At 43.8% G+C, this 60,194-nt stretch overlaps 1 protein-coding gene across 1 annotated transcript; it reads right to left on the reverse strand.

Moving 5' to 3' along the window:
• Positions 1–15,554: 15,554 nt before the first annotated feature.
• Positions 15,555–47,436, reverse strand: OCIAD2 (OCIA domain containing 2). Its single transcript, XM_063459933.1, has 7 exons — positions 47,220–47,436; positions 41,427–41,511; positions 35,518–35,571; positions 34,149–34,196; positions 32,731–32,884; positions 17,842–17,932; positions 15,555–15,663 (listed from the first exon to the last, which is right to left on the reverse strand). Exons 1-6 carry the CDS (start codon positions 47,283–47,285, stop codon positions 17,848–17,850), a joined length of 492 nt encoding a protein of 163 aa, XP_063316003.1. The 5' UTR covers positions 47,286–47,436; the 3' UTR covers positions 15,555–15,663; positions 17,842–17,847.
• Positions 47,437–60,194: the final 12,758 nt, after the last annotated feature.

Here is a 60,194-nt window from a genome sequence, read left to right on the forward strand (position 1 = left end):
TGTATGGTGTATATGTACGTATAACATATTGAAGGAATTTACTAGTTCACGTTAAAGCGTTGCCAAATATTTGTTGCATTGTCTATGGCTCTTGGCAAGTCCTGCAGTAAGCATACATTGGCCGTAGGCTTGAAGTAATCCTATATTACATCAATTCCTCACATGGCTGAGAGCGGAGGCAGACACAAAGGTTGAAGCAGCAGCTGCGTCTCTGTTATTAAACAGATGTATGGTTAGGACTGCAGCCAGGAGCTTCATAATTACAAGGTCAGCACGGAAGCAAGAAGGGTTCTGTAATGCTTATATTGATGGAACATTATTTGACTCTCTGCCAGCCGACATGGCAGCAGACTGGCTCAACAGAAATGGCCAGTAAACTGAAATGACTGAGTTACGTGATCAAGGAAAAAACACACTTTTAACGAACCTGGCTAAATGGAGTGTTTTAGGATGAGATCTGTAAAGCGCACCCGTGAGACGTCTTTCTGCATTAACATGCAGACGCGTCAGGGGGCATGAGCTAACTAGCAGCAATAAAAAAAAAAAGTGGAAAAAAAAACCCTTGCTATTTGATTACTAAATTACTACTAGTAGTAAATGAAAACAATACTAGTAATTATATTTATTTATGCTATTAAATTACAAATACAATCCTCCCTATATGTATTCATCTAAAAGAGGATGTAGCTTGCATTTTTACTTTAGCATAGCTTAGTAAAAATACAGCAGGAGAAAAAGGTCCATTGTTGCGGAATATGTGAGAACCTGAATTGTTGTGGTCTTTACAACAATAGTGTCCTTGGTGTAAAAGTAACAATTTTTTTCTTTGCACTGCTAGGGTGCGCCTTTAGAGTGCTGTCTGTTGCTTACAGACGGGCCTTCTACCATGCATGATTTTTAATATTATTTATTACAATCCCCACCCCTTTGATTTCCACAGTGTTTTCGATGGGGGCTGCTGTGTAAGGGCACAGCTGTATTAAAGGGACACTATAGTCATCAGGGCAACTCCAGCTTAATGTAGTTGTTCTAGTGATTATAGTCCGTCCCTGCAGGCATTTTTATGTAAACACCTGCTTTTCAAAGAACCGTCAATTCTGTTTATATTGAGATTGTCAATTCTGATTATATTAGTCAAGGGGGCGGATCAGGGGCGGGGCCAGCACTGGAATAAAGGTGAGTTTTTATCCTATTTAAGTTGGGCAAGGGAAGCCAGTGACCGTAACAGTGTTTTTAACACTATGTGGTCAGAAATACACGTTTGTATTCCTGACCCTATAGTGTTCCTTTAAAAATAAATATATGTAAAAAAAATGTATATTTTATGTGCCAAGACGAGCTCTACAGAGGGACATGTCCTGGCAGGCAGATGTTTACTCTTTCCACATGCAATGTACATCCTCCGTAAATTCCCTAAACCAGAAATGCAATTGCTTTTTTTTTTTTTTTTTTATTCCTTTTATTTGAATTTCTAAGCACAGCCGTGAGATTTTCCATGTGTTTGTTCTACATACTCCACTAGCGTAGGTGGGTAGTGCAGTGGAAAATTAAATATTTACTTTATTAAAGCTTCTCAGATGTAAATGTATCTAAAGAAATCCTATTAATTACACACGCACAGAACAGAAAATGCATTGAATCTAAACAGAGAGAAGTCCGTCTAAGTGCAGTTAATGTACTGCTAAAATGGTCTGTCATTCCCACTGTCAGAAATTAATCAAAGTAAGGGACAACAGCATCTGGCATTATTGAAAGAACAAACACATGCTACTGAATGAAAAGCAAGGTTGAGGGAGGAGGTATCACCCTAAAAGTAACCCTGAAAAATTTTCATTTTCAATCACACAGGCTGCCATATACATGTCGCCTTTGGGGGTTTTGCAATATATGCAAAGAACCCCAAAATTGAAAAAGAGATGCCTTAAAGATGGGGTAAGCCAGGAAATACACTGAAACGTCATAGTAATGTATACATATACAGTGGTGTATCCTGGTTTTGTGCTGCCCTAGGCATGACAAAACTCAGGCACCCCCGCCTTCTAAATACACATACATACTCACTGACAGACACATATACATTCAGTGTCAGACACACATACATTAGCTAACACACACACACACACTCACTAACACTCACTAACAGACACACACAGTCACTAACAGACACACACAGTCACTAACAGACACACTCACTAACAGACACGCATATACTCTCACTAACAGACATGCATACACACTCACTAACAGACACACATACTAACACACTCACTAACAGACACACACACACTAACAGACACACACTCACACATACTAACACACTCACTAACAGACACGCATACACTCTAACAGACACACACACTAATATACTCACTAACAGACACACACGGCCCCGGCCCGCATGGCAAACCGCCGGGGCCACCGTCCAAGGGGAGATGGATTGTCAGGGGGCCCGGTCAGCGCTGGGCACTTCAACAGTGCGACCGGGCCCCTGTGATGCGATCACGAGCTGGGAGGAAATTACTGCACGTCACTCCTCCCAGCAATCAGACAGAGTCAGCACGGGAGAAAGGAGGAGGGAGTCAAAGTGGGAACTCTGACTCCCATCAACCTGAGCCATCACTGGACTCCAGGGAAAGTCACCATCTTGCACCTAAAAGGTAGGAAACAGGAGGATGACTTAAACATTGTGTTTGTGTGTTTGTTTGTATGTGTGTGTTTGTATGTGAGTGTATGTCTGTGCCTGTCTGTTTGTTTGTATATATGTGTGTCTTGTGTGTGTGTATGTATGTGTCTGTATGTATATATGTGTGCCTGTCTGTTTGAATGTATGCATGTGTCCTTGTGTGTGCGTGTGTCTGTATGTATGTGTGCCTGTCTGTTTGTATGTATGTGTCTTTGTATGTGTATGTGCCTGTCTGTGTCTGTGTGTGTTTCGGTCTGTGTGTGTGTGTCTGTCATTAATGTATGTGTGTGACTGTCTGTTTGTATGTAGGTGTCTTTGTATGTGTGTGTGCCTGTCTGTGTGTGTGTGTCTGTTTGTCTGCATGTATGTATGTGTCCTTGTATGTATGTGTGTCTTGTGTGTGTGTGTGTGTCTGTATGTATGTATGCCTGTGTTTGTATGTATGTGTCTTTGTGTGTGTGCCTGTCTGTATGTAAGTGTGCCTGTCTGTTTGAATGTATGCATGTGTCCTTGTGTGTGTGTGTGTGTGTGTGTGTGTCTGTCTGTATGTATGTGTGTGTGCCTGTCTGTATATATGCGTACCTGTCTGTATGTATGTATGTGTGCCTGTCTGTTTGTATGCATGTGTCTTTGTATGTGCCTGTCTGTGTCTGTGTGTGTTTCAGTCTGTGTGTGTGTGTGTTTGTCTGTAATGTATGTGTGTGACTGTCTGTTTGTATGTAGGTGTCTTTGAATGTGTGTGTGCCTGTCTGTGTGTGTGTCTGTTTGTCTGTATGTTTGTATGTGTCCTTGTATGTATGTGTGTCTTGTGTGTGTCTGTTTGTATGTGTCTGTATGTATGTGTGCCTGTGTTTGTATGTATGTGTCTTTGTGTGTGTGCCTGTCTGTGTATGTGTTTGTCTGTCTGTATGTATGTATGTATGTGTGTGTGCCTGTCTGTTTGTATGTGTGTGTGTGTGTGTGTGTGTGTCTGTATGTGTGTCTGTCGGGGGGAGGGAGTGGGGGGAAGAGGGATGGTGGCCCACCGATCAGTTTTGCACCGGGGGCCCCATGGATTGTGTGTACGCCACTGGATGGGGGTATGTCATAATTTGTCCCCTCCTTTCCAGTGGGTTCCAGTGGCTGCTCAGCCTGATGGGAGTCAGAGTTTCCACTCTGACTTCCTCCTGCGCGGCTCCAGGTGTAAGCTGGGAGGAAGTGACCGGTGCAGTCACTTTCTCCTAGCTGTGATGTCATCTCAGGGGGACCGGACGCGCTGTTAAAGCGCCACAATGCTGACCGGGCTTCCTGGAAATGAATTTCCATCGAGTGGCGCTAAGAGCATGAGCCACCTGATGGACCCCTTAACGTGTGGCCCCAACGGTTATACTGCGTGGACCGGGGCCGCAGCACATGGCCTCATGGTCACAGGGATCTACTGGGAGTTTCCAAAGAGCATTAATGGGTATTAATGCTCTGAATGGGCATTAATGGGTATTAATGCTCTTTGGAATCTCCCGGTAGACCCCTGTGACCATGAGGCCATGTGCTGCGGCCCCGGTCCACGTAGTATAACCGTTGGGGCCACACGTTAAGGGGTCCATCAGGTGGCTCATGCTCTTAGGGCCACCCGATGGAAATTCATTTCCAGGGAGCCCGGTCAGCATTGTGGTGCTTTAACACCGCGTCCGGTCCCCCTGAGATGACATCACAGCTAGGAGAAAGTGACTGCACCGCTCACTTCCTCCCAGCTTACACCTGGAGCCGTGCAGGAGGAAGTCAGAGTGGAAACTCTGACATCCATCAGGCTGAGCAGCCACTGGAACCCAATGATAGTAACCCTCCTGCACCGAAAAAGTAATAGGAGGGTGACTAAAACATTTTGTACATGTGTGTGTTTGTGTATGTGTGTCTGTATGAATGTTTCTCTGTATGTGTTTATGTATGTGTGACTGTATGTGTGACTGTATGTATGTGTGTGTATGTCTGTGTGTCTGTCTGCCTGTCCGTCTGTGTGTCTGTCAGACATACACTGTATGTCTGTCTGTTTGTCTGACAGATGGAATGGAGCCCTTCAGTTTGCAGGCCCCAGTGGAGACATGAATGGTAGAATGTGGCTGGTGTGTGTGTATTGGGGAAATATGCCAGTGGAAGGTGCAAGAGACATCAAATTCTGGAGTAGGACGTCAAACAGTGTGTTGGCACTGCTTATGTGCATTATTTATGTTTCTTGAAGAAATAATTTTTTTAAATAGTGATTGAATGTTGTCAAGATGGAGAGAGTGGAATTAAGTCATACTGAGTTCAGCAGAGATAGCTAGAAGAACTAAAAGAAGCAGCAATTAGAATAGAGGAAATCCATAGATCACTATTACAACTGTAGATAATCTATTGCCCCTGTGGGATATTTTGTTGTTAATTGAAAAGTGGAATAAAGTTTTTAAAGTGCAGCGATCACAATGCAAATAAACACACTGTTCCTTCTGATTCTATCGGTTTGCACGTTGATTCCTCCGCTTTAAAATTGTTTTTACTTTTCTATTAACACTATTTATATACCGTCACAGACTCTATACATTTCACTGTATCATTCTCACAATTGCTGCGCATGCGCATTAGCCCCCCCAATGTTACCCTATGAGGAAGCATTAGATTGGCAGCAGGAGCCCAATACTGTAAATACATGCTTGTATTCCTAACATTAGAGTATTCCTTGAAGCTGCTGCAGACAGGGGGCTGATTTATTATTCCAGAGCAGATGGAACATTCACACCTGTTCACCAGGTGCAGTAACAACATAGAGCACAATTAAACATGACAAACACTAGCACTGCACTCAGGGGACAGACTACCAGCAGGTGCCCAGTACAATAGGTACATGTAAACCTAAACCACAAGGTAGTCAGCTCGTCTACTGACAGTAATACTTTAACGGCACCAGCTAAATGTTATTAGGCCTTGATCTATTATTATGATTAAGATTGAATTAAATGTTAGCATTCTTTTGGTGTCAGTAAAGCATATTTGGATACAATGTATGAAATTAATAATGGGAGAGCAGGTATTTAAAACTACTGTCTTGTGTGGGTGCCCAAACCACTCTCCACCATAATGTACCATAACAAGGATACATGGAGGAACATACTCCTAGACCTAACTAATATTTTATTCACACCGCATGCGATATGAAACTAAACTAACTAACTGCGATACCTGTCACTGGAATTAGTAAACTCAAAGGATGGGCCATTTTCATGATGCTTTCTAAAACATTCTGTGAAATCTAGCTCTCATGCACTACTACAGGGGTAGGCAACCTTCGGCACTCCAGAAGTTGTGGACTACATCCCCCATAATGCTCTTAAACCCAGAATGCTGGCAAAGCATCATGGGAGGTGTAGTCCAAAACATCTGCAGTGCCGAAGGTTGAAAACAGCTGTGTACTTAATCAAGAATCAGCAATGTTTAATAACTTTAATTACAGGCTGCGGGAGTATTACCTCTTTCACAGCAGAGATGTATCCGTTAAAGTGATATTAAAGGGAAACTCTAAGCAACCTAGACACTATGTTTTTTAGATTTATGGATAGGCTGCTAGAAGTCTCTGGGTTCCATCCTCCAGGTTTATGTCAAACCATTTACACATGAACTAGTAAAAAAAAAAAAAATTGGTGTGCACACTGGTGCCTGCTCATTTTCTCTCCTCCTCCATTCTGAAATATATTAAAATATTTTGCAGATTTCTGTACCTGCTAATTAGCCCCTCTCCCTACAAATTAAACTGGGGACGTAATGGACTTGTTGCACTTAACCCCATGTATTCAACCCTTTACCCAATGAGATATCATCACCTGTTCAGCATTATAAATCTACAGATACATGTATTTTGGCAACAGCAACCACTTTAATGGACTTGCTTTCACCCCCTTGTTCCGGTACACAATGGACCTTTAGAACCAGGACAAAATGTAGGAGTATCTTTTAAGGCATCCAGGAACTGACATCCCAGTGCAGCGCTAATGGGTGATGTCATAAATCCTCTTAGAGCAGACTAAGTATGTCTGAGGAGGTCTATACCCAGAAAGCTGTGTTTTTTTTTTCACAAATATTTTTGACATGACTAGTTGCTCAGCCTCTGAAGCAACATGTTTCGTTTTAACACCAATCTGTCATTGGTTTTTACCAAGTCATTAGGTTTGTTTTGGGTTTTTTGTTTTTGTTTTGTAATTGAAAAAAAAACAAGAAATAAAAACAACAGTGGACACTGTGGCGGGTTGTCGCTGTATTACCGCAAAGGATTCCCTTTCCAGTAGTGTTATAGCTCCTTCTAGTGTAAGTAGTGTTTATAGCTAGTATAGCTTTCCCCTCATACATTAGCCAAGACTTAATGTTGGGAGTAGATTTGTTCAGAACAACACAGTCATTTATACATGGACCCCCAGCAAGTAATCACACCCTGGTGCCTCTGTGTCTATGAGATAATTGAGTTGCTGCTCGCTAAACTAATTATCTCCCAGATACAGAGAATACAGAAACACCACAAAAACATAACAAGATCATCAGGAACACCAACATATAATATATCCCTGGATAGCTCTGATCCGAGTGCCCATGTTGGCAAAAAAGCACTTGGATCCATGAAGAATTGACAAATCTCCACTGGGGTAAAGTTTTGACCGGCCACTAGCAGACTCCATGCCCAAAAGAGTTCTAGGATAAATAGGGCTTTGGACAGTCAAATGTTAGAAGCTCCTTGAGGAGGGATTGTTCCACGTAGTTTGGGGCACCTTCACTCTAAAAAGTGTTCTTCTAGCTGTTTGGAAAGTGGGGGAATACAGAGGGGAAAGTTGACCGGGAGATGGGGTGTACCACGGCCGGACCGGAGTTCCAGAGATGTGGATAAATCCCCCTATAGTCCTTGTGGCTTTCTGGCCTCTGGTTACGGCCAGAGGAGGGGGCGCTCCTGACTGGTCGGCCTGAGGGAAAGGTGAAGGGAGCTTAGGACAGTAAGAATAGTCATTAGGGAAAAATAAAGGAAAACAGCCTTGATGCAGATGGTGACTAGGTGATCAGTCACATACACTATTACTATGGATCAACTTCCAGTGGATAAAAGTCAGCATAAAAGTGTATCTGCAGTCTAGAGTGTATATTCAATGTTCACACAAAAAAATAAAATAAAATATATATATATATACCAAATAAGTTCTGGTGGGGAAAAAAGAGTGGATGAAAATCCCCTTCACCTGAAATAAGTGGATAGTTAATGTATATATATGAAAAATCAGGAACATTAAAAAGTCAATCAAGTGACAAAACCTCCAGTTTATGAGAGACAGTGTGATAAGATCACAGTCTTTATTACAGTGCCACCAAGAGGTTTATCTGTGAAAAACATCAGGTATAATATTTTAACATGTAGCTGTTGATGTTACATTATTTAGGGTGAAAAAAGACTTGCCAAAAAATTCCTTCTCGATCCCATAATGGCATTCAGATTTTTCCTTCATACAAGAAGCTGATATCCCAATTATTACGTTTTTTTATCCATGAATATTACGTTTCTGCAAGTATTCATCCAGTTGTTGTTTAAACAACTTACAGAGGTCCAATAAAAAAATGAATAGCAAAAATTATTTATGCACAAAGAACATTGATAATTATACTGAAAGAGACTAATTGGACACACTGATGCAAAAGATGAAGATAACCATAACATATGCTGGATTTAATGCCTTTTGGCAATTAAAATGGGGCGAATTAGAAAATAATAGACAGAACACACTACATAAGTCATACCTCTCATGTGTCGTTAATCTGGTGGAGGCGGTGCTTGAAACAAACTTGCAAGATGCATTTTAAGCCTAAACATACCATATATCAAGCTCTCTCTTTTCTATTGGCCAATCCAAACCAGGGACCTTTTTACGGATGTGGACGCTGGACCATTTGCCAGGGCCTGACGAGCATAGGGACGCCACAGCAGTGCCCATGGGCTGAGGCCGACAAAGAAGATACTTTCATCTCCCCTGCCGGGCCATGCAGAACCAGTCTTGCTGTCAGCCTTCTCCGGCTGGTGCAGAGAGCAAAGATCTCCCTCACCGGCCTCGTGGCAGCTGACACTTTGTTAGTGGAGAGGGAGGGAAGAAGGACCCAGGACGCTGAATGTTCCTCCCATGAACAGGCAGCATGGAGCGTTGCTACGCATTGCCATGGCAACTCTCTGACAGAGTGCTTAGCTCGCAAGAGGAGAAGAGCTGCAGGCTAAAGCTCTCTACTCACCACTGGATCAATAGTGCAATGTCCCCTCTCTGTAGCCAAATGTAAGAAGGGTGGGGTGACATACAGCTCTTTTTGTTTTCTTTTTAAATAAAAAGATATATTTTCTCCCCTCACACACACTGCATCCCTATACACTCGCTGCAGTCTTCACACGCTCTGCTGATGCCGCAGGAGGTGGAATATGCCATCCATCAGTGGACGGCCTGCGAGGTGTGAGGGAGCAGAGCAGGAAGATCACAGCTGCCTCGCCGCCTCTGATGCAAACACAGCCACCCGCCTCACATCAGTCCCACTAGACCACAATGACAGATCCATGTCAGCTCTGCCAAAGGTAGAGAGACTGTGTGGAAGATTTTAAATAATAATAATAATAATTTGTTAGTATGTGTAAGAAAATGTGAGTGTGTCTGTCAATGAGTATGTTTGTGTGTGTGTCAAATCAATGAGAGTCTGTTTGTCATTGAGTGTGTGTGTGACTATCAGTGTGGGTCTGTCAATGAGTGTCTGTCAGTGTGTGTGTCTGTCAATGTGTCAGTGAGCGTGTGTGTGTTTGTCAGTGAATGAGTGTGTGTCAGTAAATGTGTGTCAAATCAGTGAGAGTCTGTGTCTGTCAGTGACATCTGTGTGTTTGTCATTGAGTGTGTGTGTGACTATCAGTGTGTATCTACCAGTGTATGTCTGTCAGAGTGTGTATGTCAGTTAGTTCATGTGTATCTGAGAGTTTGTTTGTGTCAGTGTGTGTCTGTCAGTGAAGGTGTGTGTTGGGTAAACAGTGTGTGAGACAATGACTGTCTGTCGGTGAATATCAGAGAGGGCAAGTTGTCTGTCAGTGAAAGTGTGCGTTGGTTAAACATTGTTTGTGTCAATAAGTGTGTGCATGGGTCAGTAAGAGTATGTGTGCTTAACCCCTTAAGGACCAAACTTCTGGAATAAAAGGGAATCTTGACATGTCACACACGTCATGTGTCCTTAAGGGGTTAAAGGACCACTCTAGGCACCCAGACTACTTCAGCTTTATTAAGTGGTCTGGGTGCCAGGTCCCTCTAGGATTAACCCTTTTTTTTTTTTTATAAACATAGCAGTTTCAGAGAAACTTATATTTTTAAAAATGAAAAAAAAACGCCCACACATTTTTTTTAAAAATGTGTTTAGCATTGAGAACAGTTTACATTTTTTTTTTTATGTATTTAGCACTGAGCAGTGTTTGTGTATTGAATGTAAGCATGTATTTGTATGAAGTATATGTGAGTGAATGTAGGGGTGTGTTTGCATGTAGTGTTGGCATTTGAATGCAGGCGTGCATTTTTGTGTACTGTGTTTTTTGAATATGTGGTGTGTTTTGTGTAGTGTTGATATTTGGATGCAGGGGTGTATTTGTGTGTAGTGTTGGTGAAATGCTGAGATGTATGCACATATACACATATACTCAAATATACACACACTGGCACACATGCAGATACATAGACACACAGATGCACACACAGGCACATACAGATACACATACAAAGACACATAGGTATACACATGCAGATACATAGAGAAACAGTCATGCACAGATACAGACAAAAACTGACACACATACATATAGAGACATAGATACAAACACACACACACTGACACACATACAGATACACAGGTATACGTGTGTGTGTGTGTGTTTATTGTATGCAGTGTGTATTTGTGCAGTGTATGTGTTTGTGTACTGTATACAGTGTGTGTATAGTATGTATGCAGTGTGTCTGTGTGTGTGTATAGTGAGCCGTGTGTATTGTTTGTGTGTCCCTCCCCCTCCCTGACTATTACCTGTGTCCAGGGAGGGGGGGGGGGAACACTACATTCCCTGGTGGTCCGGTGGCACAGTATGGTTGCCCAGTGAAGAGGGGCCCAGGCGTGTCCTCTGCCATGGCAACGCTCTTGTGGATCGTGAGAACAGAAGACATGCTGCTGCTGGATGTGTAGACCCTTGCAAGCGGCATGAAAATGCACCCCGGGTGCAGACCACCACCCCCCTTAGTACGCCACTGGATCCGAGCGCTATTTTCCAAACTTGGGAGCTCTGGGTATATATAACATGTGGGGTTCCTGTGGGGTTTTATTATTTTTGGGGATATTTTATGTTGTACCCTCTGTATCTTGGAAATTAGTTTAGCGAGAGATAACACAATTATCTTCCAGACATAGAGGCACCAGGGCGGGATCCCATGCTGGGGGTTTCCCATGCTGGGGGTCTGTGTATAAATGACCTTGTTGGTGACAATAAAATCAGTTCTTCTCCCAGCATTAAGTCTCGGCTAATGGGGGAAAGGCTATAACACTGCTATAAAACTATTTTACACTGCTGAGCTATAATCACTGGTTATTGCGAATGGGATACTTCGAAGAGGAAAGGATTGCCTTGGCGGTGACACTTGGGTCCCCTAGCAAGTGGTCCGCCACTCTTAATTTTAGCAATAATTCATATTTTTATTCCTGTGACTGGTTATGTAGGCAGGGCTCCAGTGTTCTGCTTTGCCCGCGGGCCTACAATGCTAATAAGGTGACCCTGATCCAACCTGTCCTAGTTTAAAAACCTACAGCTCTCAATTCCTCGTTCTCTCACCAATTACACACTCTGAATCCTCTCCCCTCAGGACACACTTCTCCACTCCTCTCCTTTCCTACCAGGCTAAAGCTTGTGCGTGGTCTACAGCCTTGGACAAAGAAAGGTGGATGTAGAGAGTGTAGAAGAAAGGTGATATGCAACACTATCACAAGATGACAGGAGAGTATTGGGCTGTTAGAGAGAAACAGAAGCAGCAGGAACAATTGCTTAAAAAGTCAGCTTCAAGGTAATTGTTTTATAGCCAGCCAAAATACAAAATTCAGGATTATTCACTAAAGTGAGAATTGTCAGGAATTCAAAGTGAATTTCAACATTGCGATCCAGATACCTAATTAGAGAAAGTCTCCCTGTAAATTCTGTCTTCAGTTTAACTATTTTGACCTTAAATTCGAAATTCACTTTCAATTCCCAGCAATTGTGAATAACCCTGATTGTGTTCATCTGCACATTTTTTGAGTAAAAGCATGTACCTCATGCAAGCTACTACACACGAGAGCTCGTGAACTATGCAATTGTGTGAGATTTAGGTTAGCCTTTAGACACTTTAAAAGGGACACTATAGTCACTAGAAAAACCACAGCTTAAACCCTTAAGGACGGAGGCAACTGTACACATCCTGATCAAAACAAAATGTAAAGAATACCTTGAATTTGCGCTATATGTCTGTTCAACTGTAATTCACCTTTGATAATAAGTGTACCCACTGGTGTATCCTGGATTTGTGCTGCCCTAGGCATGACTAAATTTGGCACCCCCATTAGCCCCACCAATTTGTGTCAAGGACTTTTTTTTGACTGACAGACACACCACACACACACTCACAATGACAGACACACACACTCACTGACACACACACACACACACACACACACACTGACAGTCACAAACATACTTACACACAGATATTAAGGATCTAAAGAGACAACAGAATATGTATGACATATAGATAACATTCTGTTGTCTCTTTAGAACCTTAATATATTAATGTGAGATTTATCTCCTGGAAACTTTCATTATAGTATTATAGTTATATTGTTATGTTTATTCTATAGAAGGATTGGTGACCCTTCTGCTCCAGTTTTAGAGCTATTTTTGCTTACTTTCTTTATTTTTCTTACGCCCTCTTTATTTTAGTTCTGGAACGCATTTTTTGTGATTCACAACAATTTTTTGTAATACGATGACACAGACACATTAACTGGCAGACACTCAGACACACTGACACATATAAACACACATTCACTGACAGACAAATATTAATTGGGCCCACATAAAACAAGACTAACAAGGGATTTGCGGTAAATACAGCACTAGGGGGAGCCAGACGTGGAGAGACTTGCGCAACCCCGGTATAAAAGGTAAGTAATCTACCTTTTTAAAAAGGAAATAAAGGGGGCTAGAGACCTAGAAGCCTAAACTATTTTTAACTATAGTGTCAGTAATATCTCTTTGTATTCCTGACACTATTTTGTTCCCTTTAACTCTAGATCCACCATAATGCTTTGTATATATTTCTGGGGTTTGTTTATATATTTGAATTGTCCACCCACCTTCCATTGCGGATCCACGAGGGGAGCAATAGGACATGTGCCCATCCTAGTGTTCATTCTGACAGCGAATTTTGATTTTGTTTTTGTGGCGAAACCAGCTTCGCCACTGTGAACTGAAGAGGCCTGGTTGCTAGCCTCCTGCCCGCTGACTATGGCCCCTGGACATGTTGCACTTTAAAAACTATATTTGGGCATGTAATAATTTATATTGCTGCTACTGGCCCTTTAAAATCAGCGATGGACATTTTGGGACTACTGTCCCTTTAAGACTGTGAAGCATATTCTATTGTACTGCCTGTATATTGTATATGTATTCATGTGTTAAGTTTAACCTGGGTGATATGTATGCAGCATTCATCTGATTGTTCGGTAGAATCACTCCATTCATTATATTGAGTGAAACTACCGAACAACCAGACCACCCAGGAATAAGTGTGCCTCCAATTACAGTTTGCAACAATGTTGCAAACAGGTAATTGGCAATCCATGTAATGTATTCTTTGTCCTCTGGGTGGCCGCCATTCGGGAAACAAACACGTGGCGGCGGCCATCTTAAACTACCGAACAGCGGTGTTTTGCCGTCGAGTGTCTGGAACTGAAATCGGACACTTGACTAGGCAAACACCGCTGAGACCTCCATACTCCCAGAAATTCGTATAGAAACTACCGAATGACCCGCCGTTCGGTAGAAAGAAACATACGAACTAGGGGATTCATGCGAATCCCCCTTAGTCTCTATAACCCAAGTAATTCGTCTGTTTCATTCACTTGTTTGTGACCGACCGCAGGGCCAAAATGCATGGAACTGTTTTCGGATACTTTACCCATGCGGTCGGTCAAATCTTTGGAACCTCATATCTCCCGAACCATTCATCCGAATGACCTGATTCTTGAATATGTTGTCCCCCTGAATAAGGGCTATCAGGGGATACCTGTTTTGGAGGTGTAGCATATGTATTTGGGGTACATCCAGGAATTGGGGAAAAAGGTGTACGGTATAATTATGTTAAGTGCTAATCTAAGGGGAGGAAATGTGTGGGAGGTACATCCATGTGATTGGTTAAATTCATCCTCCCCCTGGGAGTGTCCTGTATGTACTTGGTTGTAATAAAAGCCAGACTGGGTGTCCCAGTCCAGAGTTCTTGCTTAACCCTCAAAGCGATGTGTCGTCTCGGTCTTTGGGGGAATGGGATTGTATGCTGACTGCCAAGAGTGTAAGCCGATGTCTGCTTTTCTTGTTCAGCTGTTCCAGTGTTCGTGTGGTTCCAGTCGGGAGAATGGTGTTTGCAGTAGCTGCCTGTGCATCTGGAAAGGGGATTATCGCCTAAACTGGGTTTTATCCTCTTGTAAGTGAAACGGTCCGTTACAGTTTTAGTCATCTGAATTGTTTTAGTCAACTAAATATCATAAGATTTTAGTCAACTAAGTTTACTGCAGATTTAAAGTGTAATGCATTATTTAAGCATTTTTCTTTAATTTCCAAACTCATATACATTTGGAGGAGTAAACATCTATTAACCGGTTATTTATGCTATCAAGGTTTGTACATGTACAGACACAGATTTAACTGTGATATAGCATGTCAAACTATGATATAATTATTATTTTTTATTTTTTTATTGTATTAGCTGTAAGTAATGCCATTGCACATATTACCCGATTATATAAAAAAAACTTCAACCGGTCTGTCTTAATAACGAAAGCAAGCATCAATGGCATATGATCCAACATTATTTTCTTTTAATCAGAAATGCAACTCTAAATTATTAAAACGAAAAGTGTATTGGCTGTAAAATGCCATTGCACAGATTACTGGAATATCTTCGCTCCCTAACATTTTTGTCTAGTTTTCATTTGTTGATGAAAAGGCCATTAATTTTTATCATGTTCACTCTGGTTTAATCCAAACAATAGTTTGTATATGTCAGCAATATGAACACTGGCCCATAACAAGTGAGATGACATTTAATCATGTACATCAAGGTTTCTGTTTTTTATCAAGTTTATTTAATTGCACTTTGCATGTTCCCCAAAAAAACAACAGCAAAAAAAATGAATTGTGTGTTATCAGCCAGTTTAATAGCAGTTGTCCCTCTATTTATTAAAAAAGAAAAAAGTCCAAATCTATTTAAACTCTCTGCATACGTTTTGGCGTAATGAGTTTTCTGGCCACTTCTATTCATTAGTGCAGCTATGAGATGTAAAACAAATTCCTGCAGATACATCCAGAGATAACGAACAGGTCCATTAACCACCCATATATCCTCATTTGCTTCTCATTCATACTACTTCTCTCTAGACATCATGCATATTGCTCTATGTGAGAATAATGACACTATTCATGTATGTACTATATATCATTTTACCAAGTTCTATTATATCTAATTTTGTTTGGAAAATACACAATAAACAAAAACAAAACAAAAAAAACAACAAAAAAACAAACAAACACTATAGCCATTTTTATAATTCCATTTTATTATGAATAACATACTAGTACAAAAAATAATGGAAATCGGGTGGTCTTCTTTTCTGCAAACCACAAATACTTCATTCATCGTAGCATACTAAGACAAAGACATAATAAAAACAAATATTCACAAGATTAATATAATATTGCAATTACTGTTAATTTTTAAAATTTATACTTTATGTCCTAGATCATACCTCCCAACATTTCTAATTTCAGTGGAACAGTCCCAAGATCAGAGACTTGTCCTGTTGGTTTGACTTTGTTCTCTGGAGTCCCGCTTTTTCCTATAGCGTGAGAACATCATTAGACGTACTTGCGTTATGCTCAGAGCACTAGATCCCTGCAAAGAGCGCTGAAACAGTGCCCTTGGTATGTCAGTCTGCTTGATTGGCAGGCAGCTTAGCGTGCATTCATGCTAGTCTGCCTGCCAGTTGTCGTGGCAGACCAGTCCCCTTTTGGGCTGTACCAGTTACAAGATTCGCATTACTGGCCAGCCCCATTTTAAAATCATTTTTTTCCTCTGGATTACAGAGGTTTATTCCTGAGTGCGGACCATAACTTTATTCTATGAAGTACAGCCCCCTTTTAACCTGTCCACCAGCATCATACTTATGGGTCCCAACATCACATCCAGAGAAATATATGGGGAAGCCACAAGGGCCCGCCTTAGGGCGCCAGAGCAGGGTGGCACAAAAATACGAATCCCCTGCAGGGCCGTCTTTAATATCGATTGGACCCAGGGCAAGCATTTGCTTGGGCCCCCTGTACCGTGCCCTCTCCTCCCCTCCCCCCCACTTCCAACACACAGCTCCCTGGCATGCAGTCACGGCCTCCACCCCAACCTACTGATGGAACTAATGTAGAGAGGGCTGTGGTGCAATAATTTTTTTGGGGTCTCCCCTATAGCGCAAGAGTGGAGAAAAGATATATTGATATTGTGAATTTGAATGTAAGCATGTTTTTGTATAGAGTATATGTGTGCATGTAGGGATGTATTTGTATGTAATTTTACCATTGGAATGCAGCGGTGTATTTGTGTGTAGTGTTTGCGTTTAAATGCAGGAATGTGTGTTTTGTATGTAGTGTTGGATTTTAACCCCTTAAGGACCAAACTTCTGGAATAAGAGGGAATCATGACATGTCACACATGTCGTGTGTCCTTAAGGGGTTAAAAGTTGTGCTTTTGTGTATTGAGTTGGTGTTTGTATATAATTTTAATGTTTTAATAAGCGGGTGTGTTTGTATGTAACATTTGTAATTGCATGCAGGGGTGTGTTTGGACGTAGTGTTGTCTTTTAGATGCAGATGTACATTTGTGTGTAGTATTGGTGAGTAAAGGGTGTGTTTGTATACAATTTTGTAGTTTGTATTCAGGGGTGTGTTTGTATGTAATGATTGTGTTTGCAGCGGTGTGTTTGATTACCTGGATGTATGCACATACATACTAACACAGATATACATACACATTGACACACAGATACACACATAAACACACTGATACATGCACACATCTTAACACACAGATACACACTAACACAAGAACACTGGCATATACACACACTAGCACATGCACACACTCAGATACACACTTTGACACACAGATACACATACTTTGATACAAACACTGGTGCACACACACTGGCGCATCCAAGGGGCCCAGACCAGAGCACTCTTAAAGGGCTGACGGCCCCTGATTACATCAGGTGCTGCAGTCAACAGGGTTTGGATGCCAGCAGGGGTCTCACTGGGCAGCTACTTTGGGCCCCCCAGGAGTAACTGGGCCCGGGGCAGCTGCCCCTTTTGCCCCCCTTTAAAGGCGGCCCTGATCCCCTGCCTCAGGCTGGGGACTCTGATTTATCAACTTACTTGTCTCCCTGCAGCCTGCATAGGGCAGGCAGGGAAGTCGGCCAGCCTCTACTGATGATGTCAGGAGGAGGGGGCGTGACTTCCACTGCTCTTCTCCCTGACTCCTCAGCAATCCCCAAATTTAACTTCCAAATGGCAGATAATTGAGCAGTAGAAATGCAGGGGCATGATCACTGTATCAAAACCATTTCATTAAGCTAAAGTTGTTTTGGTGCTTAGAGTGCCCTGCCTGCCCATGTATGTGTAATTTATGAATGTGACCATATATAGGGTGTGCATAACTATGGGACTGCAGACGTACTTATGTGTTTGTAATTTGTGCATTCAAACATGGGTGGAACCAGTATTTTTTTAACGTGGAAGAAGGAACTTAAACTGCTCGGCAATGACTGAATTCTATACCTACCATACTTCATTGGGCAGATGATGGAGCACTTTCAGTTTGTGGTTGGTCTTTGGAAGTCTTTGACTTGCACTCTTCACAGTGGTGACAATGCCTAAAAATACAGAAAAGAATACGATATCCTAAAAGCTATAAACATAAAAACTGAGAAGGAGCAATTGTATTATTTTAGATAACCATCAAATACGGATTGATTTATGTAGAATGATAGTTTAGCATATTTAATAGTTTATTTCTTTGAAATTATCCATGACTATCCATTGATTGGCAGATGTACAATAAAAATAACTGAAATACCAAGGGGATTTGCTTTGGAGTATGGGAGTGTGATAAATACTAATAACATTGGCATTTTTTCCCCACAGTGCTTAATAGTGGATACACCCCTCTGCGAATCGGCACCAGTATTTTATTCTCTGCTGAATTCACTGCCATTAATTAATAACTGTTGCATTTTTTTTATCAGTTCCAAGCTGGTTCCTTCCAATATGTTTGGAACGGATAGTAACAATCTTTAATAGTTACTCTGTATACATGTTAGGTCATATTCTTACTGTGCTCAATACCATTTTGTATGTTTTAATGTGTTATTTGATTTATTTTTGGTGTGCACTCACTTGTTTTTGATAAAGTTGCTCTTGCCCATGTTTTAACAATTTTTTGGTTTACCCACAGCTTTTTAATTTGCCTATTCACCATGCTTAATTTATATAAAATGGTCAGTACTATATATTCAATTCAAAACAATTATTTTTGTTTTACTTGTAATAGTTGTTAAAATTCTGACAATTTTGGAGACACATGAATTGATGGAGTACTGTGAGATGCTGAGTTTATATAGGTTTTAGTTTGCAAAGTGCTATTAATACACCAAGGCAGTGTTCTGCAACCTTTTAGCACCCGGGAACCGGCAAAAAGAGGAGAACAAGAGGAGTGGGCAGTGTCTGTGTGGGTATGGGGCGGAGGGGGGGAAATGGGGGAGTATGTGTGTGTATAGGGGAGAATGATTGTGGGTCTGTGGGGTTGGAGGGTAGATTAATAAATATAATTTTTTTTAATTAAAAGAAAAATAGTAATATTAATATCCCCCCTTCCTGCTTACCTTTGTCTGGGAGGGGGGACATTTCCTGCAATACCTGGTGGTCCGGTGGTTCTACTGGTGAGAGTGAACTCTGGCAGCCTCAGGAGCTAACTCTAGCAGCCTCAGGGTAACCGCAACGCTCCGAGCTCGCGAGAGGAGAACCCTCCCTCCCCTGCCGGCTGCCAGCAGTACACTGCGAGCGGGCTGGAGAGGGAGATCTCTGATCTCCCCTCCGGTCCTGCAGAGCCGGCAGGGGAGAGGGTCGCACATTTCCCAGGTCTATGATCAGAAGATCATAGCACCGGGGAAATACCTTGCAGCAATTTATCTTATGTGTTTTTCCAAAGCTAGATAAAGCGTGGCAAGAAGGCACTACTACCACTGTCAAGTTTTGTCAGCTGCCAAGTGTGATAGTACAGCACTTTTGTTGGCTCCTGGCAGATCAAGCTCCAGCAGGTGAAGAGGACCGTGCAGAAATAGATGGCTGCGATGGACACATTCAGGTGACTAAAACATGCATGTGGTAAAGTCACAATCTTTGCAGGAAAAAAACCCACAAATAAATAAGAATTATGAAATAGGTTTAGTTCTGCAGGGGCCCACATTGATAGTTGTTTGGAGAAGCTTACTTGAGAGCTTCTAGGCATAATAGCAGATTCCCCCCTGTTTCAACAGATTTTGCACATGCCTAGTGTCCTTGAGGAAGTAATTCCCATTCAGGGGGAAGGAGAGGGAGATGGAAAAAGAGAGATTTTATAGATACATGTACTGTGTGGGCTCTATAATTATATATACCTGCTAAAGCTGAAGAAGTTTAAGCTTTCACATTTTCATCCCAATTCAGACCATATTGGAACATTATTCATGGACTACGAACTGACAGCTTACTGTTGGGCTTTTCAAAGGGATTCCTTGTACCACAACCACTATGGCATGTTGTAGTGTTTATGGTGCTTACTGCTTAGAGTAGGGTGTGGCAAGCACTCCCTTGCCACGAATTCCTGGAGGAGCATGAAGGCTAGCCTCTTGCTTACAGACTTGGGGCCTGGTCCTGAGGCCCCTTGCCTGCCCTGAACTACACTGTGTGACGGTAGTCACCATCACGGCAAGCAGAAGGACACTTTACTAATTTGCTCCTATGTCTAAGTCACCCCGTGCCCATTATAGGTGCAGGGTGCTTATAATGTGTTTGTATATTGTTAAATGTTTTGTGTGCTCTCCTGTCTTGCTGATGCTTGCTGCCAATTAGATGCATTTGACTATGGAGCCTGTATAGCGCCATCTGTTGGTAACAACAGCTTTATGCAATACTTGAATAGCTAGGCTTGTTATTTGTATAATCAGGTAGATTTGTATATTGCTAATGTTGCAGGCAGGAGAGATATTTTGTGTTAAATATAGTGCTCCCCACACCTTAATAAATGTTATCATGTTATTATAATTTATTGTAAGTTTTTTTTTTTACATGTTTTGGTTTCTTGTATCTTATTAAGTTTGGATCCTGTGTCCATTTTTAGGGATCCCAGTCCCAGAGTTGAAGAACTGTTGACTCGCTGCGTAATTCTTATAGCCCTGGGATGAATCTAGAGAGCTAAGCCCAAGAGCCACAAATGCCTTTATAAAGACTAGAGCAATCACATTGCTGGCAGAGGTGAATACCTGCCTGGAAGAAGGACTGCAGCAGAATAGGCAGAGGGACGATATCTGCCTGGAAGAAGGGTTGCAGCCTGGTCGGGTGGAAAAAATCTAGGGAGTCTCAAGCCTCAGCCACTTGGGTTGAAGCGCTCCAGGCTACCTCCCCAACAGCTAGGAAGTGAACTGGGCTGAGGTACTGGGTCAAAAAACAGGAGCTCCGTAATGATGTGGGATTATTAAAAATCTTTATTGTACTTGTATTGAATTATTGTACTAACTCCATTTTAACTCTATATTGTGACAATCCTCCATTTTGTCCTCCTAACCTGACTTCTTCAATCCTCCATTTTGTCCTCATGACTTAACTTGTTCATTTTAAAACTACCTTACGTGACTGAACTTCTCAACCCAATTAGTATAGTAGACAAAGACTGTATTTACTGCAAGGACACAGGAGTTGCTGACTACTCCCTAAATTTGTAAGATAGTATAGTTTGAAGGCCACGAGAACACGGTAGTAATGAAATGTTCTATTCATAAGAGACCTTGCACCTGGACATGAGGCCTGATATCATTGACCGTGTAAAATGACGCTCAAGACCCCCTTATCCCCACCCGTGTCCAGAATAATCCCACCTCTGATGGGTGGGCACGGGACTAACCTCTTAATTTTTTGAACCAATAAGTGAGACACTAACCCCGACACTTAACAATTAATCCAATTGATGATGTTTATTTGCTGATATTCTAATAATCAATGATGACGCAAAATGCCTCTTAAAAGGGCCTGCGCGCCCGCTTTTTCGACACTTGCCAATAAACTTTCTCGAAGTTATTTTAACCTGAACCTTGTGTGTCAGACTTAATTACTTCAGCGTATATACGCAATTCAGTTTTATTAATTTGGACAGGAACAGATAGACATTTAAACATTTTGGTTTACTTTTAAAAAGTACCATAACAACTTGGCGCCCAACGTGGGGCATCGGGCTATGTCCGGCCGGTGAGCCGTCCTAAGGAAGACAAGGGTGGACGGAGGAATCCGGGGGGAAGGAAAGGAGATTGATCACCTCCAGGTACACGGTAGAGACTTCTGCAGAGCCACCGGTATGTTCCGGCCCCTTTGATTGACCCGTCCACGTGTCTGTGACTGCTTCCTGGGAGGACATCAAAGACAGGTAATATCTTGCCCGGTGTCTCGTTACTCACTTGTTTACCTGCATTTTAGTCTATCTGTTGCCTGGGTGTGTTTGAATTGTTTGCCTGTTTCCCCATTTTGAGATAAAGGGGGGTGGACCTGCAGGGGATTTGCCTGGGGTTCTCTGTTTTGCTTGTTTTCCCCTTTTTGGGATAAAGGGGGGTGGACCTGAGGGGATTTGCCTGGGTCTTCAGTGTGTCTGTCTGTTTGTATTTTACCCCTTTTGGGATAAAGGGGGGTGGACCTGCGGATGCGTTCCTGGGGGTCTTCTGTTGCCTGTTTACCTCTTTTAGGAACCACGGTGCTGTGGTTGCAAGGAAAAAGGGGGGTGGACCTGCGGATGCGTTCCTGGGGGTCTTCTGTTGCCTGTTTACCTCTTTTAGGAACCACGGTGCTGTGGTTGTAAGGAAAAAGGGGGGTGGACCTGCGGATGCGTTCCTGGGGGTCTTCTGTTGCCTGTTTACCTCTTTTAGGAACCACGGTGCTGTGGTTGTAAGGAAAAAGGGGGGTTGACCTGCGGATGCGTTCCTGGGGGTCTTCTTTGCCTGTTTACCTCTTTTAGGAGCCTCGTGGCTGTGGCTGTAAGGAAAAAGAGGATTGTTGGAACTGTGGATTTTGTGTAGACTCATAATTTCCTGTGATCCTTCTTGTGTCACTTTGAGAGCCTAGCTAGCTTCTTTGTGCACGTGGTAACCCGCAGCTTCAAGTGTGGAGGCTGAGGGAATTCCAATTTTCTTTTGGTAACCACAACCCCGAGCGCCGGGGCTGGTGGAATTCCAGTTTTCTGTTTATTTGTGGTAGGGGACTTAGTCTTGTGGCAGGGGACTCTGTTTCCTGGGGGGATTCAAGTAGGCATTGCTTGTTTTCCGCATCACGTGGTAGTGAGACTTATAAGTGGGTTTTATAGGAGCACTACGGGAGTGAGGATAGAGGTGGCCACAGTCTTGTGGACTGCTGTGTAGAGGGAGGCTGACGGAACTCGGACCGGTGTCAGTTGTTTTCCGTGGCCGCTGGTAGTGAGACTTACGAAAGTCGTTCTCCGAGCGGAGACACTACGGGGTTGAGGGAGGTGACTTTGGAGTAAGCACACTAGTAAAGGAAAGGGATTATTGTTGATTTCATTTGAACTGTGATGCATGCACTGTATTTCAATTGTATTGTTGTCTTGTTTGTCTAATTAGGAGTCTCATGAACTCCTGTGTCTGTCTCTAAGGATTTTCCTTGCCTTTCATCTTTTCTACACTTCCTATATTATTATACTATCCACTCCTATTTCTCTTAAAAGAGAAGTGATTGGTCACACACTTCTCACCTCGCTCCAATCCGTGTCTACCACCCCGGGTAGGCGGATTCAGTGACTAGTCTACGTTTTGGGAAGACGCACCAGAGAAAGTCCCACGGTTCTCGGGTGGCAGTCGAGCATTGTAGACGTTCTTGTTCAGTTTTCCTTCTCTCTCCCTGTATCTAGGACGCTGGTATAGGGGGAAAGGGATTATGGGGCAGGATTTAAGCAAGCCCAGTAAGGGCTGGTTAGCATGTGATTTAGTTGAGGACAGAGAGGGCGAGGAGATGGTTAAAGGTGTTGAAAGGATTGCAAAAGTATGTAAAATCGCTGTACCAACAGGTGGAAGATTACAACCAGAAAGTTGGCGTAGGTTACTGACAGAAAAGAAAGGCAAGCTTACAGATAATGGTTTATTAAAGACTGCTGAAGCATGGTACAGAGTAGCGAAGGCTATTCAGCTAGAAGGTTGGGTTGAGGAAGAAATAAATCACAAAGGTGTGAAATTGTTTGTGTATCATAATAGTGTTACTGGGGTTTACCCTCAGCCAGCGCCCAGAAATGGCGCCCAGGGGATGTCTATCCCCAAGATTCAGTCAGCAATAGGTGATAGCCAGCTGACTATGTTCCCCACTCCCAATCCTCCTGGCACCCATCCCATCACCTCCCCTGTCTGCCCGGTCCTGAATTCTGATGGATCTTTCTTTTCCCCTTCCCCGTCTCTAGCATTCCCATCATCCTCATCCATCCCTACGCTACCTGCTGTACCTCCTCCTAACATCTCATCTGCCAATCCCTCCCTACATTCTCTCTCCGTTAATGATCCCCTCCCCTCTTCATCCGCCCAGCTAACCACCCCCTCCACCCTTGCCCCGGCTCCTCCCTCTACACCCACCTCTACCAATCCCTCTCCGTCCCCTCCCATCTCCACCCCAGTCCAATACCCCACCTCCTTCCCCTCCCCAGCCTGGCCCTACCCCTTCCCATATCCCATGGCCCTGCCCTATCCCGGGTATCCACTACCCCTTCCCCAAGCCACTCCCCAGGTTCCGGTCATGCCCAGTCCGGCACAGTCTGCCCCGGATGTGCCCACATCCAACATGGCCGCCACTTCTTCCCTTAATCCTAATGCAGTGCCTTTTCCGGCCACCAATATGGCGGCCCCCAGTACAGCCCTGATGCCGGTAATTCCCGGTGACTACCTATCCCCAGGTTATGACTCGCTAGCCACCCCCGCATCTGGGACCCCCGCTCATCCTCCGGTCCTGTCACCTCACCCGGGCCCTGCACGTAAGAGAGCCCAGATCATAGAATTAGATGAGGAAGAGGAGGATAAGCTATCCCAGGACTCATTGGAGGCTGCAGGAGCCGCTGCAGGAACCTCAGCTCATCGTTCCATCGATGATCCCTTTGGACACAAGGGTCGGGGAGAACGGACCCCTCCTAAGTATGTTGCCTTTAACCCCACTCAAGCTAGTGCATTAATTAAATCGCTCCCTGACCCAGAAAAACAGCCTATGCCTTTTTACCGAGGGATAGTTCAAATTCAAAAGACTTATTCCGCCGCATGGCGTGATTTACTGAGCATTTGTGCTATTAAAGCAGGGGATGCGTATTGGCCGAGCATGGCCCGTCACCTCAGTACAGATCTACTTTCCAGTGATGTTGATTACCCCTCCGGGGTAACCTTTTGCACCCAATTAAGAGAATGGGCTAAGGACAAACTTGCAGATCAGGCTGCTGGCCTTACTGATGTTATTCAAGATAAAGGAGAATCAGTGGAAAGGTTTCATGCAAGACTGTATCAAATGTTTACAGATTTGGGATTTGATCTTACTGACAAAATTCATTCACAAATGCTGTCAGGTGCGTTTGTCCAAGGTGTTAAAGACTCTATACGTAAGGGAATCATTGCTGCACGCCCTGAATATAAGGTTGTTCCCCTGGATACCCTGCTTTTAGTTGCTCGAGGTTTGGAATCTGTTCAGACCCCAAGAAGACCCACTTCAGCTCCTCTCATGGTATCCCGCTCCACTCCGGTCCCAAGAGGTCCCAGACCGGAGGAGGGGGGACATTGCTTTAATTGTGGAGCAAAAGGGCACTTTAGAAATGACTGTCCAGAACCAAAAAGGGAGCAGAGGGAATCCAGAAAACCACCCAAGCCTGCCCCGGCTCCAAAAGCCACCAAACAGGTTCCAATAGTTGAGGAACCCGATGACTAGGAGATTGGCAAGCCTGTGTCCGTAACCCCTGTCATGGCAGTGTCTACAGGGGATAAGGGGGGGCCACTTGCCACAGTGACTTTACCCATTGAAGGCCACCCTACCACATTTCTAGTTGACACAGGTGCAGCCCGTAGTGTTCTACGAGAACAAGACCTGCCAGACCCATCCTTCCTGTCCAATATTGATGTCTCTTGTGTTGGAGTGGATGGCCAGCCAAGACATAGCCCTTTAACAACTCCACTACGAGTTGGCTCTAGCCTGCTGGCTCGCTTTGTGGTATCCTCCACATGCCCAATTAACCTGTTAGGTGCTGATGTCCTCTCACGCCTGCAAGCATCCATCACCTTCACCCCAGACGGGCAGGTAGAAATGTTCACACCTCTATCTGTATCAGACACCTCTGCCCTGTGCTCCTTGCCTCTGATGCTGCATTTAGAAAAGCCCCGTGAGGAAGCAGCAGAATTAAAGTCCAATTTCCCAGAGGAATTAAAAACACAGGTGCCCGCCAAGTTATGGTCCTCAGGCCCAGAGGACATAGGTCACCTAAATGTTCCCCCTGTGGTGGTAAAGCTTATTCCAGGAGCTAAGTTACCAAGAAAGCCACAATATCCATTAAAACCAGCACAGTCTGCCGCCATTTCTATCCACATCAAGGCACTCTTAGAGAAGGGTGCCCTGGTAAAATGTAAATCTGAATGCAACACCCCATTATTTCCTGTGAAAAAGAAAACTCCAAAAGGTGAGCCAGAGAAGTACAGGATGGTCCAGGATCTCCGTGCTGTCAATGAAGCTACCGTCCTGGACACCCCTCTTGTACCAAATCCCCATACTCTGCTCTCTGGAGTCCCACCATCTGCAAAATTCTTCACAGTCATTGACCTGGCCAATGCCTTTTTCAGTGTCCCACTGGACCCATCCTGTCAATACCTGTTTGCTTTCACTCATGAGATGCAACAGTATACCTGGACTGTCATGCCCCAAGGGGCACAAAATTCTCCAAGTCAATTTGCAAAGGCCATGGGTACCATCCTTGACCCATGGCAAGCTGAGCACCCAGAAGTTGTCTTGCTTCAGTATGTGGATGATCTACTGCTCTGTGGAGATGATATACCCACTACTGAAAGGTGTTCAATTAGTCTTCTTTCCTATTTGGCAGAACAGGGATGCAAAGCTTCACTCACCAAGCTGCAATTCTGCCAATCTTCAGTGATTTTCCTTGGACATTGCCTATCTCAAGGTACCAGACATCTTACTCGGGACCGGGTAAGAGCTGTTCTGGACATTCCACCTCCAAGGACTTCAAAGTCTCTTCATGCCTTCCTAGGCCTCATTTCCTACTGCAGAGCATGGATCCCAGAAGCCTCTCTGCTTATGCAACCTCTCTATGATGCTCTTAAGTCTGACCCATTCTGTCTGACCAATGAAGCTCTGGACAATTTCAATGCTCTAAAACGTGCCATTGCTTCTGCTCCTGCCTTGGGCCTACCTGACTACTCCAAACCTTTCAAATTATTTGTCTCTGAACGACAAGGCCATGCAACAGGAGTTCTCACCCAAGCTAATGACTTAAGAGGCCGCCAGAGGCCTATTGGATATTTCTCATGTCAACTGGACATTGTGGCCAGAGGGACTCCTTCCTGTCTCAGGGCCGTTTTTGCTGCGAGAGAGCTCATAGAAAGAACCTCAGACCTGGTCCTTGGCCACCCTCTGGTTGTTTTGGCCCCTCATGACATTTCTGCTATCATCAACCAAGTCCAACTCAAGCACGTGTCTCCAGCCAGACACCTGCGCCTACAGTGTCATCTTCTTTTGCCTGACAACATTTCCATCCAGAGATGTCAAGTGCTTAATCCATCCACTCTTCTTCCACTCCCTGAGGGGGGTATCTATTATGGATTTATCACGGATGAAACCTACATTTACCTGCTCTGTGGATGTATCAAGAAAGTCATGCATCCACATTTGTCATTTTATGAAGATGAGACACCTCTTTGTGAAGGCCCGGATTACGCCTTCTGTACCATGTGGTAGAAGCCGAACATTACTCCTGAACCTTGCTATGAAGATGAGCTTTACCACTGGACCGATGTAAAGCTCACTGCACAAGACTTCTATTGTGATTCTGAAGGCAATAGCATGGTCTTGGTCCAGCTACCTCAACAACTTAACTACCTTTACCGCCATTGGGATACCGCTATCCCACATATTCCTGTTACCAAATTGAAGACAAGGTCATGGAATGATCTTGGGCCCATGGCAAAACTATGGGCCACCATGAATGAAGAACAGCTACAGGAAAATGGTATTGCCAAATACCCAACAACTGACCTTCTAGAAGCATGGCCACGCCATTTCCTGGAAAAGGAATTTCAAGATCTGGTCATAAAGAATGATTATGACCCAGAAACACCTCATGACTGTTTCGAACAGATGAAAATGGAAACAGTGCACTTACCAACTGTGCATGAGAATCCATTACCAGATCCGGATTTTACCCTGTTTGTGGACGGTTCAAGATATGCTGATGAAGAAGGAAGATATCATACAGGATATGCCGTAACCACAACAGACAAAGTCATCAAATCATCATCCTTACCGCCAGCAATGTCTGCGCAAGAAGCTGAATTACAGGCTCTGACTTCAGCATGCAAAATTTCCGAAGGAAAACGTGCCAACATCTATACAGATTCAAGATATGCTCTGGGTGTGGCACATGACTTCGGCCTAATTTGGAAGACAAGAGGATTCCTTACCACCGCCGGTACACCAGTCAAACACAGCACTGCAATTAAGGAGCTAATGGATACCCTCCTACTCCCCAAAGAAGTGGCCGTTTTGAAAGTCAAGGCCCATGGGAAATTGGATACAGATGAAGCAAAGGGCAACCACTTAGCTGATCAGGCTGCTAAGCTAGCGGCCAGGGATCTGCAGGAAGTGGACGAAGAAGTGTCCGGACAAGAAGAAGAAGAAGTTCCTATTTTTGCTCTGCAAACTCTTCCTACTGATTTGCGAATTTTGCGAGAACAGCAAGCTGCAGTCACTCCTGAAGAAATCCAGAAATGGAAAAAGAAAGGAGCTGTCCAAAAGGACGGAATATATTACAACAACTTCAAATTCTGTCTTCCCAGAAAATTGTATCCAGCAGTTGTCCAATGGGCACATGGGCCTGCACACCTGTCAAAAGAATTGATGGCCGCCCTCATACAGAAGTATTATGAAGCACCTGGAATTACAACATTGATCAATAGCTTCTGCAAGGCCTGTGTCATTTGCGCAAAATGCAATCCAGGAAAACCAATCAAGGTGCCTGCAAAACACCTGGCAAAGCCCATGTACCCCTTCCAGCGAATTCAAATTGACCACATCCAAATGCCCAAGAGTGGGCCCCATGAATATGCACTAGTCATAGTGGACATGTTCTCAGGCTGGCCAGAAGCCTACCCAGTGGCCAATATCACTGCAAAAACAACCGCAAAGCGCCTACTTACAGATATTGTATGTAGATTCGGACTCCCAGAAGTCATTGAGAGTGATCAAGGCCCAGCCTTTACAGCCACAGTGACTAAAGAAATTTGGACTGCTCTAGGGGTGACTCTAGCCTTCCACACCCCTTATCACCCACAAAGTAGTGGTAAAGTGGAGCGCATGAATGGCACTCTAAAAACCAGAATGTTAAAAATGTCACAAGAAACAAAGATGCCCTGGCCAGAAAGCCTGCCAATAGCTTTATTTAGTGTTAGGCACACACCTAGAGGGAAGCATTCACTGTCCCCATATGAGGTTCTATTTGGGACAGCACCCAGACTAGGTTGTTATTATCCGCAGCAGTTGCAGCTCCAATCAGATGTTTTAGTAGACTATGTAACTGAACTTGCAAGTGTTTTAAACAAAATACATGCCCAAGTTTTCTCTTCAATTCCAGATCCCGAATTGGATACAGGTACCCATAACCTGCTTCCCGGAGATTGGGTCCTGGTCAAGAAGTTTGTGCGGAAAAATACCCTGGAACCAAGATTTGACGGTCCATTCCAAGTTCTCCTGATTACCGCAACCTCCGTCAAACTGTCCGGTAGGCCAAATTGGATCCACGCTTCCCACTGCAAGAAATCTCCTGCCCCAGAGGAAGCGAATACCGCACAAACATGTATCTCTGGTACACCTTCTCCCTAATTAGCCTTATAAAGACCCAGCAAGTAGCCATTACCAAAGATATTAGTGGGTACACCTTCTGGTATAATTCATCGCGCACCCAGGTGGCTACTTATACCTTTGACTACTGTGATATTGTAGAATGCCCATTTCCCACACCACAAATCCAGAGCATCTATAGAGATATCCCTCATTCGAAAGACCCATATGTTTGTGTAGTTGACAAGCAATGGGGGCACAATTGTGACCATTGGGGGGCGGCGGGATGGAATGCCGGGCCTGCCTGGGGTTACAAACCAAAAAGTGCCGTAGCTAAAGTAGATGATCATGGTAGATCTCTTCTCCAGAGAATGACTGAGAAAGCCTGGGGGGAGTACACCAATGAAATTAATCCTTAACATTGAGCATCCAAGCCCAACAGATGCGGACCAGTATGTGATGGGAATGTATTGGAAAAAGGGTTCCTACCGTAAATTAGGGCATTTCTACCTCAAAGACATGTGCAACTCTTCTGAGTGGCAAGGGGCCACCCATATGGTCCCTAACCCATTAAAACCTCATATCCAGACCTTTCAAGACATGATGGCCATTGCTAACCCCACCTTTGAAGATACCATGGCCGCCGAAACAGGTTTTAATGATGTAAATCTATGGTTAGAATGGATGAAATATAATGCTAATAAGCATAATAGGACTGCATGCTATGTGTGTGGCGGTGCCCGGCCTCACCTGGGTACTGTGCCTTTAATCCTACCAGTAGATATAGAAGAATGTGTTTTAAGCCTTTTTGCCTATCACTATAATTTTAATAGGTCCATATGTATTGCATGGACAAAAGAGTATCCTCTCCTAACCCAGGATGTCAAACCCCCAGATGGTATTACCGTGTATAAAGGTAATTACACTTGTTATGCTAATTACGATGGAATAGGTAAATTCTTGGGTAACTTCTCTAAGGGGTATTGTGCTACCTACAGAAATGTCTCTATGGACTTGTTGCAGTTTCACACCAGGTCATTAGGGGATATTTACTGGTTGTGTGGGGATTTACAGCTAAGATCCAGAATGGACAAACAGTGGTGGGGGGAGTGTACTCTGGCTAAAGCTATTATGCCTATACATATCATCTCTGACACACACTTCGTCACCCATGGGTCCAAACACACTAAGGTTAAGCGTGACGCCCCAGTGAAAGGAAGTTTTGATCCTCATGTGTATATTGATGCCATTGGAGTGCCTAGGGGGGTGCCCAATGAGTTTAAAGCAAGAGATGAAGTTGCTGCAGGATTTGAATCAATTTTTACCATAGTTACCGCAAACAAGAATTTAAATTGGATAAATTACATTTATTATAATCAACAGCGTTTTGTTAATTACACCAGAGACGCCCTCCAGGGGTTGGCCGAACAGCTGCAGGCCACATCCCAAATGGCTTTCCAGAATAGAATGGCCCTAGATATGATCTTAGCCGAAAAAGGAGGGGTTTGTAAAATTTTGCCCGACACCATGACATGTTGTACCTATATCCCAGAAAACACAGGCCCTAATGGTAAAGTTACATTAGCTATAGAGAAATTAAATGACCTGTCTGAAGAATTAAAAAGGAATTCTGGGATAAAAGATCCCTGGGAAAGATGGTTTGGATGGATGACAGGATGGCAAAAGGCGTTAATGCAAATTGGTATGGCTATACTAATTTTCCTTTTTATCTTTGCTCTTCTCTTTTGTTGTGTCCTCCCATGTCTGAGAAAATCCCTCATGAAGACTGTTGACCAAGCGGCACCCACCTTCACCCATCTCGAAGTTGATGACCAAGAATTCCAAGACATCAACTCACCCTGTCTGCCGCTGCAAATAATCCCTTTTGTTGATAAAGTGCAGGAGTTCTAGGAAGGGACTAGCTTAGGGACAGCATCTGTCAGTGAATGGTAAAGACCCCGTGTGGAGAAGTGGTGGGTTAGCTGCCATGGGACACCCATGGGTGTGAAGTGTTCGAGAGCCATACTGACGGATGAGTTAGCCTATTAGGGTCAGCTTAGGGACAGACTTGCACTTTGCATTAACACCTAGCTAGCGGCCACGGGGTTTCTGTGCCTTTGGGTTAACACGTCTTCTGATACTAACAAATAAAGTTTTTATCTCTTAGAATCTAACATTTCATAGGGGGGACTGATGTGGGATTATTAAAAATCTTTATTGTACTTGTATTGAATTATTGTACTAACTCCATTTTAACTCTATATTGTGACAATCCTCCATTTTGTCCTCCTAACCTGACTTCTTCAATCCTCCATTTTGTCCTCATGACTTAACTTGTTCATTTTAAAACTACCTTACGTGACTGAACTTCTCAACCCAATTAGTATAGTAGACAAAGACTGTATTTCCTGCAAGGACACAGGAGTTGCTGACTACTCCCTAAATTTGTAAGATAGTATAGTTTGAAGGCCACGAGAACACGGTAGTAATGAAATGTTCTATTCATAAGAGACCTTGCACCTGGACATGAGGCCTGATATCATTGACTGTGTAAAATGACGCTCAAGACCCCCTTATCCCCACCCGTGTCCAGAATAATCCCACCTCTGATGGGTGGGCACGGGACTAACCTCTTAATTTTTTGAACCAATAAGTGAGACACTAACCCCGACACTTAACAATTAATCCAATTGATGATGTTTATTTGCTGATATTCTAATAATCAATGATGACGCAAAATGCCTCTTAAAAGGGCCTGCGCGCCCGCTTTTTCGACACTTGCCAATAAACTTTCTCGAAGTTATTTTAACCTGAACCTTGTGTGTCAGACTTAATTACTTCAGCGTATATACGCAATTCAGTTTTATTAATTTGGACAGGAACAGATAGACATTTAAACATTTTGGTTTACTTTTAAAAAGTACCATAACAGTAACACCGGGTATAATCCCAGATGTTTTAAAAATACAGCGTCCATTATGCTTTGCCAGTGTGAAGGCTTTCCAATATATTCAGAACATCATGGGAGCTGTTGTCCTACAACTTCTGGGATCTACCTTTTTAGTATTTTTTTAAGTGCATTGAAAGAAAAGTATGGAGGGTGGTTGGGGAATTCTTGAACTAGGGCCCTCTGTTATTTCCACCAATGGTGCAATGTACCGGTTCTGCTCAGGAAAGCAATTTTCTAAGTTATAATGTAAGAGTGTTCTGATTTTCTCACTGACTTTTCCGATTACTAATATGCAACTATTTTACCAATATGTAATTTGTAAACATTGTGCATAGCTGCGGAACAGCTAGCCATTTTAGTAGAATAATAAAAGAGAAAAACAAGCACACATACTTGTGATGGTGTTTGCCAAATGAAGGAGCAAAGCCACCAAAACCAGGATAGAATCCAGCTTCAAACATGTGATGTGCTCCAACTTTCTCAAACTTTTTCTGGCAAGTTCTGGCATACGAGATCTTTCCAACGATGAATCCTAGTACACCGGCCACTAGACAACAAAAATGGGGAAACACTGGATTAAACAACAAGATCTGTAATAAGATGACATGTTACTTAAAGGGACACTGTAGTCACCTTAACAACTTTAGCTTAATGAAGCAGTTTTGGTGTATAGAACATGCCCCAGTAGCCTCACTGCTCAATCCTCTGCCATTTAAGAGTTAAATCCCTTTTTATGAACCCTAGTCACACCTGCCGCATGTGACTTGCACAGCCTTCCATAAACACTTCCTGTAAAGAGAGCCCTATTTAGGCTTTCTTTATTGCAAGTTCTGTTTAATTAAGATTTTCTTATCCCCTGCTATGTTAATAGCTTGCTAGACCCTGCAAGAGCCTCCTGTATGTGATTAAAGTTCAATTTAGAGATTGAGATACAATTATTTAAGGTAAATTAAATCTGTTTGAAAGTGAAACCAGTTTTTGTTTTTTCATGCAGGCTCTGTCAATCATAGCCACGGGAGGTGTGGCTAGGGCTGCATAAACAGAAACAAAGTGATTTAACTCCTAAATGACAGTGAATTGAGGAGTGAGACTGCAGGGGAATGATCTATACACTAAAACTGCTTTATTTAGCTAAAGTAATTTAGGTGACTATAGTGTTCCTTTAATAGTTCATTGTGGAAGCTTCATGTGGCATGTTCACTAAAATTAGGAGTTGAGGTAATTTTTAAATATGTATGTGAAAACTGACAATTTTCTTTCTATGCTTGCCATTTTGGCACACATTTTAGCAAACAGGCCATTAAATAACAACAACGGTTACCAGAAACGTTCTTATTAAAAGAATCCCTGTAGCATCTGATGAAAAGATAGGACTTTTAAAAGGTCTGCTCCAATTGAAAAAAAATGCAGTCATTTATTCATTACATGCTGCAATAATTAAAAATACATACATTTTCTAGTGACAGTCGAGCTTTAAAAATCATTAAGATATTCTAACAGTACCCAGCTATAGCATCAAACCACAGAAATAGAAGGATAATAACCAAAGCATGATTTATTGGCAGTACAAAAGTGATTTAAATTACCTTTAAGACCTAAATAAACAAGTTGAATGCATAGCTTTTGAAATTTACTTGTATTTTAGAATTTTCTTATTGAATTACCCGGTTAGTAATATGCAGAATTATATCTACTCAAAGTCAAATTGAACAAATGCTGTTAAACATTTCAATTTAGTTTAGTCTTAGAAGTTAGAAAAAATAATAAATTAACCAGCAAAAAAAAAAAAAAAAAACCTCACAACAACTTACATACAACCTTTGGAATGGAGCCAAATCTTTTGTTTGGTTTCAGAAATCCTATGGGAAGAGATGACACATCTTACATTAATCCATTGAGAAACCAACATAGAAAAGCCCTAACACAGCGGATCTACTACAAAAAGGGCATATGTGTTTAAATCCCACATGTTCCAAATAATTGTGACCTGTAGAGTATCAACATAGGGCATTCTGTGATGTACAAAGATTGGTAACTGGTTATGATAGAGTTATTGTGGTCAGATGTAAAATGGTATAGAAAATCCACAGTTCAGAATCGTGGTAATGTCTTTGTGGGGACTACTTCAAAACGAATCAAAGTTCAAACACAATTTATTCATCAAGTAGATTACAACAAAAGATTCCTTGTAAAAAATAAAAATAAAAAATAGAATGTTTAAAAGAACAAAAGTGGTATAAAGTATGAGCAGTGAGTAGATGAGCCTGTGTTACCCTTACTGTTAGAGCAGCTGGAACCGGAGGGACACCGTTACTTCAAACCGCTGGAAATGTGCTGCTGGTACCGGAGAGAAGGTAGATAAATGTAGACTTTGTCCTCAACATCAACGCTTTTCACCTGTGCTTGGGGGGCTTTTTCAAGATCAAGCGTTGATGCGGAGGACAAAGTCTACATTTATCTACCTTCTCTGCGGTACCAGCAGCACATTTCCAGCGGTTTGAAGTAACGGCGTCCCTCTGGTTCCAGCTGCTCTAACGGAAAGGGTAAAACTGGCTCATACTGCATGTACCTGACTTAATAGTGGTTGCCAACATCCTTTATACCACTTTCGTTATTTTAAACATATTTATTTATTTTATTTTTTTTTTTTACAAGGAATCTTTTGTTTTAATCTACTTGATGAATAAATTGTGTCTGAACTTTGATTCGTTTGAAGAAGTTCCCACAAAGACATTACCACGATTCTGAACTGTGGATTTTCTACACCATTTTACTTCTGACCACAATGTATTTTTTTGATTTGGTCAGTGTATATTCACCACTGTGGAGGTGAATCAAGATTAGATTTACTAGATCATATTGTGATTAAAAAATATATATATCCCCCCCCCCCCTGTTTATTAAGGAGAAAACCATTTGAAGCGCTGACACTTTGTAAAACATTTGTGTTTGGAGGTTTATATGAATCACCTTTCATGTGCTTAGCAGCTTTTACTCCACTAGTTTATTTGTTTTTAAAGATTTTACATTGCGCTTTTTTTTTTAACTATATTTCATATTGGCTATGATAGAGTGTTAATTATTCTGAGGTTAATGGGCAGATCCCACAGTTTTGTCGAAACAGCTGAAAAATATACAATGTTGTCCCTCCTTATTTTCCCCAATATGTAACTAACAAACCTTGATAGACAAGTCCTTGAGTGGCCAGCATACTTGCCAAGGAGAGTGGCAAAGCTGTAAAATAAAATAAAAATGAGGCATAGTTAGCACCATATTCCTACTGTGCATATGACCGCAGTAACATTTATACATTATTCTTATTCACTTAACCCCCTCTCAAAGACTTGCCCTATGTCCAACCCTAAACCCAGACATGTTCTACAATTCACATTAGGGCACCAAAACTTAAAGAAATTGTTTTTTTTAATCCTGTCCATTGAGTAAGAGATTCACAGTTTCTAATAGATAAAGGCAGATCTTAAGTTACTTAAATATAGTGATAGTCAAATTAACAAACGAGAAAATTTTGTAGATGAAATGCAACACAAAGGACCGTAATTTCCATTATTTTAACCTGAATAACTTTATTTAAAAATAAAATCACTAATGAAATTATTTGCATAATAAAGTAAATGAAAAATTCAGATCAAATAATTTTCATTATTCAACTGGTTATCCATGGGAGAGTTTAGTTCAGGGAGGCGGGAGGGGGAGCAGTTGCTCCCCTGGACAACTAGCATAGCAGATGATGGAGGTAGCTCTCCATGAGTGGCGGAACCAATGTAAAGGAGGCCCTTGTGCAAGAAAGTGCAAGAGTGGCCAAAAGGTAGATCTGTCATACAACTCAAAATATGCTATGCAAGCTGGGGATCTACCATGTGCCAATCCTTGCAGGGTTGTATTTATAAGCAGGGTTTGTATAGAGTATGTGTGTGCATGTAGGTGTGTATTTATATGTACTGTTGCCATTGGAATGCAGTGGTGTGCTTGTGTGTAGTTGTGACAGAAGCTCCCATGTCAGGGTGTTTTGGAGAGTCTTGAAGGTTAGCCTCTTACCCACAGACTATGGACCTGATCCCAGGAGTCCCTGAAAGAGATGTGTGACAGCAGCAATCAATGTACAAACTATACATTGTTACTTTGATAACTCTGCAGTGGCCTCTGCTGACTGACTAGAAGTGTTTACATTTGCATAATGCTGTTTTGCAAATTAGGGAAACCAAATACAGTATGTGATTAAATGCATATTTTGTTGGATATTATTGGTGTTCTATAATTTATCTATTAATTATAATTGCTCGTTCTCCAATGTTCTATGTATCGGACCACTGGTAACACGCCTGGATTCGTCCGCTAAACTCTCCTCTTAGCCAGATATGGAACCTTCAGTGAATATTGCTTTGTTCCCCCCATTAACTAGACAACACAGTTCTGGGAGTATACCTGGATTTATTGTTCCGAATGCAGCCTTTTATAGGGTCTCCAACTGTTGCCTGGGTTACGGACGGGCAGGGCCGCTAGACTATTACTGAAAGTCGAACCTATTAACGACATCCTTGGTATCCTGTGTGTCAGATTGACAGAGCTATACATAGAGGATCGGAAAGAAAAAGGAGTTGGACATCCTATAAAGTGTCCATCTACGCTTACCATCCGAGCCATATGCTGTTAATGACTCCACTTGTGAGTGATACTCTTAACCTTACAGAACCACATATTATCTGTTCTGACAATACTGCACTATTCTTTTGTATTGTTTCAGATTCGTATTGAATTCCATTATGTATCTATATATTTTTTTTTTATAGGGTCTCCATTCGTTAGATTTTGGTGCCTCTATGTCTGGGAGATAATCAACTCAAGGTTTATTAAATTAATTATCTCCTGGATAAGCTGAATACATAAAAAACACCCAAATCACAGGAAAATGGCTAGGAAGCCTCATAAGTCTTCTACCCCCTCCCCCCCCCCGATAGCTCTGGAGGGAGCACCCAATGTTGCCAAAAAGCGATCTGTGGAGGTTTGTGAAAACGCTGCCCCATTAACATTTTTACCGTCCGTTCTCCTAGCTAAAATTAGTTCCAGGCAGTTACAGGGATTTGTCACTACTTTAATGGGGTCTGTGGTTGGTTGGGAACAGGGGGACTCCCCCTGGTTCATGGGTAGCGATTGTGCCTCCTGAGGTATTGTAACTCCTCTTCAAAGAACGCCCTCATTAGGCACTTGGAAAGTGGTAAAAACCAGGGTGCAAGACGACTGGGACCAGGGGCGGATCCAGAGCCTGATCTCGGGAGGGGCACTTTATTTAAAAAAATAATCCAGGCACAATAACCACTACAGCTCAGTGTAGTAGTTATGGTGCCAGTAAGGCCAGGATCCCATCCCAGAGTAAGTAGTCAAACCGCTTAAGAACAGTTTGACAACTTACTTGGGGTCTGCTGGGATATAGGGCATAGGAGCAGTGGTATGTGTGAGAAGTTAAGTGTGTGTGAAAGGTGCAGTGTGTGTGTGTGTGTGTGTGTGTGTGAGGGCGTGAGTGTATGAAAGGGTTGCAGTGTGTGTTAGGGGGCAGTGTGTGTGAGAGAGCTGCAGTGTGTGTGTGAGTGGTGCAGTATAAGTGTTTTGGGGGGCAGTGTGTGTATGGGGGGCACTGTATGTGTGTGTGGGGCAGTGTGTGTGTGTGTGGCAATGTACTTGTGTATGGGTGGCAGTGTGTGTGGGGCACTGTACTTGTGTATGGGTGGCAGTGTGTGTGGGGCACTGTATGTATGTGTGGGGCAATGTGTGTATGGGGGGCAGCAGTGTGTGTGGGACACTGTATGTGTGTATGGGGGGGCCATATGTGTGTGGGGCAATGTGTGTATGAGTATGCAGTGTATATGTGTGGGGGTCAATGTGTCTATGGGTGTGCAGTGTGTGTATGGGTGGCAGTGTATGTATGGGGCGGCAGTGTGTGTATGGGGGGGGGGGAAGGAGGGTAGGGAGGCTTTTTAATAATGTTTTTTTAAATGTAATAAAATTAATAAATTTATGTCCCCCCTCCCTTCTTACCTTTATTGAGGACGGAGGGGGACATTTCTCAATCCCTGGTGGTCCAGTGGTTAGATTGACTCTAGCCCGTAGCTCCAAGGCTAGAGTTCACTCTCGTGAGATCCGGAGTGTTGCCGTAGTAACCGTGGCAACACCACGTGCACGCGAGAGAAGGACCCGGAGGAGCTGCAGACTGAGCTCCCGGGTCCTCTTACTCCCCTGCCGGCTGCCAGGCCAGCACGGTGCCTGCGGACAGGGGAGGGAGATCTCTGATCTTCCTCCCTGGTCTGCAGGCACATTGCAGGGCTGGCACTTGGACAATGCCAGCCCTGCATTAGCCAGCAGTGGAGAATCTCGGGGAGGAGGGGGTGTGCCCCGTTGCCCCCCCCCGGATCTGCCACTGACTGGGACAAGGTAATACTTGTGGCTGCATCGGAGTTCCAGGGCAGTCAAAGATAAGTCCTGCTGACGTGTTCGGTATACTCCGCCTCTAGGCAAAGAGAGGCTCTTGCTGGGTCTCTGTGGAGAAAAGGAGTGACAGAGGGCCAAAGTAGTGTTATAGTCTTTAGTGGAGTTTTGCTGGTATCTGCCACACTGCTCCCCCTTAACCATTAGCTGGTATACACAGTCTGATCCCCCACAGATCGTCTTGGAGATGCCTGGAGGCTCACGGATCACTTTTTAAGTTTGGCCTGGCGTGACACCCTGTCAGCGTCATAGGCGTGCGCAGCCTGTTGCATTAGGGTGTGCACCCTAAAGCACAAACACACGCCGCGTGTATATGTATTTTTATATACACATACACATATATACATACATGCATTCACACACAAATACAAATATACATAGGTGCAGTGTGTGTGATTGTGAGCAGTGCAGAGTATAAGGGGTGCAGTGTGTGTGTGTGTGATTGCGAGGGGTACAGTGTGTGTGTAATTGTGAAAGGTACAGTGTGTTGTAATTGTGAAGAGTGCAGTGTGTATGATTGTGAAGGGTACAGTGTGTGGGTGGAGGGGCAGTGACAGGGGGTAGGGGGTGGAGGGGCAGCGACAGGGGGTAGGGGGGTGGAGGGGCAGCGACAGGGGGTAGGGGGTGGAGGGGCAGCGACAGGGGGTAGTGGGTGGAGGGGCAGCGACAGGGGGTAAGGGGGGTAGAGGGACAGGTGGTGGGGGGGGTCGAGGGGCAGTGACAGGAGGTAGCAGGGGTAGATGGTTAGTGACAGGGGTTGGGGTAGAGGGGCAGTGTAAGGGGTTAGGGGGTAGAGGGGCAGTAACAGGGGGTGTGGGTGAGTGGAGGGGCAGTGACAGGGGGTTAGGGGGTAGTAACAGGGGTTGGGGTAGAGAAGCAGTGACAGGGGTTGGTGGGTACTGACAGGGGTAAGGGGGGTAGAGGGGCAGTAACATGGGGTGTGGGGGAGTGGAGGGGCAGTGACAGGGGGTAGGGGGGTAGTGACACGGGTTATGGGGGGGTTGAGGGGCAGTGGCAGGGGGTAGGGTGGTAGTGACAGGGGTAAGGGGGGTAGAGGGGCAGTAACAGGGGGTGTGGGGGAGTGGAGGGTTAGTGACAGGGGTTGGGGGGTAGAGGGGCAGTGGCAGGGGGTAGGGGGGAAGGGGGTAGTGGCAGTGACAGGGCGTTGGATGGGGGGCAGTGAGTGACAGGGCATAGAAGGGGTGGGGGGCAGTGGGTAGAAGGGGGTGAGTGAATAGGGTGGGGGGGCAGTGAGTAGATGGGGATGAGGGAGCAGTGAGTGACAGGGGGTAGAAGGGTGGTTTATAAATACCTTCCCTGGTGGTCCAGTGGGCGCCCTCTCTCTTTAGTCTGCAGCTCCGCTGGGAGTGAGCTGCAGACCACATGGTGAGTCTCGAGATCTCCAGTCAGAGCGTTGCCGCGGCAACGCTCTGACAGGCTGGAGAACGCGAGACACCTCAGTCTGCAGCTCACTCCCAGCGGAGCTGCAGACTGAGGTCGGATCTCTGTCAGGGCAGACTGACAGGAGGGGCCTCGCACCCGGCGGCATTGTGGGCACGCCGCCGGGCCCCCTCCTGTGTCGGTTCGAGGACCCGACATGTCAGTCTGCCCAGAGGCAGAGGCATCGTCCTGTTAAAATACCTTTTGTTTCCAGGTGGGTGCTTTGTTTGGGGTCCTGCTGCTGCTGGCTGAGCAAGTGTAAGGGTCTTTTGAAGCTATGGTCTCTCTCTCCCCCATGCTTCCTGTGTCGCCTCCTCCAATGTGACGTGCTGAGTAAGAAGCTGGGAGGAAGTGATCGACAGTCACTTCCTCCCAGCCAGCCAATTTCACAGGGTCCTGGTTAATGCCTTAAAGAGCCGCGGCACCTGGCCGGACCCCTGTTCATCAATAAAGCAATAATACCCATCAGGTGGCCCTAAGTCCTCCAAAAGGCACAAAACAAGTACATTCAGAATAAAGATGATCATGAATAAAGCTGGTTTTGTTACTTATTGTGGTGTTGCAGGACTGTTAGTTTTGTGCACTAGCATAGGAAGCTTGGCAAAAAGGTTGTGGTCCGTAGGTTTAAACCATTTTCCTGAAAATTAAAGTTACAAAATGTGTGTTTGGGTGTCTGCATAGTTCTGCTGGAGTAAGGCACCAGGCATGTATTGTGTAGGTCCGTGGTCGTTGCGGTCACCCAGGAGTAGTGGGAGTTTGAGCGCAGGACTTATTTTAGTTTACATCTAATGGCCATTGGAGTGGAACTAAAAACCTTCATTTACAAAAATGTGCACAGGGATTTGGAATAGTGCGCAAGGAACTTATTTGCTTTGTTTTTTTTATTGTATGTATTGGGGCTGATGTGTACTGTGGTCGTTGCTGCCTCCCAGGAGTAGTAGGAGCTTGAGCGCCGGACTTATTGTTGTGTATAGGTATTGTGTGGGATTGTGCATGTTCTTGTCTCCTGTGCTTTCAGTGTTCTCCAGGCCTGATCTGGTCCATTGGGATAGTTTCTGGTGTACTTTGGCATTTATGGCTGACAAGGTTGCTAGACTAGGATAAATATGCACACAAGATTCTGGTGAAAAGTCAGGATGAGTTGGTGGTACCTCTCTTCCAGAAGCTCTCTTCTTTACATTCTTTCATGATTTTGGAAAACTCTGCCCTCTGGGCAGGAGGAATGGGGCATTGCCTCTATAAAAAAAAAAAAAAATATGTAGATTATACAGGAATTTACCATTAGAATACTTTGCAAAAATTATTTCACAAAATGTTCACGAGAATGGAAAGTAAAATGAGGTCTAGATAATCTGTCATGCCATTGCCCAATGTATTATAATAAAGATCACTAGTATTGTGCTCTATTAGGCTACTAAGGGGGGGATGGATGGTGTCCCCTGATGACTGTGGGGGTGTGCAGCAAAGTACTATTGCCAATCACACAGTTTCCTCTATTGGTTAAGCAGTGTGGTGAGATCACATGTTGTACCGGGTTGTGCACCATGTGCTTGTTTCGTACTATGCTTACAATAGTCCATCTACTTTGTCTTATGAAAGCTTTGGATTGTGTTGGAATGACTGTTAAATTCCAAAACAATCAGGATCAATATTTCATAAAGCTTGTATCTTTATCAAATACTGAAAAGCGAGCAAGCCGTTTTACGCTGTTTTGGAGCCTAAAGTTTCCCATTAAGCACAATCATGTAAATCTGCTCTGTGCAGGCACTGGATAACATAATGTTTGGTTGTATTAATATTATTTCACTATTTAACTTAGTTATAAATAAAAATGCCATTGTGCTTACTCTTTCATGAAATCAGTTAGTGAAGGGGAATTGTCACATTCAATGATCTCAAATAAAATATTAACATTTAACAAAAAATTGTAAAGGTGTGAGTAAAGAAATAAAATATAGAAAACCACACCTGTTTACAATGCAAATTGGCTCCTGCATATTTGCTCACTGTTACAAACTTTGTCCTTTGCACCTGGCAGTCAGCACAGAGATAACATAGTGAAGCGAGGAGAATTTAAACAATGGGTGTTAAGTATAAAAAGTGTTGTATTAATGTTGTGGTTTGTTCTGACGCTTTAATTATTTACAAATGTTTCCTTTATTTATGCCAAAATATTCCTCATTGCTGCTCTTGCATCATTTTATTTTCCAGTTCCATTTAGGTTCAGAAATATGTCATTTCTGCCCCCCCCCCCCCAAATGCCTTCTTCCCCTCTACATATTTAAAATTTGTATTTGATCTAGTAGTATTTGTACTATGTTTGCAAATATATTCAATTGTAAAATTATCAGAAAGGGAGAAGGAGGGAGGGGGGGGGGGGTGGTTGGGGGGGGGGGGGGGGGGGAGATCCAGAAAGGGATAAAAAAAAAATTCCACATGGGCAAAACTGCTACAAACTACTACAAATGGTAAATGCAAATTCAGCAATTATTTTAACGTTATTTGCTTAAAGTGGTCAGGGTGCTGTGTCCCAAGTCCCTTAACCCTGTAGTTATTGCAAGTAATTACTGTACCTTGCAGGGTTAACTCTACCTCTAGTGGCTGTCTACCAGACACTTCTGGGTCCTTAGTGGACTTTTACTCTGTTAAATGATGCTGGACGTCTTCAGTCTTTGCATGAGGACATCCAGCGTTACCCAAAACCCCATAGGAAAGTTTTATACAACGATTTTCTTTAGGGGAAGTCCTAATGCAATCACGGCATGTGCAGAAGGACCTTCTGGCGGGCTGGCGTTGGCAGTGGAGGTGGAGCCTGAATCAGTGCCAAGGCGCCGGAATTAGATTAATGATTAAGTGTTTTTTTTAAACCTTTTCAGCACCAAAGGGGAGGGGTCCCTTTAAGAAGACAGTGGCACTTCACACAGACTACTTCAATAAGATCAAGTGGTGGGTGCTTATAGTGTCTCTTTAAGGCCTATATTGAATAATGCTGAATAAGCTTTTCACACGATTTTATATTTTTTGGATATACTGTTGAAATTATTGGTATTTAAAATATATAAAAAAAATATATATAAAAAAAAAATATCAAAATCAAATATTAAAAAAAGTTAAATAAATTACATAAAATTAAATCATTTTACAAAGTTTATCCAAAATTTTTCAAATAGTTTATCCAACTATATTACATCAAGACCTAAATTGGAACAATACTTTTCCTGAACTCATGTTTACTTCGTCTATTGCAAGCATAAACTACGTACCCTACACTATTTGTTTAAGCTCTCGGCACTGTTGTTGACAATACAAGTAGTAGGAGGGACTGCATAATGACTGCTTAAGTGCAGGATGTATTTGTTATCAATGTCCCCATTTAAAGGGGCCATGCTTTCACCACAGTAAATCTATTCATTGCTCAGTAACATGAAACATAACAAGCATCGTCTGATTTACTTAACTCAAAACCCCCCCCCCCCCCCAAAAAAAAACAGAACACAAGGGAAATATTCCCTTAAACACATCGTCCTTCAACACATACCTCTGCTACAAATTACACTATTAAAAGTATTGTTTATTTTACAGTTCATTCAGATAGAAAGAGTGTAGCATATTTTAGTTTTAGCTTTCTATCAAATATAAGGAATATTTACCAAACCTTAAATTCTTATGAATGTACCAGGGAATTGCATATTTAAGGCCAGATAGAGTTGGACGATTTTTTCTTATAAACCATTTCACACAATCACAGTGAACAACCCTATCTACATGGATTCGACTGGTTAATATTGAATACAGAGTCAAAAATGAAAAGTTAAAGAGTTACTCCAAGCATCAAAACCGATACGGCCCACTGGGCTCCACGGCTTCTAGCTCCTTTGTGGACTCAGAAGAAAAGCTGCAGAAAGCAGAAGCAAATCCAGTCCCCATTCATTGATGGGAAGCTACAGCTGACCGCTCTATCAATGAATGGCACACATAGAAACATAGAATGTGATGGCAGATAGGAACCATTCGGCCCATCTAGTCTGCCCAATTTTCTAAATACTTTCATTAGTCCCTGGCCTTATCTTATAGTTAGGATATCCTTATGCCTATCCCACGCATGCTTAAACTCCTTTACTGTGTTAACCTCTACCACTTCAGCTGGAAGGCTATTCCATGGATCCACTACTCTCTCAGTAAAGTAATACTTCCTGATATTATTTTTAAACCTTTGCCCCTCTAATTTAAGACTATGTCCTCTTGTTGTGGTAGTTTTTCTTCTTTTAAATATAGTCTCCTCCTTTACTGTGTTGATTCCCTTTATGTATTCAAATGTTTCCATCATATCCCCCCTGTCTCGTCTTTCCTCCATGCTATACATGTTAAGATCCTTTAACCTTTCCTGGTAAGTGTTATCCTGCAATCCATGAACCAGTTTAGTAGCCCTTCTCTGAACTCTCTCCAAAGTATCAATATCCTTCTGAAGATACGGTCTCCAGAAAAAAAAAATAATAATAATTAAAACACATTTCGAAGTTACGTGCTTCTAAAGAGAAACACCAAACAGCATGCGAATGCTTGGGCTCTTCCGGGATATGAACCCGGGACCTCTCGCACCTGAAGCGAGAATCATACCCCTAAACCAATGAGCCATTATGATTTGCACACAGTGCAAAAAAATAAAATAAAAAGAAAGAAAGATAACAAAAACAGCAAAATTAATATTAGCCTTGTTCCAGGCTGGCTAATGACATCCCCATGAAGCTGCCATAGGTGGAGTTACGCCGTTGCTAAAAGGTTAAACTGTTTATGTGCAGAGTTTTAATGCAAAAAGTTGCACATGCAGACACTAGGCACTATAACCACTTCAAAGTCACTGAGTTTGGATTGATTCTTTAAGAATAAGAAACAGTCTGCTTTTCATATCAGATGCAGAATATAGTGTATAATCTCTTTTACGTTGTAACCCTGAGAATATGAAATACAGTAATAATCTCATGTGAGAGTATCTGTATTCCTTATGGGGGGATCCTGTGGTCAGGGATCATTTCTATACAATGTTTGTAAATACAATGTGTCAAAACATGCTACAAAGACAGCTTCACAATAGCAAATAAACATATTGACATACTAAGGTCTCCATTGAATATTGTTGAATTAACTTTCCAAATAGTTTTATATGTTTTAATAAACTTTTAAAATTATTTTTTTTAAAACATAATAAAAATATCAACATAGCAAGAAAAAATAAACAAAATGCAAAATATTAAACATTATTATTATTTTACCAAACTAAAATGTGGATACATGGCAATAGTTTACATCGCCACGGATTCTTGGAGGGGCCTGCTTGCCAGTCTCCTGCCAAAAGACTATAGGCCCTTTAAAAAGCTAAGTGAACAGACTTGGTTTGTGGGATTTTAGATTTGGTTTGAGAACCGAACAGGCGCACGAACCAGAGACTACCTGGGAGCTTGTTAAGCCCAATTGACAGTTTGTAACACTTTCCACCGCAGTATTCTAAGTGTTCATCTGGGTGGCTGCTGTTCGCATAAACGACCACGAGGTGGTGACCATCTTGTTCCTGCGAACACAGGCAGCGGTGTTTGGTCGTCGAGTTCATGGAACCGTTTTCGGACACTGAAACTCCCGAACACCGCTGGACTTCCAGGATCACCTGTGTTCGGTTCTACACAACTTAGAAGGGCACTGTTAGGTGGAAACGTTCCCAAGAACAAGGGGGATCCAGCTCCAGGGTAAGACTCTTGAATATGTTCGGTTTCTAAACTACCCACCTAGACCAACCGCAAGCCCTGATTCTCTGGAACTATTTTGGGCAGGAGCCTCATGTGCAGTCAGTCAAATTATGACTCCCATGGAAATCCTAAACCCCTGAACCGATCTGGGTGATTTTTGTATATGTTGGTCCCCCAGATCGGGTCTACTTTTGGGGTATTGTAAAATGTATGTTTTCTGTGACTGGAGATAATTGAGTTTAGTACAGTTCCTGACTCGATTATCTCCCAGGCACAGTGGAGTTATTATCTGGTTTTATTTGGGAGTGTCCTGGACCTGAGAGCCAATGTAACCATGTGTATGTTTTTGCTGTAGTATACTCTCAGGTCCAGTGGGGAATGCCCCTGGAATATGTAACCGGTAACCCCTTGCATGAGTACCTGCATATAAGGCCAGTTGTGGATGCCAATAAAGAGAACACTTTTCTTGTAAGAGCAGTCTGCTTTGATCTCTGGGCTAGGAGAGGTCTACCCACTGGAAATTGGATCCTGGTCTTGGGTCCAGGGTGGATGGAGGACAGTGAGACCCTAAGCAAGCTGGGGTGGTTTTGGGGGTTTACGGTGGTTATGGTGTCCTGTGCGGTGCTTATGGTACTCAAGGATTACTAGAAAGCAGCGACTGAGGGAGGTACCTGGTCGGGGTGCCAGGCGGTCAGTCACAGTTTATAAAGGACACCCGAATAATAAAAGTTCATTTTTTTTTTTTTTTGTGATTTGAAGTACTATGGTGGGGATTAGAGGGGTTGCTTACAATGCAAGCAGGTGCATACTGACTGCTCAGGAGGGGTAAATATTGGAGCTGAGATTTGCAGCAGAGCAAGGGTTAAAAACAAAGAGCACACAGTTATTTGTGGACATTTGGGGTTTTATCATAATGAAAGCCTGGAAAGGGGTTAGCACCATACAAACACAGCAGGTAGGAGCCGAGTCAATTTCATACTTTGCTACAAGGGAAGGCAGGGAAACAGTTAACATCACAGAGCACATAACTAGGAGTTAAAGTGATATTTGAATGTGTTTTAGTGCTGCCTCATTACTTTGCTTCATTGTATGAATACTGAAACAATCTGTAGATAGTGAGTGGCTGCATTCACAATAAAATACTGTGACTGTGCTGTGCTCCTGGTAAAATATGCTAAAACCAGACATTACCATAAAAAGACTTACCTTAGGGGTGGGAGTTGCAGCTTTCTCCTCCATGGGAGCTGACTTTTGTTCTGGTTCAGCAGACATGGCGCTTGAAGGGTTAACTCAGTATTACAGAATGGAAGGTATATAGTTCAGTGTTAGAGGGCTTCCTTGTACGAGCTCTGTCTGATCAGCACACAGGTTATATGAGGTTTCTTAGACCAGTGTTTAGTTAAAAGGGCCAGAGAGAGGAGTGGAAAACACATGTCTCCTCCCCATTTTTAGAACAGCTTGGTAATCTGATCTGAAGGAGGTGAAAGGGCCAGTCCATGTAATAACAATGTAACAGACAGCAAGAAATTGTATTACTTCACCTTGTACCTTAATAAAACTTACATGTAGCAACTAGCTAGAAAACAGACAAGGACAAGCCCATAACTGATGGTTTCTTTCAGTTGCATCACGTTCTGTGTTCAGACATATTGCCTCTATCTATGGCTGTTATCTTGTTACACAAACTAACAGACCATAGGTATTATATAGGGGCACACAATGCCAATAGTAAAATATCTACACAGTTATTTACCAAACCAGGATTTGTCAGTAACTGACAAATGAATATCAGGGCTTAGAACAAAATAGTTGAGTTATAAAGAGCAGATGTGGACATTTACATTCTTTTTCTTTTTTTCCAATTATTACTACTTTTAGAGCTCCAACAAATTCCGCAGCGCTGTACAAATCTTCTATGTTGGCCTACAAGAGTACATTCCCCTGGTTTATTTCTCCTGGTTTTGTAGATAACTCTTCTAGGCGTTTAGTCGCATATCAGGGAATGGTGCAGAACTGAAAAGGGAACTGTTCAACTTGGAGAAAAAAAACAAAACAACGCACATGCACGCGCTCCTCCTGTTTAATTGAATTCTGAGTAAATCAGTGAAAATGTGGTTTAAAGCATGGCACTTAAATATTTGTCAAACATATATTATTGCGCCAAACTGGCATAATGGTGGCACACTCTGAGATTTTCATTTGCCTGTTTTTTGAAAAATAAACCTATAAAAACAGCAACACTTGTGCACTGACTGCAGTGGAGGCTGGTGATGTATAAAGATGGTATGGCATTAAACTCTAACCTTGAAATTTTACTTAATTTCATTACCAGTTGGGATCTTCCTACTTACCTCCATATACTAAATCCCTGACCTGTTGAGAGGTTAGACCTTGAACTTAAGAAATGAGAATAAACAGGCCTATCCTTTAGGGCATCCAGGATCTGACAGCCCAATGTCCATAAATTACCAAAACTCGACAATAGGCAGATTAGCTCCACTTCCATGTTAATGTTACCCATGGTACTTACCAGTGGCGTCACTAGGGTTGATGTCACCCGGTGCGGTAACTCACGGTGTCACAACAACCCCCATAAGAATGTGTTTATTTATTTTTACTAATGTAACTCATAAACTGGGCCGAACTGGGGAAAAAATTTGGCCTGGGCATTTTTTTATCACAGCGGCCCACTTAAAAGGGGGCGGGGCCAGATAGGGTGTGTTTGTGTGTTTTTGTCATCCCCAATGACAAGCACGCCCCATCTCAAAGTGAGCATGTTGGTTCAATGCTCTTCCAGGGCAGACCATGCACAGAGCTCTGCTGAAGAGCTCTAGCATGAGAAAAAGGCCCTGTATTTGTTCTGCGCAGCACAAGCAAATTTAATTATTTATTATTGCTATTTATAAAGCGCCAACAGATTTCGCAGCGCTGTACAATTAGTGGAGAAACGTACAATATACACAGACAAATACAAGAGGTAAGAGAGCCCTGCCCGTAAGCTGATATCTAGCCATTGGAGCTCTTTTATACAAAGTGCTTGGCTAGATGGCCCTTGAGCTTACAATCTAAATGATAACATGCTTGTGTTGTGTTTGCTTGAAACTTGTCTCTTGTGTCTCCATAAATGGGATACCAGGAGACAAAATATGCTAGGAAAGAGTACTGTGCATGTGTTTGGAGCCTGCTTATGGAATTGCGTGTGTGTAGAGTGAGCTGATTGTGGTGTGGTTTTGTGTTAATAGGTTGTTTTCAATCATATTGTATTTGTGGTGTAATGTAATGTATGTGTGTCTAGGTGCTGTAGAGAGTGTGTGTATAGGGGGCATAGTGTGTATAGGGGATGTGGTGAGTCTGTGCATACAGGCTGTAGTGTGTGTGTAGGGGTTTTAGAGAGTGTGTTTAGGGAATGTAGTATGTGTTTGCATACAAGGAATCTAGTGTTTGCATAGGAGATCCAGAGTGTGTATGTCAAAAATGTAGTGTGTGTGTGTGTTGAGGATCTTGTGTGTGTTTGAAGGACCCAGAGTGTGTATAGGAGATCTAGTGAGTGTGTGTGTGTGTGTAGGATTGAGAGTGTATATAGGGATCTAGTGTGTGTATATGTGCAGATGATCCAGTGTTGGGTAAAGGATTTAGTGTGTGTCTGGAATGTAATGGGTTTAGGGGTGCAGTATGTGTGTGTGAGGGGTTCTGTAGTATCTATACATATATGTTTGGAGGTATTGTGTGTGGTGCAGTGTGTCGGGGACTGTGTGTGTGTGAAAGGTGTAGTGTGTATGTGTGAGGGGTGTAGTGTGTATTTGTGAAGAGTATAGTGTGTGTGTGTGTGTGTGTGCGCAGTATGTGTGTGTGAGGGTGCTGCGTGTATGTGTGTAAGTTGTGCAGTGTGTGAGTGAGGGTTCTGCGTGTGAGGGTGCTGCGTGTGAGGGTGCTGTGTGTGAGTGAGGGTTGTGTGAGTGAGGGTGCTGTGTGTAAGTGAGGTGTGCAGTGTGTGAGTGAGGGTGCTGTGTGAGTGAGGGTGCTATGTGTGTTAGGGTGCTGTATTAGGGTGTGTGTGTGTGTGTGGGTGCTATGTGTGTGTGAGTGAGGGTGCTGTGTGTGTGTTAGGGGAGGCAGTGACAATATATATATGTATTAATTTGTTTGGGGGGGGGGCGTGCTGCTACCCTGGTGGTCCTAGTTGTGAGAGTGAACTCTAGCCTGTGGGGCTATAGTTCACTCTTGCCAGACCCAGAGAAGAACCCTCCTCTCTAATCATTCCCCTGCTGTTAGCCGGTGAGGGAGATCTTTGATCTGCCCACCAGCCCGTCATGGAATACAGCGGGGCCAGCGCTCAAATAGTTTTTTTACAGTATCGTGACTATGGCTAGAGTCACTTTCAGCACTCTCTTCTTCTTCAGATTCCACCATTTCCACTCCTTGCTCTTCTGTTTCAGATTCTGCCATTTCCACTTCCTGCTCTTCTGAAGAATCATGCTTGCAATAGCATCAGAAGAGTCAGCTTAATCAGTTGAAGACTGACAAGCAGTGTCTTTTGATGAACCCTGGCCATCATCCAGTCTTTTGACATGCTGGAGCATGGATCCAGCAAGTATTTTGATTGATTTAAGTCTTGTCTCTTTTGCTTTCCTTTCCTGGTATCCGCTTGGCCTCTTTGAGTTATGCACTCCATGTGGCATGATAGAATATTCCTGCAATAATTTGAGTAATACCAATATGTTCTGTAATAGAAACAAAAATTTATTTTTCGTTGTCCTTTTCCTTAAATTTATGTATAAACTTTGGGTACAATTAGATTTCCATTTAACCCATCCTTCCAAGTTCCAAGCCTATACGCAGGCGTGTGAAAATCACAGTGAGAAGCGCAGAAGCGCCTCTATCGGCTGTCAATGAGACAGCCACTAGAGGCTGGATTAACCCATATGTAAACATAGCAGTTTCTCTGAAACTGCTGTGTTTGCATCTGCAGGGTTAAAACCTGAGGGACCTGGCACCCAGACTGATACCGGAGAAACTGACGGAAGCGAAGCACAGAGAGATGGACACAGGTTTCTTCAGGAAGGAAGAGATTCTTTATTGGATCACCGATCGGGACTCAGAGGGACTAGCGTCACCAAAATACCACAAGTTCTGAGCCCCGGACAATAGTGCAGGCTCCTTATATAGGCACATAACTCCTCCCATATTAAGCTCCACCCGCACATTCTCTTGACCAATCAATACAAATAAGAATTAACTTCCTGCTTGACCGCGTGGCTTGTCCAGCACAATGGAGGAGGGGGAATACTACATCCTGTATTCTTGCACATGCTCCGTACACTACTGATCGTATCTTGCCTCGTGCAACCAACTGATCGATACGTCAGCATATGCACGTACACATGCCACGTGGTAATCTCGGCCTACTAAATTTATTTTTACCGAGATTCCACCACATTCCCCCCTTTGATGCCTCTTGATATTTCACAATTACTTGAGGCATCACTTAACCTTGGTTTGCATACACCGCAAGTTACCTTGAACCAGACCAGACTTATCTTATGATGTGAATCTTTTAACACTCATCTTCCTGCATTGGTTCTCCCTGATCTAGAGCCTTATACTTATAAATCGCCATTATCTGTGCAGCAACCTTCCTCTCTGCTATATTTTCTATCAGGCTTTGCACAGACCTAACTACTAAGGGTATAAGACACGGCAGGAGTAGACACAACATTAAAATCAGTAGGACTCCACCTACCACTGCCTTAAGCCCTCCAAACCACTCATACCAGCTACCAAACCAACTACTTGGATTGTACCCTTTCCATACCTGAGTAGGCACATGCGCTAGTTTAACCATATGGCTAGTAAGCTCAGCTATTGCTTGCCCTTCGTCATCTATTTGAAGACAGCAATTGCTCAGGTTAAACTTCCCACATACACCTCCCTCTACTGCCAAAAGGTAATCCAAGGCTAATCTATTTTGGTAGACTGCTGTCCTCATCCTGGTGTTATGCTTCGCTAGAAGATTGAGCGCTTGTGATGTCTCGTTGGTGATAATCTCAACCACCGCCTGTAATCTTATAATTCGGTTGAGCATATAAATAGGGGTTCTATAACCAAAGGTACCATCTTCTGCCCACGTGGCTGGCCCATAATAATCTATAATACGCTGGGGAGGCCATTCATCATCTTCCCAGGCGCCTATCTCTATGGGCCCCCTTTTCTTCCTATGATTCACATCATACACTTTAACACCTAAAGTCTCACCTGTTTCAATAGGTAACAAGAAGAAGGATGGCTTGAGCATACCCAACACAAATGCCCCTTCCCAGTCCTGTGGCAACTCCGAATAGGCTTTCTTACCACAGATCCAGTACAAATTTGCTGGGGCTCTCCAGGTAGATGTGATGGATAAATCAAACCACACATCCTTTAAATTGGCGTATCTAGCAAACGGGTTAGATGGTTCTGAGACATTTGAAGCCGACCACCAAGTTGTATTCTTTGTATCATCATCATAAGCTTTTTGCCCTAGACAAGTTAATTCTCCTACAGAAGTATTATACATTATTCCTTTCCTTGCTATGCAAACATAACCTATGATGGAGGTCTTTAATCTCCACTCAGATTTACCTCTAACACTCATATGATAATCGGCTTGTGTAGATATTAGTTGGTCAACTGCCTCAGAACCGGACATTACCTCCTTTGCTTCCCAAGGCCATTGGTCTCCCATGTTAGTACCTCCACACACATAGCAGTTGGTAACATTAAGACTACCGGCAATACTTTCGGCTAAATCAATAAACAGGTTTTTAGCATTATGGGGGATCTTATTATCTATACTCATCTCTTCATAAAAGGAATGGTATACTTGATGAGTTTGGGAGGATACCGTATCAGTCTCTATCCCTATAAATAATACTGTCCCAGGATCTAAACCCGTCCCGTATATTTGAAACCCAAATAAATTGCCATATTTGTCTAAGAACTTATCGGGGTTATTTATAAGTATATGGATGGGATTACATTCCATAGACTTACAATATGGGCTGGTAGGCAACTTAGTCACTATCATGTCTTTGTCTACTGTCTGTCCCCAAGTCGCCCACCCCACACAAGACCAATATGGGCAAAAGTTATAGTCTTTATTTGGGCATCTAGGACTCACATATTTATTTTTACTACTGGGACAAATATATTTATCATTAGACCCATACGTCCTCTCCCATCTAAGATCCCCACATACATTCCACGGCTTTCTACCACTCGATATCGCTTTACACGCATCAAATAGCAGAACACCCGAAGAATGTACGGATTCTAACACCGTCTTATTAATTAGGGTCCCCTGAGGATCTCCATTCCTGAGAGTCAACCAAATTGTACGAGGTTGATACTCCGGACTGAAGCACTTAGGTTCTCCTACTCCTAAATGGCACACACTATAGTCTATATTTAGGTATCTACATCTCGATACATCTCCTTTACACTCGTATTGTGAATGCCAAATTAGGGTTTGGGAAATATGGTTACCTGTTCTCGTAGTCTTAATGCATACCTCACAGCTAGGAGTGTCGGTACCTCTACCTTCCTGAATATAAAAACACACATAAATAAACACTATCAAAAACACATCTTTCGCCGTCATCCTCAGTCTTCGTCCGTGCGAAGGCACCTCAGCTTCCAGGATGTAAGGGCTGCAGGGAATGGAGTTCTGCTCGTCTTCACAGGAGTCCCTTCGAGACTTTCCCTGGCTTATATACTATGTGCTGGTGAGCGGACAGGCTTTATTATGGCCGTCTAAAAACACTCACTTCACCAAATCCCTGTAACAATAAAATTTGTAATCCACAATAGTTCCTCGTTACTCCGACTGAGTAGTGCGTTTTAACCGGATCTTGCAGGGATTCTCTGGATCTGCTGTAACTTGCCAAGAAGCGACTGCTGCTGGTTTAACCCTGGAGTGATGTATCCACGGAGTCACTTCGGCTACTTTTATCGCTGTAGGGGTAGACAAAAGAACAACATAAGGACCTCTCCACTTGGGCCCTAACGGTACATTATTCCACTCTTTAATCCACACTTGATCTCCTGGATGATAACTATGAACAGGGGGATAAATATTCACAGGTAATCTATCTTGTACCCATTTCTGTACCTCCTCCATAGTCTTACCCAACTCTACAACCTGCTGCCGGGTAATTCCTTCTCCCAACTGACTCAAATCCCCCCTTAAGTTACCAAGTACGGGAGGTGGTCGCCCATACATGATTTCAAAAGGAGAGAGGCCCATCCTTCTGGTAGGGGTACTGCGGATTCGCAATAGAGCTATGGGTAAGAGAACGTTCCACTTAAGTTGGGTTTCCTGACATATTAAAGCCAACTGGTTCTTAATAGTTCTATTCATTCTCTCTACCTTACCAGAACTCTGGGGTCTATATGCAGTATGAAGCCTCCACTTTATACCAAGCATATGAGTCAGTTGTTGTAGGCACTGATGAACAAAAGCTGGACCATTGTCCGATCCTATAGAACAGGGTAGTCCATATCGGGGTATTATTTCTCGTAGCAGGAATCTCACAACTTCTCCTGCTTTCTCTGTACGAGTAGGACATGCTTCTACCCAGCCTGAATAGGTGCACACAATTACCAGCAGGTAACGATGTCCACCCGAGTTAGGCATCACTGTAAAGTCAATTTGTAAATCGGACATGGGGAGTCCCCCCATAAACTGGACTCCTGGTGGCTTTACTGGTCCTTGTCTTGCATTATTTTTAGCACACGTTACACATCTTCGTACAATGGCCTGAGTCAAGTTGGACAATCTTGGTATGTAGAAATGTTTTCTGAGAGATTCTTCAGTACTGTCTCTCCCAGAATGTGTCCCGTTGTGATAATTTTGGACAATTTCTACCGCTAGTGATGCTGGTATGACTATTCTTCCATCTTCTAGCTGATACCACTTGTTCTCCAAATACTTTCCTGGTTCAGTCTTTAACCACTCCTCTTCTTGAGCTGTATAAACTGGAGTCCATTGGGACAGTGGAGTTGGTATAAGAGCAGCTATATGCCCCACATACTCCTGTCTTCCTGATTCAGCAGCACGCTTGGCTGCACTATCTGCCATCCGATTTCCCTTGGTTACATCACCATCTCCTCTCAGATGCGCTCGACAATGTATGATACCGACTTCTTTCGGCTCCCACACTGCTTCCAATAGTTGTAGGATTTCAGCTGCGTACTTGATTTCTTTGCCTTCTGAATTCAGTAGTCCTCTTTCTTTATACAAAGCTCCGTGGGCATGAGTGGTTAAAAACGCATATTTGGAGTCCGTGTAGATGTTCACTCTTAAACCTTCAGCCAATTGTAACGCTCGTGTCAGTGCTATCAATTCTGCCTTTTGTGCTGATGTTCCTTTCGCCAGTGGCCGAGCTTCTATCACCTTGTCTATTGTTGTTACTGCATATCCTGCATAGCGGATCCCTTCTTTCACATAACTACTGCCGTCGGTATAATATTGAACATCGGGGTTCTGGATGGGAAAATCACGAAGATCTGGTCTACTTGAGAATACTTCATCCATTACTTCCAAACAATCATGTTGACTTTCAGTAGGTTGTGGCAAAAGGGTAGCTGGATTTAAGGTGTTTACAGTCTCTAAATGCACTCTGGGGTTTTCACACAACATTGCTTGATACTTGGTCATACGGCTGTTACTAAACCAATGATTTCCTTTGTAATCCAACAACGTCTGTACTGCATGTGGGACTCGTACATAAAGTTCTTGACCCAGAGTGAGTTTATCGGCTTCAGCTGCTAGCAGGGCGGCTGCAGCTACGGCTCTTAGACAAGGTGGAAGTCCGCTGGCCACTGCATCCAATTGCTTAGACATGTAGGCAACAGGTCTTTGCCATGATCCCAAGTACTGTGTCAATACTCCCACAGCCATTCTTCTTTGCTCATGTACATACAGGTAGAATGGTCGTGTGTGATCAGGTAGACCTAATGCTGGGGCACTCATCAAAGCCTTCTTCACATCTTCAAATGCCGTTTGCTGTTCTTGAGTCCATAAGAAGGGGTCGTGCTCTGTACCTTTGATAGCTGCATACAGAGGTTTTGCTAGTATCGCGTAGCTGGGAATCCATATCCTACAGAAGCCTGCTGCCCCCAAGAATTCTCGCACTTGTCTTCTATTCTTGGGTATTGGTATTTGGCAGACAGCTTCTTTTCTCTCTGGCCCCATAATTCTTTGACCTTCAGAGATATGGAATCCCAGATATTTGACAGTTGGCAAACACAACTGAGCCTTCTTTCTAGACACCTTGTATCCTGCCTTCCAGAGAATGTGTAGTAGATCGTGCGTTGCTTGCTGTAACGGACCGTTTCAACCTAAAAGGGGAAAAATGCGTTTAGGCGATAATCCCCTTTTCCATAGACCAGCAGCTACCATAAGCACCAACTTCCCGAACTCCCAAACTGCACGAATTCACCAACTCTCGAACAGCAGACACACGAACCCTGGAAGCAGCCGAACAGGAAAAGCAATATGGACAGCTTACACTCCTGGCAGTCGGCATACAGTCCCCTTCCCCCCAAGAAAGAGACACACTCCAGCTTCAGGGTTAAACAGCAACTCATTTACTCAGGGCTACCTGCCCAGTATTTATGCAGGTCTCCCACCTGGTGGACACTCCCCTAGGGGACCAAATGGAAGACTGTAACAAAGGACAGACATAAACCAATTACAGACACACAGCAGTAAACATTCCCACAATACATCCTGGTTTCCTCCCTTCTGCCCTGGAGATAATTGGAGAAGTAATCCAATTACCTCCCAAGCCAGAAACCAAACTCCATTACACATGTGGGAACCTAAATACAGTATTATGTTTTAAAATATATAAAGTCACTTTGATTACACCCAACACAGACATGTTACATATCCCCAGATAGCTCAGGTCTGGGTGCACATTATTAGGTGAATGGCACCCAGACTACATGAATACAGTTTAATCGCCATGGAGCCAAAGTCTTTAATCACACAAATAGGCTCCATGGCATGGCTATCTGGGTTACTACAATTCACATGAAACATAAAATACAGAGTGAACGGCTGTTCGGCTACATCCCCACGAATAGGAACCAGGAGACGGACGGCTCAGCGGTGTTCGTGCAAATAAGTGTCCATTTATAGTTCCATAGAATCCTCGCTGAACACCGCTGGTCTTTCGCACGATTAAAATGGCCGCCGCCTCGTGGTCGGCAAACGAACAAAGGCCACCCAGCGTTCATCAATTAAGCTGCGGTTAACCGCAGCTTCTGGGCGGTTAATTGACGGCACACTCCAGCTCCTAGGTGGTCCCTCATACGGTAGTTTGTTCGGTAGCTGGAATCCACCGAACACCCCGGCTGAAAGGCACGAATATGCCTTTCTGCAGGTAACATAAGCTTTTTAAAGTCTGGTCCATAGTCCAAAGGAAGCAGGCGAGCAACCAGGCTTCTCCAGCTCATAGTGGCGAGGTTGGTTTCGCCACACTTCTCCCCTTTACCAATTAGACTAACAGGGTACCTGACCTCCTGCCGGTCAGTGCCCTGGTTAGTCCAGCAACCCACCCACAAAACACAACTATTAGTACAGCCCCCCCACAATAACTGGGTACTACACCTGAAAAAATTACAAACTTGTCCAGGTCCAGGTGTCTCACCATGACTGTGTGGGGAACAGTTAGGCTGCCTTGGTGGGTTGCTGAGAGGGCAGAGACCAGCGGTACTCTGTCCTGGTGCCAGCACTACCACGGGAGTAGTCTGGTTGGAGCCTGGTTGCTGGAGACTGACTGTCTCCCCTTTAGGTACATAGCTCGGCTGCCGGAGGGGGAGACCGACTGTCTCCCCTTTGGATACATCGCTCTGTGGCTGGGGGACAGGACCGACCGTCCCTACCCCTGGTGCTGTAAGTGCAGAGACTACGGTCCCATCTGCACAGATGTGGGGCTTAACATCTCCCCTTGGTGGGTTAGGCTGCCGCTGGAGAGAGGGTGTAACAAGCTCCTCTCTCTGGATGGTAAACTGCCGCTGGGGAGAGGGGTTAGCAGGTTCCTCTCCCTGGCACTCTCTCTGCTGGTGGAAAGGGGGACTGGCTGTCTCCCCTTTCATTCTCTTGTCCGGCTGCTGGGGTGCGAGACTGACTGTCTCTGCTCCCTGCAGGACACACTGCCGCTGGGGAGGATGGACGACACCATCAGCTCCCTGGGGCACACACTGCCGCTGGGGAGGGAGGACGCTGCTCTCCTCTCCCTTCGCTTCACACTGCCGTCTCGGCATCTCACTTTGCTGCTGGGGGGCAGGAACAACAACCTCTGCCCCCTGTAACTCAGCCTGCCGCTGGGGAGGAAGGACTGCACCTTCGGCTCCCTTGGACACACACGGCTGCTGGGGAGGATGGACGACACCATCAGCTCCCTGGGGCACACATTGCCGCTGGGGAGGGAGGACGCTGCTCTCCTCTCCCTTCCCTTCACACTGCCTTCTTGGCATATCACTTTGCTGCTGGGGGGCAGGAACAACAACCTCTGCCCCCTGTAACTCAGCCTGCCGCTGGGGAGGAAGGACTGCACCTTCGGCTCCTTTGGACACACACGGCTGCTGGGGAGGATGGACGACACCATCAGCTCCCTGGGGCACACATTGCCGCTGGGGAGGGAGGACGCTGCTCTCCTCTCCCTTCACTTCACACTGCCTTCTTGGCATCTCACTTTGCTGCTGGGGGGCAGGAACAACAACCTCTGCCCCCTGTAACTCAGCCTGCCGCTGGGGAGGAAGGACTGCACCTTCGGCTCCCTTGGACACACACGGCTGCTGGGGAGGATGGACGACACCATCAGCTCCCTGGGCCACACATTGCCGCTGGGGAGGGAGGTCTGCAAACCCCCTGGCCCGCTCTGATTCCCACGGCAAGTACTCTCGCACTGCTTGCTTCACACGCTGCACTCTATATTCTGAGGGGTTGGGTCCGCATAAAGCCAGTATCTTGGTGACCTCTCTGTCATACGCCTCTTGAGTGTAGCTGGGTTCCATGCTTGCTCTGCTGCAGTTGGTTCCTTGTAGATATGGGCGCTGTACGGGTACTGGCGTTGCCCTCACTTTGTAATCCAGGAATGGTGTTGTCTGTAGCTGTCCCTCTGGTTGTAGGAACGATCCCGCCGCTTGCCACCAATTGTAACGGACCGTTTCAACCTAAAAGGGGAAAAATGCGTTTAGGCGATAATCCCCTTTTCCATAGACCAGCAGCTACCATAAGCACCAACTTCCCGAACTCCCAAACTGCACGAATTCACCAACTCTCGAACAGCAGACACACGAACCCTGGAAGCAGCCGAACAGGAAAAGCAATATGGACAGCTTACACTCCTGGCAGTCGGCATACAGTCCCCTTCCCCCCAAGAAAGAGACACACTCCAGCTTCAGGGTTAAACAGCAACTCATTTACTCAGGGCTACCTGCCCAGTATTTATGCAGGTCTCCCACCTGGTGGACACTCCCCTAGGGGACCAAATGGAAGACTGTAACAAAGGACAGACATAAACCAATTACAGACACACAGCAGTAAACATTCCCACAATACATCCTGGTTTCCTCCCTTCTGCCCTGGAGATAATTGGAGAAGTAATCCAATTACCTCCCAAGCCAGAAACCAAACTCCATTACACATGTGGGAACCTAAATACAGTATTATGTTTTAAAATATATAAAGTCACTTTGATTACACCCAACACAGACATGTTACATATCCCCAGATAGCTCAGGTCTGGGTGCACATTATTAGGTGAATGGCACCCAGACTACATGAATACAGTTTAATCGCCATGGAGCCAAAGTCTTTAATCACACAAATAGGCTCCATGGCATGGCTATCTGGGTTACTACAATTCACATGAAACATAAAATACAGAGTGAACGGCTGTTCGGCTACATCCCCACGAATAGGAACCAGGAGACGGACGGCTCAGCGGTGTTCGTGCAAATAAGTGTCCATTTATAGTTCCATAGAATCCTCGCTGAACACCGCTGGTCTTTCGCACGATTAAAATGGCCGCCGCCTCGTGGTCGGCAAACGAACAAAGGCCACCCAGCGTTCATCAATTAAGCTGCGGTTAACCGCAGCTTCTGGGCGGTTAATTGACGGCACACTCCAGC

The sequence above is a fragment of the Pelobates fuscus genome, chromosome 6 (genome assembly GCF_036172605.1).
Source record: "Pelobates fuscus isolate aPelFus1 chromosome 6, aPelFus1.pri, whole genome shotgun sequence".
In the NCBI taxonomy this organism is placed as follows: Eukaryota; Metazoa; Chordata; class Amphibia; order Anura; family Pelobatidae; genus Pelobates; species Pelobates fuscus.

Bases quoted from the DNA above. Each gene is read 5' to 3' on its own strand.
- OCIAD2 (XM_063459933.1), bottom strand. From the start codon at position 47,285: ATGTCTGCTGAACCAGAACAAAAGTCAGCTCCCATGGAGGAGAAAGCT. The intron at 32,885-34,148 runs GTAAGTTGTTGT...TTTGTTGTCTAG, and splicing joins CTCCATTCCAAAGGTTGTAT to TGGCCGGTGTACTAGGATTC. The intron at 17,933-32,730 runs GTATGTGTGCTT...CTGTATTTTTAG, and splicing joins TTTGGCAAACACCATCACAA to GCATTGTCACCACTGTGAAG.